Here is a 72,089-nt window from a genome sequence, read left to right on the forward strand (position 1 = left end):
AGCCCTTCTATTAAAAGCCATTAGAGATGAATGGATAGATATTTTGAACATGATGGGAAAATGAGACATATCTCAACTTCCACTTCATGACATAGCAGAACTGTGTGTCCATCTCTCAAGAGGAAAATCTAAAACTGGAAAAGGGCCTAGAGATCCTTCTCTCATCAGAGCAAACAAATATGCAACTGGATCAGTAAGTAGGGCTGAGATTGTCAATATGCTTGATGAATTCAAAACTGATATCTTAGGGAGTCTTAGTGAGCAACTAGACACTCTTAAGATCCACAATAAGCAGAAAGAAGAAGCTGAAGCTTTAGCCATCTTTTGCCCAAAATGTAGAGAAAAACATGCTCTCAGGGAATGTCCCTTGGATGCAAAAGTTGTCGAAACATGTGCGATCTGTTCAGAGAATCATGAGACCAAGGATTGTCCTTCAATTCCTGGGCTCAAAGCTGTCTTTCAAGAAGATCCAAATACAATTGAGTCTCTCTGTTTTGTTGCAAGGAGACCTTGGCAGGGGCAACAAAATCAAGGGTTTAACAACTCTATGAACTTTCAACCCCCACCAAATTGGAATCCTTGGCAACAACCTTGGTCCCAACCTAAAAATCCTTTTCAATCATGGGTACAAGGTATGCAAAATCCTTATGGGAGATTTGCTCAATTTTATCAATATCCTCCATCTTTTCAAAACCAACAAGCTCCACAACTTCCAAATCAAAACCCACAACTATCATTGCCATTTCAACAACAACAACCCTCTCAACAAAACCCAAATTCTCAACTCTTGCTTCCATTCCAACAGAAGTCAAATCAAATTCCTTCTCAGCCATTGCTAAACCCCAATAATAAAAACCCTCAAAATGCTTACATGATAGAAGGTCAACAATTTCCTGCCTATATGATTTTTCCTCTCAATGATGTACAACTCAGATCTGGTAGAGTTCTAGATAAACCTTCTATAGATGCCCAAAATCAAAGCATTTCTGAGGAAGAATCTCTTGAAGCCAATAAGGGTTCTGAAGCATCTCTTCAAAACCCAAACACTCAGAAAGAAAAAGAAAAAGAGCTAACCCCCACAACTCCTATAGTTGAGCAACCTGCATCTTCATCCACACCTCCCTTTCCTGAAAGATTACAAATTGACAAAGGGGTGGAAAAACAAATCTTGTTGCCTGACTATGATTTTCTAGATGAATTGAAGAATGTCTGTATCAAGATTCCCTTGTTACAAGCCATTAGAGAGATTCCTATTCTAGCAAAAACAATAAAGGAGTTGAGTCTTAAAAGACCAGGAAGGAAACCTAGAGACATAAGAAGAATCCACCTGGTAGGGAAAATTGCAGACATCATGATGGGAAAAATTACTATGCAGAAGTATGTAGATCCCAGTAGTCCAATTGTCAAAACACATATCAATGGGGTTGAAATTCCAAATACTTTGATTGATTTAGGGGCTGCTATCAACATTATGAGTAGACAGACTATGGAACAACTGAAACTTCCTAACCTTCTCTTTACACCTACTTTACTGCAACTTGCAGATCGATCAATTATTAAACCAGATGGTGTATTAGAAGACATTTAAGTCTCCTTAGACTCTTGGGAATATCCAGTGGATTTCATGATTTTAACTCCCAAGAGTAATTTAGGAGGACATCCTCTCATCTTAGGAAGACCTTGGCTAGCCACAACTGATGCTTTCATCAGTTGTAGGTCTGGGGATATGTATATTTTTGATGGTAATTCGACAAAGAAATTCAGTCTGTATCGTCCAGCAAAAGCAATTACAGAAATAGGAGATAATGAATGGATTGATGATGAAGATACTATACAACCTGTCTTTACCATTTTTGAAGTTAGTGAAGATAGTCAAATTCTAAACACATTAGAAAATTTTGAAACATCTTCAGAATATGACCACACACAATTTCAGTTAGATTTTGACATTGAGTATTTATCATCTAGACAAATGTCTCTTTTCTCTATGGAAGAATTTGGTAGTTCTGCCATTGAGATCTTTCCAGGAAAAACATTGAATATCAACAAAAATTTGGAAAGATCACAACAGGAAGAACTAACCAAAATCTTGCGAAAACATTCTACTGCATTTGCATGGGAATATACTGATATGAAAGGTATTGACCCTAAGACTTGCATTCATCACATCTACATTGAGGAAAACAGTAGACCAATCAGACAACCTCAGAGAAGGATGAATCCAAACCTTAGGGAGATAGTGAAAGAAGAGCTCCAAAAGTTACTTAATGTAAACTTCATTTATCCAATTTCAGATAGCCGATGGGTTTCTCCTTTGGTTATAGTACCTAAAAAGAATGGTAAATGGAGGGTATGCATTGATTACAGGGAATTGAACAAAGAAACTTTGAAGGATCACTTTCCTTTACCCTTTATCGATCAGGTATTAGATACTTTAGCAGGCAAAAAGTATTTTTCATTTTTGGATGGTTTTAGTGGTTACAATCAGATTCAGGTAGCACCTGAAGATCAGGACAAGACCACATTTACCTGTCCACGGGGAACTTTTGCTTATCGAGTACTTCCTTTTGGATTATGTAATGCACCCGCAACATTTCAAAGGGCAGTACTAGGAATCTTTTCTGATCTAATCCATGATTGTGTAGAGGTTTATATGGATGATTTTACAGTTTATGGTAATTCGTTTGAATAGGCATTAGAGAATTTGGAAAAAGTCCTTATAAGATGTAAAGAAACAAACCTATCATTAAGTCATGAAAAATGCTTTATGATGTTTATTGAAGGGATTGTTTTAGGACATCATATTTCAGGAGATGGGATTAAAGTTGATAGATCAAAAGTTGAAGTCATCTCCAAGTTGCCTATTCCAAATTGTCAAAAAGATGTTAGAAGTTTTCTTGGATTTACTGGATACTATAGAAGATTTATTGAAATCTTCACCAAAATAGCATCTCCACTCTTCAAATTACTTACAAAATATTGTGAATTCAAATGGGATCCTGATTGTCAATCTGCATTTGAAACTTTGAAAACAAGAATATCTGAAGCACCCATTTTGAGAGGTCCGAATTGGAAACTTCCTTTCCATATTTCCACAGATGCTTCAGATACAACTCTAGGAGCTGTGTTGGGACAAAAGGATTTAGTTCCTTATGCCATTTACTACACCAGTAAAAATTTGACTCCCACTGAGTTAAACTATATTGTGACTGAGAAAGAGTTCTTAGCTGTTGTTCATGCAATCAATAAGTTTAGACACTATATAACTGGTTATGAAACTTTTGTCCATACTGATCATTATACAATTAGATATCTCATGAATAAACCTGTTACTAATGGCAGAGTTACAAGATGGCTCTTACTTTTACAAGAATTCAATATTACTGTGTTGGATAGACCAGGAAAAAAAATACAGTAGCTGATTTCTTGTCTAGAATCCAAAATACTAACGAAGATTCTCCTGTAGAGGATAAGTTTCCAGATGAACATTTGTTTGCAGTAACTACTAAGACTCCTTGGTATGCAGATATTGCTAACTATTTGGTTACAGGGAAGCTACCTCCACACCTATTTCCTGGTGAAAAAAGAAAAATTATTCAGGAGAGTTCAAGTTATTCATGGATTTCTAATGAATTGTTTAAAACAGGGCTAGATTGTGTGATCAGAAGATGTGTTCGGGAAGATGAAATGCCTAACATGCTCAAGGCATGTCATGATGAACCATGCGGTGGAAACTTTGTTGACAAAAGGACGACCTATAAAATCCTTTCTTTAGGATATTATTGGCCTTCCCTTTTCAAAGATGCAAAACAATATGTCAGAAGGTGTGACAACTGCCAAAGAGTTGGGAGACCGACTCTTTCAAATGAAATGTCATTACAACCACAGGTACTCATCAAACCCTTTGAAAAATGGGCTTTAGATTTCATTGGACCCATTAATCCACCATCTAGACAAAAGAAGTATATATTGGTATGCACTGGTTATGTCACTAAATGGGTAGAAGCCAAAGCATTGCCTTCTGCCACTGAAAATTCAGTTGTTTAATTTCTTTTTGAGGATATTTTTACTCGTTTTGGTGTCCCAAGAGAAATTGTGTCAGATCAGGGAAGTCAATTTACATCTAATTTGATGGAGAAGCTGATGGAAGAATACAAAATCAAGCACAGAAAATCTACTCCTTACCATCCGCAAGAAAATGGCCAAGTGGAATCTACAAACAAAGTTCTTGAGAACATCATCACCAAAACTGTTCATCTACACAGAAGAGATTGGGCAGAAAGGCTTCCTGAAGCCTTATGGGCCTACAGAACTACATGGAGGAATACAACAGGACATTCTCCCTATGAACTTGTTTATGGGAAAGAGGTCCTGCTCCCCATTGAGTTTCAAGTCAAGACTTTCAAGATGGCAGTCCAGTTGGGGATGAATCTATCAGAAGCCCAAAAGCATAGAATGGAGCAGCTGAATGAGCTAGATGAGATTAGACAAGATGCAATTTTAAGGACTGATCTAGTTCAACATCAAAGAGCTAAGTGGCATGACAGATACATCAAAGAGAGAAAGTTTCAAGAGGGAGATTGGGAATTACTGTTTGATTCCAAGTTTAAAGACTTCAAAGGAAAATTTCAGACTCATTGGCTTGGGCCATATGAGATTGACACAGTCTTTAACAATGGAGTGGTAAGAATCAAGACCATTGATGAATTTCAAACTCCTCTCATTGTGAATGGCCACCGATTGAAAATTTATCATAAGCCACTCTCAAAAGAGGAATTTGTCAAAATGTTCCAAGAGAATTCTACAATAAGGCTGGTGGAGAAGAATCCTTCTCCCCCATCAGCCTAGCCTTTGTTTCTTTCAGTGAAAAAAAAAGAAAAAAGAAAAAAGAAAAAAAAAATCGTATAAGCCTGAAAACCAATCATAGATTGGCGGTCTTATACAGAAAATGTAGAGTGAAAATCAGGGACACCTGACACTCTATATTTTCCAAAAAAAAATCTCCTCTCCTTCTCTTTCCATCTTCACTCCATCTCATTTGCCATTTCACTTCACCTCCATCTCATTCTCATTTCCATTTCACTTCACTCCACTTCATTTTCATTTCATTCCACTCATTCCATTTCATTTCATCAATAAAAGTCCCTTTCAGGACTATTTTCATTCAGTTAGTTCTTCTCTAACTACCTTTGTTCAGTTAAGTGGGTGCTGTCTCAGTTTCCGCAGCTGGAAGCCGTTTCCGCAGCCAGAAGCAGTTTCCGCAGCCAGAAACGATTTCCGCAGCCAGCATCACTCTGTTTTCAAATTTACAGTCAACTGTTAGTGCAATAATCATGAAATGCAGGTGTAATTGAGCTAAAGACATGGGGCATCTCCAAGACATCAAGGAAGAGCAATTGGTTAGAAGCCTTGAGTAAGAAATGACAAAGTTTACAAAGGTATGATCAATTTTTTTTATCAAATAACAATTCAAGTCATAATTACACATAGTTATCAAACCATAACAAGTTCTACTATGTGCAATGATTTGATACGATAGCTCCATTACCACTCCTATTCCACGATATCACTCCACACACCTTGCATTCATTTCTCCAACGGTCTCATGATTATTCCGAGTTTAAACTCAAGACTGACTGCACTTCCATTTATTACCCGTACTCTTGAGACGTGACCTATTGTGTTACGGTTCTTCTTAGCCATAATTTCCGCAGCCGTCTGTTGAGACATGTAAAAGCTTCATACACAGTCATCTGATTCAAAAGAATCCCGACGTTACTCCATTTGTTTACCACTCCACTAATACCAAACTCCTCGCATGCATCCGCATTTTATTTTGAACTTGTTTACTGCTGCTCACCCTTTGTTCCTCCGGTAATTCAGGTACTTCCATTCCCTGTTCTCCATTTTCGACTGCAGCCACTAAAGTTATCCTAAACCCCGACTGCAGCCACTACAGTTTGTTCTAAACCCCGATTGCAGCCACTACAGTCTATCCTAAATCCTGTAACCGATCCATTTTTTTTCCCTCTGAACCCTCACAATGCAGAAGATCTCTTAGTTGAAATTTAAAGTAGAGGATGGGAAAATTGCTGAGAGCAGAGCCAGAAGGACCGAAATACTTGGAAGGTTATCCTCAAACTAAAGAATTGCTGAAGAAAGCCAGATGGTTACGATTTATCCAAAAGTGTAAAGGCCATAACAAGGAGGTGACCAAAGCTTTTGCACGGTCTTTTGATGGACAAACAGTGGAGATTGGAGACTTGAAGTTCACAGTGACTGACGCCACAGTAGAAGCTGCCACAGGCCTACCTCAGGAAGGTGAAAGGTGGTTTAAAAATAGAAGTGTGGATGATCAGATATGGAGAATCATGCTACAAAACCAAGGTATGAATACCACCGTATTTACAAGAGGCATCCCTGTTCATGCACTAAAAGAGGAATGGTCTAGTCTACTGTTAGTTATCCAGAAATTTATCACGTGTGAAGGACATTTTGGTTCTATGTATATGTATCATGCTAGACTGATGATGAATTTCCTAGAGGGTCACACTCTTAATTTGCCTCATTTTCTGCTATTGAGTTTGAAAAAGATGAGTTTTACAATTCAAAAACACATAGGTAACATTGAATCTCATCTCTACCATCATGGATTCATAAAAATTCTTATTGAGGATCAGCTAAAGAAAACTAAAGATACTTGGGAGCAATTCTTGACAAGAAACTACTTCCAAGAGCCATCTGAGGCCTCTAGAAGTAGTCCACCAAAGATTCCAAGGGAAAGTAGGAGGAGAGAAAAGAACACTACAGTCCAAGACTCCCCTACTATAGAAACTCAAGAAACTATCCAAAAAGAAGAAGAAGATAGAGCTAAAAATAAGAAACAGAAGAAAGAAAAAGGAAAAAGAACCATTCAAGAAGTCTATCCATCCCCTGAGCAATCCATAGAGGAGGATTATCAACCACTGTCAGAAATATTAGTACATCTTCAGGCTGCTGCTATAGCAAAGAAAAAGCAAAAAGGAAAAAAGAGTGCACAAGAAAAGAGTACTAGTCCATACTTAAGGAGGAGCACTAGGCTAAGAGGAAGGGTGAGTAAAACCCAAGAAAAACAGTCTCACTTTATCGATTTAGGTGAAGAGACACTTGAGAAATCTCCAGCTCAGCCAAGCATTGAACCAAGTCCTCCACATGATGAAAGCCCTTATCGGCCGGAAAGAGAGATCAGTCCTCCTCCTCCACCAGATTTTGAGCTTAGTCCGAGAAAGACACCTGAGGTAGATCCTAATCAGCAAGAGGTATATAACTATCTGGAATCCTTAGAACAATCAGCTGCAGGATCGAGTACCACTCTGCCACTAGATGCACAAGTTCAGTCCTTGAAACAGGAGGTATTTGAATTAGAAGTCCTAAATAGGCATATCAAGCAGGAAAATGAAGCACTCAAAGAGCATAGCAAGGTATACAAGATTATCCATGATAACACTATGCTCCATTTAGGACTGTGGCAAAAGAAAAACAGGAAACTAAAGAAAAAGTGCAAAAAGTTAAGCAGAGCATTGATTAATCTCAAGTTCAAATGTCTAGTCAGGAAACCTAGGATGATGTTAGCACCAAAGAAGAAGAAAAGAGGGCTAGATGTCCTAGCAGAAGCCTTAGAACATATGGATTAGAGGGAAATGATTAAATTTTGGTTGCATGAGGACATGCAACACCTTCACAGTGGGGGTATGTTGAGCCTCAAACTTGCACCTTCCTATACACCCTCTCAACCTTCTTTTCCCACTTACTTCATCCATCAAGCTATTAAATCATTGCATTATAGTCTAAAAATAGCTTCTGACAATGGTTTTCTAACTATGCTTATGACTGTTGTTTGGTTTAGATTTTTGTTCAGGCAGCTGCGGAAACTTGTCAGTTTCCGCAGCTAGCACAGGTTTCCGGAGCCATTTTGTTAAAGGCTATGCTACAGGTGTCCTATGAAGAAATGAGCCACATGGGAAAGCTACAGGTGACGGGTACATGGAACGTGTCCCTTCAGATAAGCCAAATCATCCATAAAAGGTCACGGTCAACAAGGGCAAAGGCAAAGCCAACCAAGGAATTTAGCGGTGGCACGTCTCTGTTTTGAGCACGTGAAAGTTTACGTGGCACAGTCCTCAGCTCACGGAGATATCGGCACACCTGGAGATCAACCCCGTAACCTGAATCCAATAGCTACCACTTCGAAGATTTAATGGACATGATGACCATTACGCTAGATCTCGGGCTGAGGAGATCTACGTGTCTTTGGCAACGCAATTGACAGCATAGGATTTAGTTAGTTAGTTACAACACTTTTTCATTATAAATAACGCATTGATAAACGCTGTGTAGAAGCTTTTGGAGATGTAATTTTTGAACTGTTGTTATTATCACCCCATTGCACTTTGTTTTACATATTTTTCTGCTGCTTTAATACATGAGAAGACTACTTTCCTGAGCTCGTTTTTGTGACTGTTCATTGATTGGGTGAGGTGGCAGAGGGCCCCTGCGCACTAAAGCCCTGTATAGTTTTCATTTGATTTTATTATGTTTCTGTTTTCATAATCATTAGCTTGTATATAACACGTTGTTTTGATGTTTTTAATTCACTGTTGTTTACATTTTCATTTATGTTTTCTTATAGCTTTCAACTGATCAATGCTTTTCTACAGGTTTTCTTAGGCAGCCCGGGCAAATTTTCATCTTTTTGATAACTACTAACATATGAGATCATCTTGTCCTTCCTGCTAATTTTCATTTTCTGAAGTTTAATTCCAGCACTGTCCTTTTTCAAATTGTGTTTTGCTTATTTATTTTTCTGCTACTTAGACATCATACTACTCATTTGTTTATGGTTTCTTTCTATAGTCAAGTGACTCTATTAGTGAGGAATCTGAATATTACTTGTTGTAGTGTGATTTAGTTATCATATTGCTTAACTTATTCATGATTGCTTCCCATAAGGTAGATTGAGCTGAAGGGTAAAGGATCAGAAGAGTTGAAGTAGTGTGATTAGTTTCCTTTATGCAATTTAATTTCTTGCAATTTAGATATCATATTGCTTAACTTGTTCATGATTGCTTCCCATAAGGTAGATTGAGCTGAAGGGTAAAGGATCATAAGAGTTGAAGTAGTGTGATTAGTTTCCTTTATGCAATTTAATTTCTTACCATTTAGATATCATATTGCTTAACTTGTTCATGAATGCTTCCCACAAGGTAGATTGAGCTGAAGGGTAAAGGATCAGAAGAGTTGAAGTAGTGTGAATTAGTTGCTTTGCTTTTAGTTTTTGAGTTGCTTTAAGTTCAGTTTTTACTTTCTTTTTCATACAGCAGCAAGGATACTGGGCCATTGTCATTAGTTCACTGTTTGATACATTTACTTCCTCTTAAGAATTGATTTATTACAGTTGTTTTAAAGCTTTCTTTTTGAACACTTTTAAGTTTGGGAAAATCACTGTAGAAATCACCATTACCATCCATACTTAACTTTCATTTTTGCCATCACACATTAGGGAAAGATAAATCCAAAAACAAACTAAAAAACTCAAAAACGACAAAAGACTAAGGAAATGGTTATCTTGTACATATAGTACACTTCACTTCGTCAGTTTACGAATCCCGGATTGACATTTTAAATAGCAATTTAGAACACACTAAATTGACCAAATAGCTATGTCAGAGGAAAATGAAGAAAGTCTGCCTGCTCAGGTATCAGAAATTTTTCTGCTTCCTTCTTGGTATTCGGACATTGTCTATGTACTCCAAAATTTGTCATCACCACCTGGAATGGCTAAGAACAAAAGTAGGAAACTGAAATTGAAGGCTGCAAATTTTTGTATCATGAATAATGCACTCTATTGAAAAGACCCGATGGTGTCTTGCTCAATTTTTTGGTTGAATAAGAGGCAAAACAGGTAATGGAAGACTTTCAAAAGGGAGATTGCAGAGGTCATCTTTTCTAGAAGACAACAACCAATAAAATCTTGAGAACGGGATATTATTGGCCCACTCTTTTTGCTGATGTGTGCAAAACAGTAGCAAGCTACCACAAATGTCAGATTTTTCAAGGTAAGAGGAAGTTGTAGCCTTTACCACTCAAGCCCATTGAAGTAAATGCTCCATTTCAGTAGTGGGGTTTGGATTTCATTGGATAAATCCATCCTTCTTCTTTAGCGTAGCATAAATGAATCCTCACAGCGACTGATTATTTCACCAAATGGATTGGGGCAATTCCTACGAGGCAAGCCACTGATTTGGTAATTATCTCATTTCTTGAAAACAACATTTTGTCTCATTTTGGCTGTCCAAATAAGCTGATCACTGGCAATGCACTAGCCTTTAAATCTAAAAGGATGATTGAATTTTGTCATAAATATCAAATCACTTTGGGGCACTCAACCGCCTATTACCCACAAGGAAATGGATTGGCGAAATCCTCAAATAAATCTTTGGTCAAAATTATCAAAAATCTACTGGAAACTAACAAGAAAAGTTGGCATAAAAAGCTGGTTAATGCACTTTGGGCAGACAGAGTAAGTCAAAAGAAATCTATAAGAATGTCTCCTTTCGAGCTGGTGTATGGTGTGGACACAATCTTCCCAACCTCTCTGGCAGTCCCGATGGTCAAATTCCTACAAGAAATAGGCAGCGAAGATGATCATATGAAGCGGAGAATCAATCAAACGATTCACTTGCAACAAACTAGAGAGGAGGTATTTAAGAACACTTTCAAGTTGCAAGAGAGAATCAAAAGAATATATGATCGAAAGGCAAAGGCGAACAGGTTTCAAATAGAAGACATAGTGCTGAAATGGGATGCAAGGAACGAAGGGAAAGGTAAACATGGCAAGTTTGAAAATATTTGGAAAGGACCTTATAGGATCGCTGCATATTGGGGCCAAAATGCTTTCCTTTTGCAAGAAATGAATGGTGAAGACTATCCTGGTGAGCTGGTCAATAGTCGGCTTCTCAAACGGTACTATTTGTGAAATGTTTTCTGCTGTCATTGTACATACCAGCTTGTTTAAATTCCATTGCAAGTGTGTACTGTTTTCATTCTTCAGTTTGGGGCCCGAGGTGAAGGCTATAAAACTAAGGTTTGATTTCAATTTTGGTTTGGTTTGTTAGAGTTAGGTCTTTAAGTCGATTTCAGTCTCGGATTGAGTCAGTTTTGAGTCACATTTTTGTCTTGAAATTGAGTTGAGAGTTTGGTTTTTATTTGTCGAAGTTATTGACTCCATAGCCCAATGGACGAAGGCACTGCCTGTTTTCCCAGAGATCTGTAGTTCTTGGTGTTAGGACCTCATATTGTCCCTTTTTGACCATACATTTTTCCATGATATCATCCTTTTGAACTTATATTTAAAAATTCCTTGTTAGTGTTTTAACCTAATTATCCCTAAGGTATGTAATGATTCTTCTCATCACTATACGTTTAATTATTTAGCATATAATCACGATATCTTCATAGTTAATCTTTGAATTATTAAGTCCTGAACAGTTAAATAATGATGTGCAGTCCGCGTTGCTGAAACAGTAAAAACGACACGCGAATCTCGATGCTAAAACAGTTGAGATTTGCATTCTAAATTTGACAGCAGCAAAGGAACTAGACGGATCACCAAGGAAGTTGTTACACTGGATGTAACGCCTATAATCTAAAGATAGTATTACTGTAACAACATTTTGTTGACGGGAAATTGATTTCCCTATTTTTTTGTATAATGGGTTAAAATAGATCTTTTGTAATAGATGTCTCATCTTTAAAAAGAGGAGACATCTACATTAGAGTGGGATGAACAGACTGTGAAAGAAGGCTCAGCTGAAGGAATAGGACTAGAATTCTTTTTGTAATATGACATATTAATGGATGAATAAAATTTTGTTCTGAAAATCTTTCTCTAGTTCTTGTTTCCTGGGGGATCTTGTGAGAAGGAAAGGGCCCACCTTCAACACAAGATTCACCCATTATATTTCTATAGTGTGTCTTTTCTTCATGCCTTGTTAACAAGTACTGTTTGCTGAATATTGTTTATAATACCTTTTGCTGAAACTCTGTTTCTTTCTCAATTGATTGTTGTATTATTCAAAGTTAATTCATGAGTGTTTCATCGGTGATTAATTTACAAAGTGAATTGGCAAGCTAGTTAATCAGAGGCAGGTGTTGGAGATTCCCGCTTTGGGGATAGGGTCCTGACTCTCTGCTACAACATAGCCATTGTTTCCTTTTCAGATTGATTCTTTTCCATTATATGACTCTTTGAATGAAATTAAGCATTCTTTGATAGTTATTTGCAATAGCGTGTAATTTCTGTAATGCAGAGTGGAGATTCAGTTTGTTAAAGTAAGGCGTGATTTGTTTGTACTACGACTTTTGTTTATTTTAAAACCGAGTGCATATAGTACGCAGTTGCCTTTGAAATAACAAGACTTCCCTGGGTTGACAATTAATGTCGCACTTTGTTGTTTAATTCAATAAGCAATTAAAGTGACCAACATTTGGCGTCGTTGCCAGGGAAGTCAATTATAGATTTTAAAAGTACTGATGATTTTCTTGTAGATATGTAGGATGCATGGGAGGACGCAAGAAAACTAATCCTACAGGTGGCAAGGGAAAAGGAAGAGGAGGAAGAAAAACTTTCATCGATGAGATTATTTCAAAAGCTGAGACATCCCAGAGGCTAAGCTCTCGGAGGCCACAGACTCAGCACTCTCTCCAAACGGATTACCAAACATAGGAAGTAGTGGGACTTGAAAGGGTTGTAGAAACAACAAAACATATCGAAGAACCAGTAGAAGATATTGAAATTGAGGAACCAATAGAAGATATTGAAGCTGAGGAACCAGTTCAGGACATTGAGAGTCCAACGGAAAACACTGAAGACCAGGCAAGTGCATCAGGAAAGCAACCAATGGATGGAAACAATGAAGGAATCTTTGGTGGAGGACGTAGAGGTGAAGAAAGAGGTGAGAATTCTCTCTCCACCTTGGAATTCCCTATTGAGGAACTTCCCAGAGGTACAACTCCTATGAAGAATATTCCACTCTCAGCCCTACCTAACTTCCATGGTTTATCCTCTGAAGACTCTGATGAGTTTCTTTTTGAGTTTGATATATTGTGCAGAAGTTATGATTATGTTAATAATGCTCAAAAGTTAAATTTGTTTCCAGCAACACTAAAAGGAAATGCACTAAGATGGTTTATGAGCTTGGGAGGTCATGTGATCACAACCTGGGGTCAGATGAAGGAGAAATTTCTAGCCAAATACCAAGACTATTACTGGACGAGAGGAAAAAGGGAGGAATTATTCAAGATGGTTCAGAAGGAGGATGAAAATTTGGAGGACTTTGTGGAAAGACTCCAGTATAATCTGCAGAGATCTAAGCACCCTGATGTAAGTAAAGATATTCTTAAAACAATATTATTGAAAGGGGTAAGGTATGATTGTTTAGATATGTTAAATATGCTTGGTAAAGGGGATATATATAAAGAATCATATGATGAAATCGTTAACCTCTGCAAGAGGTGTTCAAGAGGAGCTGCAAATAAATCAAAGAGTAGGGATAGTACTTATTCAAGGGTCCAGAAATCAGCCAGTGGAGGAGCAACAAGAGATGAAATAGGTAATATACTTGAGGAATTCAAGACTGAAATGTCAAGTTCTTTTGCTTCACAGATTGATACCTTGCAGGTTAAAAAGAAGCAGGCAGAGGTAGAAGGTGCGTTGGCCATTTTCTGCCCTAAATGAAAAGAAAAACACCCACTGAGGGAATGCCCACTAGACAAGGTACCAATCTGTACCATTTGTGAGAAGGACCATGAAAATCAATAATGCCCCTCTTTACCAGGGATAAAGGCAATGTTACAACCAACTGAGGAGGAAGCTGAAGTAGTTTATCTGCTGACACAAAGGAGGCAATGGCAACCACGAGGATAAGGTACGAACTCTAGTATGCCATTTAATCGTTGGAATAATTATCCTTCCTTTAATCAAGAAAATTACCTGCCCTTTAACCAAATGCAATACCCACCCTTTAATCAAATGAATTTCCTACCCATGCAGCAAAAAAACCCTCCCTTTATAGACCCTGCAATGTGGACTCCCTGGCTTCTACAACAATCCTATTTTAACCAATGGAACCCAAACTGGAGAGCTCAACAAACTCCATTCACAAACCAATTTCCTCAGTTCCCGCAACAACTTTCTCTCCCATCAGGTACCCCACCGAATAATCAGACCATGAAACCTCAGCTGCCTGTACAACTGAACCCTAACCCTAATAATAATAAAGCTATGCAAGTCATCGACATTCAGAACGTGCCTACATCTCCTGTGTAATGTAATGATATTCATTTATGATCTGGGAGAATAGTTGAGCCGATTATAGATGATATTACCTCTTCCGACTTTGATAAAAAAGAGACAGAAAAGAATAAATCATCTAATAAGGATGCTAAAATAGTCAAGCCATCCTCTAATAAAACTGCTGAAACAGTCAAGCCATCCTCTAATGAAATTGCTGAAACAGCAGAGCCACCATTCCCTGAGCGTTTGGCTCGCACTAAGACACTTGAGCCCCCTGCTTTTAACCTTTTAGGGGATCTGCAGAATATGTATGTTAAAATTCCACTTTTACAAGCACTCAGAGATGTGCCAATCTATGCCAGAACCGTCAGAGACATTTGCATCAATAAACCTGGTAGGAAGGCTAAAGATCCCCTTACAGTTCATGTGATGGGTGATCTAGTTGCTTTAATGTCAGGAAAAGTTCCCCTTGTAAAATATGGTGATCCTGGTCACCCCATGGTCACAGTAAAAGTCGGAAAAAATATTGTTTCGCGAGTTCCAGTAGACCTAGGTGCTACGATAAATATTATGACCCTTGAAATTGCACAGCTGTTACAGTTGAAAGATGTAATCATAGAGACACCAACTATCCTAGAATTATCTGATCATTCCACAATCAAACTAGAGGGGGTTATTGAAGACCTGATCATTTCAGTTGAATCCTAGAATTACCCAGCTAACTTTGTTGTATTACAGACTAAAGCAAAGTTGGGGGGGCATCCTATGATTTTAGGGAGACCCTGGCTGGCTACAGCAGATGCTTTTATCAGCTGTAGATCAGGTTCAATGACAATTTCTAATGGATGTGAAACTAAGAAGCTTACACTGTACCCTCATGCTACACCTATGATTAACAATGATGATTCTGTATGGTTAGATTATGAGGATAATGATACTCAACCCATTTTGACCATTGGACAAGCCTTAACTCTTAAAGACACCACAGAAGATGAAGTAATTAGTAATTTTATTTCTGAACCTTCCTCAGTTACTTTTGAAACATATAATCAGTTAACTGCAATTCTGGATCCTGAAACGCAAAAAAAGCTTAAATATGAAAATTTACCTCAAACATCAACTGCTATTTCCTCTAAAAGCATAATAGTAGAAATTGAACCTGGCAAAACATTGAACATAAACCCCAATTTATCAGATGCTGAAACATAACAGCTAATGAAGTTGCTCCGTGAAAACAAGGAAGCATTCGCATGGGACTACACAGACATGAAGGGATCTCCCCTGAATTATGTACTCATCGTATCTATATTAAGGAGGGGGCCTGACCAGTCTGTCAACCCCTGCGGCGAATGAATCCCAATTTTAGGGAAATTGTAAAGGAAGAACTTCAAAATTTGCTTGATGCAGGGTTTATATACCCCATATCTGACAGTGAATGGGTTTCTTTGTTGGTAATAGTAGCTAAGAAAAATGGGAAATGGAGAGTGTGTGTAGATTATAGAGCCTTAAATAAAGCTACCCAAAAAGATCATTTCCCCTTTCCATTTATTAATCAGGTGTTGGACAGCTTGTCAGGAAAGAAATTATTTTCCTTTTTAGATGGTTTTAATGGATATATCCAAATTAGAATTGCACCTCAAGATCAAGACAAGACTACTTTTACTAGTCCTTGGGGGACTTTTGCTTATAGAGTTCTCCCATTTGGACTATGTAATGCTCCAGCAACGTTTCAAAGAGCAATGATAGGAATATTTTCTGATATGCTTAATGATTCTTTGGAGATATTTATGGATGATTTCACTCTCTATGGTGTGACTTTTGAAGATGCGCTACAAAACCTTGAGAAAGTACTTAAACGATGCATACAAGCTAATCTTTCCTTGAGTACCAAAAAATGTCATATGATGATGAATGAAGGAATTGTACTAGGACACTTCATTTCATTCCTTGGGATTCAAGTGGATCCATCCAAAGTACAGGTAATTCAGACCCTTCCTATTCCTAAAACACAAACTGATGTAAGAAGTTTTTTAGGACATGTTGGATATTACAGAAGATTTATCAATTTTTTTTCTAAAATAGCTTCTCCTTTGTTTGTGTTACTAATGAAAAATGCTGAATTTAAGTGGATTGATGCCTGTCAGAAAGCATTTGATGAACTTAAGCATCAATTGTCTATAGCTCCTATTCTGAGGGGACCTGATTTGGCACTTCCCTTTCATATATCCTCTGACGCTTCGAATACTGCAATTGGAGCTATCTTGGGTGAAGAAGAAAACAATCTTCCTTATGCTATCTATTTCATTAGTAAGAATATGACCCCTGCTGAGCTTAATTACATAGTCACCGAGAAAGAATTTTTAGCAGTTAGTTATGCTATTAATAAATTTCGACATTACATTACTGGTTATCCTACTTTTTTTCATACTGACCACTCGGCTATCAAGTATTTAATGAATAAATCTGTTACAAATGCTCGAGTTACCAGGTGGTTATTGTTACTACAAGAATTTGATATTACAATTGTGGATCGACCAGGTACAGAAAATGTAGTTGCTGATTTCCTCTCTCGGATAAAAACTGATGATAATACTCCAGTAGATGATTCCTTTCCTGATGAATACTTGTTTGCGTATCTTCTCACTCACCATGGTATGCAGACATTGCCAATTATCTAGTTGCAGGTGTTAGGCCCCTATACTACTAGTGCAACCCCTTATTGTTATTAGTAAAACCCACTTATTATATTGATGTACCCATGTAGTGCCCATATTGTTACTATTGTGCCCCATAGAAGCCCACTATTGTTATTATTGTGCCCTTACATTATTATTGTTATGTCGGCTTTGATTATGTTATGACCCCTTAGACTCCTATATAGAAAGGAGGTCTTTTCATTTGTATCATCCAAGAATTGTTCATTTATGTAATGTAAAGGAGGTTTCCCCCTCGAAGAGGCTAAATTCTAAGGCGTTGATCTATCTTTTCTATCTTTTCTTGAGCTGGTTTCATAACATTTGGTATCAAAGTTTTGGATTCTAGGGTTTCGCTGCTCCAAACAGGTCATCGTGGCATTTTCGCTATAACTTTTTTTATGTGACGTTTCAGAAGTCGCAAAAAAAACCCATTTTAGAAGAAATCGCGTTGAACCTTGGGTCCAAATTTCAGAGCTTTTCGCACGATATTTGTGGAGATATTATCTGAGGAAGTTGGTCTTTTTCCAGACTCCTGAATTACATTCAAAAAAGGTGACCTAGGGAAAATCGTCATAACTTTCTCTCTGGGGATCGGATAGAAATTTCGTAAGAAGGTACATAAAGAAGACGGATTGTAGTTTCTTGTATGCATTTTCAGATCCAAAGGTTAAAACAGTGACTCGTGGCACGTCATACAAGTTCGCTCTATTGAACTAGTCTATAATCAGGTCATCTTGGGAGATTGTGCATAACTATTTCTTGGAGAATCCAACTTGGATCAGACTAGTGGCATTGGAAAGAGGACACAGAGGGCTACTACAGGTCACAATTTCAGAACTTAAAGATCCGAAAGTATAGAGTTACAATCGTTTCAAGGTAGAGCTCCTAAAATCAAGAAAAAGCAAGATGAGGAAGTTTGATGGCAAGGATCCAATAAATTGGATACTTCAGATGGAGCAATATTTTGATATACATGGTGTACAACTATTACAAAAGGTATGTATTGCATCTTCATATTTAGAACCAGATCAATTTTTATGGTACAAAGGGCTTTGTTCTCGTAAACAACTTGTTACGTGGTCAATTTTCATGGAGGAAATGATAGCACATTATGAGGATACAAAGAGCAACACCTTCTTTAGTGCAACACCACAACAATTGGAAAGATTAAAAGGGCTTTGTGACATAGTGGAAAGAAAAATTATGGAAACCAGGAAGTGTACCCCTCACAACTATAAAGATGGAAGTGTTTTTTCTCCCAGCCTTCCACAACCTACAAGGATTACACCACAACAATTGGAAGAAAAAGAGAAAAAGGGATTTGTTACAATTGTGATAGCAAATGCACTAAAGGTCATAAGTGTGTTGAGAAGAAATTATTTTACATAGAATATGAAGAGGAGGAAGAAAAGGATCAAGAAACAACAAAAGAAGAAGATATACGCCAGGACCCCACCCCAGAGAAAGAAGAAATGAATAAGACCATATCTTGTAAAGCATTGGCAAGAATTACCACTCCTCAAACTCTCAAGATAGAAGGACATATCAAGAAGAAAAAGGTGCAAGAAGTGAAAGATCACATCGAGAAAGAAGAAATGAATCCAACCATATCTTTTAATTCATTGTTCGAAATTACCACTCAAACTATCAAGATAGAAGGACATATAAAGAAGAAAAATGTTCAAGAAGTGAAAGATCACATCGAGCATCAAGAAATAAATCCAACCATATCTTGTAAAGGATTGGAAAAAATTACCACTCCTCAAACTCTAGAGATAGAAGGACATATCAAGAAGAAAAAGGTTCAAGCAGTGAAAGATCACATCGAGCATCAACAACAAGTTCTCCAACTTTTAAAGGATAATGCCACTTCAGTGCAAAATCAAATGAAACAACAGGCACTTAAAAAATGGCGACCTTACCGAATGGGAAGACTCTTCAAGGATGAGGATGTGGAAGCATTGTTTTGTGCTATTTATATTATCCAACCAGATTGGATAAACGAAGCAAGGGATGAATGGAAGAAGGATGAAGAAGTATGGCCACTTATTCAAAAGTTGCAAAAGATCCCAATTCCAACAATATTGCTAGAAATTAAAGAGGAAGGAAAAATCATATTGGAACTTGGAGCAGTCACAGAAACAAGAACCCAACAGCTACGAAATCGATCAATTTCAGAGTATCTCATCAAGTGGAAGAACTTACCCGTTGAATAATCCACATGGGAGGACAAGAATTTTATACAGAAGCATCAAGAACTACTCAAGCGTTGAGGACAATGCTTTTTGAAGGAGAGGGGCATGTTAGGCCCCTATACTACTAGTGTAACCCCTTATTGTTATTAGTATAACCCACTTATTATATTGATGTACCCATGTAGTGCCCATATTGTTACTATTGTGCCCCATAGAAGCCCACTATTGTTATTATTGTGCCCTTACATTATTATTGTTATGTCGGCTCTGATTATGTTATGACCCCTTAGACTCCTATATATAGAAAGGAGGTCTTTTCATTTGTATCATCCAAGAATTGTTCATTTATGTAATGTAAAGGAGGTTGCCCCCTCGAAGAGGCTGAATTCTAAGGCATTGATCTATCTTTTCTTGAGCTGGTTTCATAACAGCAGGGAAGCTACCATCACACCTATCACATCGGGAGAAAAGAAAGATCATTCAACAAAGTGCTAGGTATAGCTGGATAAGTGGGTGCCTTTTTCATACAGGACTTGATCAGGAAATCCGAAGATGCATTAGAGAAGATGAGGTTTATGATATATTGAAGGCTTGTCATGATGGCCCTTGTGGTGGGCATTTTGCTGATAAGATAACATCACATAAAATTATCAGGATGGGTTATTATTGGCCCTCACTTTTCAAGGATGCAAAGAAATATGTCAGGGCCTGCAACGGTTGTCAGAGAATGGGCCAACCCAATCATAGAGATGAAATGCCTATGAACCCTCAGGTAATACTTGAACCCTTTGAAAGATGGGATCTAGATTTTGTAGGGCCCATCAATCCTCCATCCAACCAAAGAGTTTATATATTGGTTCGCACAGTTTATATGACTAAATGGGTGGAAGCTAAGGCACTTATTAAAGCTAATGAAGAATCTGTTTTAAACTTTTTATTTGAAGAAATCTTCGTTAGATTTGGGGTGCCTAGAGAACTAGTCACAGATGGAGGACCTCCTTTCAATTCTCATGGTCTTAAAGCTATGCTTCAAAAATATCATATCAATCATAAAATGACTACACCTTACCACCCCCAAGCTAATGGTTAGGTGGAAAGTACAAATAAAGTCATAGAAGCTATTTTAACAAAAACAGTGAAGGAGAATAGGAAAGATTCGTCTCAAAGACTGCCTGAGGCATTATGGGCTTACAGAACTACTTGGAGAAACACTACAGGTTTTTCATTCTATGAATTGGTTTATGGTAAAAGCATTGTTTTTTCTGTGGAATTTGAAATTAAAACCTTAAGAACTGCTTTAGCTGTTAACCTTGATTTGACTAATGCACAGACAGCTAGGTTGCAGCAGCTCTAGGAATTGGATGAAAAACGGTTGGAGGCCATCCATCAAACAACTATGATTCAGCAACAAAGAACTAGGTGGCATGATAAAACTATTAAGCATAAGCAGTTCCAAAAAGGTAATTGGGCTTTATTATATGATTCTAGGTTTGAAAATTTTCAAGGGAAACTACGAACAAGGTGGCTGGGACCTTACGAGATAGATACTATTTTTCCCAATGGAACAGTAAGTCTCCTAACAATTGATGGTTCTAGAACTCCATTGTTAGTAAATGGGTATCGGCTTCGTCTGTACCAGCAACCAATTTCTAAAGAGGATTTTAAGGCCACTTGCATGGCAGATTCATATTATATCCTTTTGGGGGAGCCTCTTGCCCCTCATTGCACTTAATCTCTGCATTATATATTCTTGTATTATTATTAGATTAGATTACTTAACTAATAATCCCTGTCAAGGGCTGCCATATTACAATTTATTTTGTAGGTCTTAGATTCGGAGGCTGGCTGAAGGAACAATTGCATTACAATCAAGATCAGGTTTCAGTTCAGGAAACATTTCCATTCCACTTCAATTCATAATCCATCCCCTCAAACACTAGTTTCACCATTGCTGAAACACCAATCTTTGCCCATTTTCCCAATTGCTGAAACACCAACTTTTCCCCATTCTCTCCATTGCTGAGACACCGATTTATCCATTTCCAAAACACCAACATTTTCCATCTTTCTGAAAAAGCATCAATTTTCCCATTTTTCCGTAATTGAGGCATCAACTCCTCTAAAAAACGACCAATACATATCACTTTCCATTGAGAGAATTAACCATTCATTCTGATAATTGTGTTCCTTCACTATTACCTCCTGTGAATAGAGAAAACCTTTTATATAAATACCCTCATATCTTACAACCCTTTCCCATAACCATTGGTGATCTATTAAACGACGAGATTATACTTTCAACACAACAATCAAAGGTAAAACGTGAGGTATGCGTGTTTATGTGTAAATATTAAACTATAGTTAATGAGAAGATTCTGATATGATTGCCGAAATCGTCGTACATTCAAAACTTATCATTTTAGTCGCAGTTGGGGGGAAATACCAAAATTTTGCAATCATTACCCGATATGCTAATCACTGCCGTTTTTATTACGACCGTGTCTCATCACCCCGTCTCTGTCTTATTATGTCATAACCTGATTTGCAATATCTTATTCTGTCTCGGCTACGGTAACTCAGCTCTGTATTGTGCATTTTATTGAACCGGTAACTATGGGAGGTAACACAGTTCGAAATGAACCTCGTTCAATGGCTCTATTGGAACTACACCCAGAAGCATATCAAATTTTTCTGCAAGCAGGCTGGGTGGAATATTTCCGAAGGCTCCAGGAATTTGATTTTCAGCAAGTCTTGGAATTCACACGTAATTTAAAGGAAGGTTATTCTACTGTTCAGGGAGTGCGAATTCCAGTAACAGAGGAAGATATAACACAGGTTTCAGGATTACCAGCCGATGGCATTCGTTGGTTCAGCGTAAACACATCGTTCCTTTCAGAAGACGCATCTGCTCCACAAGAACCAGCTGCTGATTTATCAAAAGTAGACACCCAAGACGATGTACATCATGTAGCTATTACACAAGAACCAGCTACTGACTCAACACCTGCTAAGGAGCAAAAGATAGAGGATCTAGAGGTAGCTGCCCCACAAGAACCAACTACTGACTCAACAGGTGTTACACAAGAACCACCTGCTGAGGAACAAAAGTTAGATGACCTAGAGGTAGCTGCCCCACAAGAACTAGCTATTGACATAATAGGTGCTGAAGAGCAAAAGTTAGATGACCTAGAGGTAGTTGCCCCACAAGAACCAACTACTAGTCTAGCAGGTGCTACACAAGAACCACCTGCTAATGATCGTGATCAGGAAAAACATCAGGACGTAGCAGCTACTGACTTAGTAGGTGTTACACAAGAACCACCTACTGATAAACAAGAAATAGATAATCAACATGAAGTTGAACCAGCTTCTGGCTCAGCAAGTGTCACACAAGAACCACTTGCTGATGACCATGACCAGAAAATAGACCAAGACTTGGCTGCTACGGACTGAGAGGTTGATACACAAGAGCCACCTGCTAATGAGCAAAGTGTAGATAACCAGGGCACTGCACAAACTATAGCTGCTACAGAAGAACCAACCACTCAGTCGGCTGATATGAAAAATTCCCATGTTCAGGAGGATATAGCTGTTACAGAACTAGCTGATGATCCAGCAGTTGTCACACAAGAACCACCTGCTGAAGATAAAAATAATGAAGCTGCCACCAAACAACAATCCACCCATCCACTTGAACCAACTACAGAGACTGCAACTGCTACAGAAGGCCCTGTCACGATAGCTTCCCTTCAACAAGAAAATGAGTTTCTGAAAGCCGAGATTGAGGTTTATAAGCTGGAGTTAATGATGGCAAGGGAAGCTTATGAAAAAGAACTTAATCTGTATACTTTAGCTCACGTAGCATCTCCAGCTAAGAAAAGTGCAAAAAAGGATCGATACAATGAATACATGTGCATCAAATGTGGTGATCTCTATTCTTGAGTTGGTTATAGGATAATCGAAGTCCCATTGCTTCGACCCACTCCTGAATTTACTCCTATTATAGTTAAAAAGGAACACCCTACTGTTACACAAGAACCATTAGGGCCTTCAAAGATTTATGAAGAAGAAGAGAAATCGCAAGTACCCCGGCCTACCCTAGTTGTTAAAGCTGAAAATCCTGCACCAAAGTCTGCAAAGACGGTGTTTACCCAGACAGAACCTCCGTGTGCAGAGACTGTCTTCACTAATACCTTAAACATTCAAGAGCTCAGGAATATATGGAAGAAAGAGTATGCCCTGTCACAAGAAAAGGCATTGCAGGAACATAAATCATTATGGCAAAATCATGTATATAGAAATTGGGAAGTCTCGGAACAGTTCCATGCAAAGCAGAAGGAAAATAAGGAGTTGAAAACTAGACTGTCTCTTATCTTTGACTTAGGCTTCTGGCCACCAGGCAACCATCCTTTAACTATTCTGTGTTTCTAACAGAACGCCTAGCATTCCATTAGGTAAAAGAAGTCAGAGATGGACGACCTCATGAGGTGTCTACACCCCAGCAGTTTATTGAAACCTTTGCAACAGTGTCAGCGAGTGAACATAATCTATTATGTGAACTCTATCTCCATAATGAAGCCATGCTGGAGGATAGAAAGCTTAATTTGATACCTGTGGTTGGTGACATTAAGATTAAAGCCTTTGTCTCTTTCATGTCCAATCATCTCACGTGGAAAAATGCTTTCCTTTCAGCAAAACATAACGAAGAAAATCGCCTTCTGTGGATCCGAGCTGAACCACAGAGTGTTGTTGTTTTCATTGCTGAACATCATCGGGTTATAAGAGAACCAGGAATGACTGAGCATATCAAGCAATTACAGGTAGCAACGTTAGAGGAATGTCAACAGTATGTCAAAAAGAAAGGACCTCTTGCCATACAGGCAAACAATCTGTTCTGGGAACATTGCCCTAAGGAGAGAAGGGAATACCATCCATTTAACCCTCTTAATCTTCATGCAACAATTTCACGAATGCCTAATTATGTTAAATGTGTTCAGCAGCGTGGCAAAAAATAGTTGGGTTATCATTTTCATTTCTCGCTTCTCTGGTTTCCAGTACAGCAATATAAGGCCTACTTCAAGGTGTCCAAAAAGGAGGAGCTTGTAGCATGGCAGGGATTACAGAGTGTCCAGGGCTTCAGAGATTCGACTGATAACACCTTCTATACTTACCGTATAAGTAATTTGCACTGTACATCCCAGTACTCCGATTCAGACTCAGAGTAAATGTTGCATAGGGACATGCAACGACTTCAGTTGGGGGGATGTTAGGACCTCATATTGTCCCTTTCTGCCCATACATTTTACCATGATATCATCATTTTCAACTTATATTTAAAAATTCCTTGTTAGTGTTTTAACCCAATTATACCTAAGGTATGTAATGATTCTTCTCATCACTATACGTTTAATTATTTAGCATATAATCATGATATCTTCATAGTTAATCTTTGAATTATTAATTGCTGAATAGTTAAAGAATGATGTGTAGTCCGCGTTGCTGAAACAACCTGGAGTTTGCAAGACTATTTTTGCAGTTGCTGAAACAGTAAAAACGGCACGCGAATCTCGATGCTGAAATAGTTGAGATTTGCGTTCTAAATTTGATAGCAGCAAAGGAACCAGACCGATCACCGAGGAAACTGTTACACTGGATGTAACGCCTATAATCTAAAGACAGTATTACTATAACAACATTTTGTTGACGGGAAGTTGATTTCCCTATTTTTTGTATAATGGGTTAAAATAGATCTTTTGTAATAGATGTCTCCTCTTTAAAAAGAGGAGACATATACATTAAAGGGGGATGAATAGACTGTGGAAGAAGGCTCAACTAAAGGAACAGGGCTAGAATTCTTTTTGTAATATGAGATATTGATGGATGAATAAAATTTTGTTCTGAACATATTTTTCTAGTTCTTGTTTCCTGGGGGATCTTGTGAGAAGGACAGGGCCCACCTTCATCACAAGATTCACCCATTATATTTCTGCAGTGTGTCAAATGTGTCTTTTATTCATGCCTTGTTAACAAGTACCATTTGCTGAATATTGTTTATAATACCTTTTGCTGAAACTCTGTTTCTTTCTCAATTGGTTGTTGTATTATTCAAAGTTAATTCATGAGTGTTTCACCAGTGATTAAGTTACAGAGTGAATTGGAAAGCTAGTTAATCAGAGGCAGGTGCTGGAGATTCCCGCTCTGGGGATAAGGTCCTGACTCTCTGTTAGAGCACAACCATTGTTTCCTTTGCAGATTGACTTTTTTCCATTATATGACTCTTTGAATGAAATTAAGCATTCTTTGATAGTTATCTGCAATAGAGTGTAATTGTTGTAATGCAGAGTGGAGCTTCAGTTTGCTAAAGTAAGGCGTGATTTGTTTGTACTACAACTTTTGTTGCTTTTAAAATTGAGCGCATATAGTACGCAGTTGCCTTTGAAATAACAAGACTTTCCTGGGTTGACAATTAATGTTGCACTTTGTTGTTTAATTCAATAAGCAATTAAAGTGACCAAAACTTGGCACCTCCAAGGAGCTACCATCTCCATTGGAGCCACTGTTAGTGTCAGTATCTTCATCCCTTTGCCAGAGATCAAATCCTCTTGTTGCATTGCATATTAGGTGTCCCGCCTAGTTAGCTGCATTCCATTAGGAGCATGGATAATCTGATTTTTCCTCATGAAGTTTATGGTGGTTGTGTAAACAAAAATCAAACCCTACCTATTGTATCTCTCAAGAAACTATTGCTTAGGATTTGAAACTTATCATTTTGCTGCCAAGTTTATTCTTCCACCTCTTCATTTTTCCACTCCCTCACTCATTTTCCCATCTTATTTCCCCATTCCCTAACTCCCATATTCCCAAAAAATCATCTACCCCTATCCCCAATTCCCATTTCCCAAATCCTAACTACAAATCCCCAAACCTTAATTGATGTCCCTAAGACTTACATATCATTCCCTAATCCCCTGTTTCCCTAACAACATCCTATCCTAACAGTCCCAAAATCCCTCATACTCTCTCCCTCCACAGTCCCTCATATACTTTTTCCTTGGTGGTAGAAAATAAAAAAGAACTATCAATATCCTACTCTTCAACAAGAAAGCTCACTCACTAGCAGAAATGGAATCGGATCCTTCATATGATCATGAAGAGGAGACACACGGTGACTCTCCAAAAGAGGTACATGCACCAAGGAGGCCTCATAAGGGTGGCAAACACATACGAGAGGAACCTACTACCCTTGCTGAGCTACAGGCCTGCCCTCTTGCCATGACATGTTTCCAGCACCAGTCCTGTTATGAGTTCTGTGAGATGGTTGCTAGAGTCCAGTTTCACCATGAGTTGGCCCATTTGTTTGTGCTTCATTTACATGATGGTCAAGCCACTCTAGTTGGTGTCATATTCACTTTAACACCAAAATCTATTTCTCTAGCTACCGGTATTCCTAATATTGGAGAGCAATGGAACAAAAGGCAGCAAATTGACAGGCAACATTATGAACCATACATCAAGCCTGGTTATTTGAGACAACTCAGTAGAGTTTTTCCTTTTCGGTACTTGAAAGATTCCTATGCTCCTTTGATGAAACTGATAATGAAGTATTTCAGCTGTGAGGGCCAGTTTTCTCGTTTATATGCCTATCATATCAGGTTGCTGATGCATTTTACCAGGGTGAGGATGATGAATCTCCCTTACTTCATGTGCTGAAAGATTTAGAAGATGACCACCCTAGTACAACAGAAGACTCCTCAATAGCAGTTCAATAATATTTACCATTTTTCTCTCATTAAGATTGTGGTCATCCATCAACTTGGTTTACAGGGCATCGCTTGGGAGGATTTCATTTCTCGTGATTTCTTCATAGCTCCTCAGGGACCTCTAGGGGCTTTGCATGAGATAGGTGAACCTTCATATCAGCATGTGGGTCATGAGACATAGACCGCTCGTATGCCGGTGTTTGTCACCTATCAGAAGGGCACTAGACGGTTATTTGCAGCAGCAAAGCGAGTATTATCTCCACCCAGGGTGGAAGGGGTCTCGCTTCCTTCATCAACACAGTAGGTTCAGACAAGGGAAAGAGGCCAGTACATGATGAGGGGCCTTCAGGTGAGTGGGAGACTGATTTCATTCTCATTCATGACGATGACATGGATTTGGGCCCCCAAAGCTCAAAGCTCAAGGAAGTCATCCAAGAGCAACAGATGGACATCAATGCTTTGTCCCTAAACTTAGATAAAGCTGAGTGGATAATAAAGTACCTGGAGCAAAGAAATAAGCAGCTTGAGGATCAGCAAGTGATTATGGACTTGCAAAACATTTGGGAAAGCCGCCAAGCTGCCAAAAGGAGGAAGGTGAAGCTCACATCACTTGAGCAAGAAATCAATGTAGATCGAGAATCATGGCTTGAAAGAGCTAATATCCACTTGGAGAGGAGGTTGGAGAAGGCCAACAAGGAGAAGGCATTGTTGAGGCATATGGCTTATCATTACATGGTAAGAAACAAAGTCTGCAAGGCAAGAATTAGGAGTTTGAAGGAAAAATTGAAGAGGGCATCGAGGAGGCGAAAAGAGCAAGATAGACTTTAGATCTTGGCTGAGGCTTCCTTGGCCTAACATAGTGCTTGATGGGAGCACTCAGCCCAAATTTCAAAAAATTTGGGACGATTTTTGCATTTTTGAAATTTTTGGACTAAAACACAGAAATTTTTGTCATATGCACTGCGCCACCTGGCGCTCGCTTTTGATGGGAGCCTCCAAATGACAAAAACTCAGCATTTTTGGATTTGGCATGAAAAAATATGCTTTCCTACCAATGTCCAAGAAATTTTGATAGGTTTTGAGCCCTCAAAAAGGTCAAAAGTACTAAAAAAATGACCTTACTGCCCCTATTTTGATACACAGGAAGTAGTGTTGGGAGAACTGAAGTTTGGAGGAGTAAATGGAGGCCAAATTCAAAAATTCCATTTCGGTTGGAAAGTAGACAAGTAGAAATTTCCAACAAGAACACTTGGAGAAAATTTGGACATTGGGAAGTCCTCCGAAAGTGGCTCCAAACAGGCGCTACGCATAGGGAATTTGGCGCGACACATTGGATAAATTTGGCTTAGTTTAACCAAGAATGCTCAGTTTTTCGCCTAGTTTTTGACAATTTGACTTTTTCTCCTTCTTAATGTCAAAATTATTATGTAATTTAATGTAAATGGATGGATCATGATGTAAATATGTTAAATTTTCACTTATGGAGGTAGATTCATCTATTAAAAAGTTGTTTGAAATAGAATGAATCAGTTCCCTAGATTCTAGAGGCAAGTTGTTCCACTGCCTGATTTCTAGTTCTTAGTTTAGAATTAGTTGGCATAGCTCCTAACTTGTGAGTTCGACCCCTAGAGGCTAGGATGTGTTATGGTTTGTCTATATATTGTGATCTTTCAGTCATTAGCATGGTTGGACTTTTGAGAAAGCAAGGAGCTTCATTGTATACTCATATCAGCATTTTGGGTAAGGAATTGAGCCCAGGGATTGCAGCACTCTTTTGGATTCATGTGGAATTTTGTCTTGGTATAGTGCTTTCTTTTGTAATTTTGAATTCACTTATGTGTTATGTATGCCATTATCTATCATGTTTCTTCTTAACTAAAACAAACAAGGGAAAAGGTAGAATCCATTGAAAGTGCAGTGCTCTACCTAGTGTTTGCTTTAGTTTTTGATGTTTTCAGCTGTTTGAAGAGGATCCCTAAGCTTTCTTGCCCTCTTCAACTAGTGACCTGTCTAATCTCTCCATCTCATTCAATTTAAAGTGCCAAATCAGTTTTCCTACCTTGCCCCATTGAGATCTCTGCAAAACTGTGCCTCATTCCCCGCATCCAAAATCTGCTTTTCCATTTGAGCCAACAAAAACATCATTTCAAACTCATTTACACACATACCTAGCCTAAAATCAGTCAGCATATTAGTCATCTCAAGCCCTCATTGAGCATATCTCGCTGATATAGACTAGGATAGAGCCCTCTCCCGACCTGGTAGGGCTAGCTACTAGGTTAAGCGTGGTTTGATGTTATCCGAGATCCTACCTTTCTTAGCTTGAGGAAGATTTAGGTGCTAACACGTACAAAGTATGTAAATATACAAAATTTAAATACAACCCTAAATTTACATAGATTATCATAGTAATAAAAAAATATGATTTTGAATCGACCCCATTCTGTCATGCAAAAGAAACTTAAAGGATTGTTCAAAACCCCAAAAGAACTTGGCAATAGTTGTAACTGTGAATTCCCATTTCATCCTTAAATCACCTAAAAGAGAGCTCGAAGCGGAACCTGGAACATAGAAGAATCCTAGTCAGGAAGTAGCATGATAAATAGTGGAATATCTCATTGGGAATGAAGCGTTTAGCGCCTAAGGTTATAGCACACACCTGGAATACTTAACTTGTGAGAAAAGCAATGAAAATCTAGTGAGAAAAGTAGTAGATCAAGCCATAAACTCAAATGAAAAAATAATGACAACTATAAATTGTACAAATATAACATAGTGTATACAAGAAAACCCGCAAAGTGGCTTATAACCCTAGCTTCAATGAAGCATCATACCTCAAAGGATGCACTAACAGAATGAAAGAGCACATAAGGGATTCCTGATACTAGAAAAAAAAACAAGAACAAAAAAAATAAGGGTTTATAACTGGTGTTTTAAAACATTTTGTCACATATGTTCAATAATCCTTCAGTTGGATCAATCAACATCCTTTGATCTCCTTTTCATCATCCTTGCACAAAGACCTAAGCATGAGTCATTCTAAACCCTGAGTTTTTGCTTGAAAGCACCTTGTTTTAGTCATTTTAAGGCCTGAGTTTCTGCCTGAAAGCACCTTGTTTCAGTGATTTTATATACCAAACCTCAGAGTAGGCAGAGCTTACTAAGAAAGCGACTTCTTCTTCAAATATGGAAGCTAACATAGAATAATCGTAATTCATGTCCCTTGTGCATTCTTCTAGAAATCTGCATGAGTCCCCTTGAGTGGATGCCTCTGTATCATGCTCTTGACCTATAGTCTATTTTCCTCTCCTGTTCCTAGATCTCTGCTCTGATACCATGTGAACATTTCTAAATTGAAATTCTACTACAATAAATGATTTATTTCACCTACTTATTATTCACAATAAGTTATTTACGAAATCTCTTCAACAAATATTAAAATAAATTCTACTGCAATTATCACACAATTACCCAGATAAAAATACATGCAGTGGATGTCCACAAAAACTCTTAGTGGTTCCGAATACTTCATCACCTTCATCGATGACCATTCTAGGAAGACTTGGATCTACTTTCTGAAAACCAAGGATGAGGTTTTTGGTCGATTCAAAGAGTTCTGCTCAGACAGGAAATAAGATAAAAGTGTTGCGCTCAGAAAATGGTGGACAGTATGTTGACAAGGACTTTACCAATTTGTGTGCTAAGGAAGGAATCAAAAGAGAGTGGACAACTCCCTACAATCCAAAGTAGAATGGAGTAGCAGAAAGGAAAAACATGACTATTGTGGAAGCATCTAGAGAAATGTTGTATGATTAGGATATGCCTAAATTCTTGTGGGTATAAGCATGCAGCATGACAATTTATGTCCACAATAGGACTCCACACATGGCATTGGGAAAAATCACTCTAGAGAAGGTCTTCACCAGGAAGACACCTGAAGTCAGTCATTTCAGGATATTTGGGAGTTTAGCGTATTGTCGTATACCTGAAGAAAAGAGAAAGAAATTAGATCAAACTGCTGAGAAAGGATATCTTTTGGGATAGTGAGAATGCTAAGGCATATAAAGTCTATCTTCCAGGGAGTAGGAAGGTATTAGTTTGGCGGGATGTAAAGTTCATGGAGGACAAAAATTTAAGGAAATCCCGAGAAATTCCTTCAGATGAGCAGTGGAATGATGAGTAACTGGTCAAACCACTTCAATCAGAAGAAACTAGTACCCAAAATTCTCCTGAAAACAAAGCCTCAAAGAGGAATATTAGGAAGAGGAAGAGCTGATAGATGTGCCTACTACCAGTGGAAGAATGATCTGGGAACTCCAACAGATTCTACGGGATGCAGAGGAATTCATTAGTGCACCCAGGAATAGTAAAAGAGAGTGAAGACAACTAGACAGATACGAGGCCTTAGTAGCTCAAGTTGGGTAACCTTCTAGTTTTAAGGAGCTCGTTCACAATCAAGTATGGGTAGATGCTATGGTGGAAGAATACAACTCTATAATGGTCAATGATGTCTGGGAAGTGGTACCTAGGCCTCAGGACATGTCAGTGGTAGGTTCGAGATAGATCTACAAGGTCAAATATGTTGTAGACAACAATGTGGAGAAATACAAATCTAGGTTTGTGGATAAGGGGTATGCTCAGAAGGAAGGGATAGATTATGAAGAAACCTTTCTCCCAGTAGCCAAGTATACTTGTATTAGAAGTATGATATATCTTGTAGCTCAGATGGGGTGGGAGATTCATCAGATGGATGTCAAGACGACATTCTTGAACAGGGTAATAGAAGAGGAAGTATACATTGAACAACTAGAAGGTTTTAATGCACATGAGAAGAAATATCATGTATGCAGATTAAATAAAGCTTTGTATGGTCTTAAACATGCACCTAGAGCATGGTACAGTCGAATTGATGGCTACTTGCAGAAGATGGGGTTCGTCAAGAGTGGCATAGACCCTAATATCTACTATCTTTTCATAGAGAATGAGCCTCTAATCCTAGTGTTATATTTGGATGATCGTTTCCTAACATGATCATCCAGGCTCATCAAAGAATGCAAGAAGAACCTAGCCACAGAATTCAACATGAAGGATTTGGGACAGATGCATTATTTATTGGGGTTGGAAGTTTGGAAGCAGAAGGCAGAAATCTTCCTTGGATAAGGGAGATATGCTACAGAGACCTTGAAGAGATTCATGATGCATCACTGTAGACCTATGGCTACTCCAATGATCACCAATAAGAAGAATATTGATACATCAGAAGATAAAGACGTTGATCCCATCTTTCATAGGCTAGGGTCCCTAATGTATCTGGTCAATACCAAGCCAAATATTTTCTACGTTGTCAACACCCTTAGTCAGTTCATGGTGGAACCTAAGAGGGTGCACTAGGTAGCAGCCAAACATGTTCTCAGGTATATACAAGGAACAATCGAGCATGGACTATTACACACCCGAGGCAATTACATCAGGCTGAGTGGGTTCACTTACGCAGATTGGGTTGGAAGTTCAGTAGATCAGAAAAGTACAACTGGGTATTGTTTCAACATTGGATCAAGAATGACCTCTTGGTGTAGTAGGAAACAAAAATCCGTGGCTCTGATCTTAGCTGAAGTAGAATATATGGCAGCTAGCACAACTTTGTGCGAAGCCATATGGCTTAAGAAATTTCTTGTGAATCTTTTCAGGAGAAGGATGGAAGTGACCAAGATCATGTGTGATAATTAGATTTGCATCAAGATCTCTAAGAATCCTGTATTTCATGATTGGTCGAAGCACATTTATATCAAGTGTCACTTTGTCAGAGATTATGTCCTACAGGGAGTAGTATAGTTGAGGTACACTCCTACAGGAGAACAGGTGGCATACATCCTCACCAAGGCTCTAAGAAGAACAAAGTTTTTTATTTCAGGGAAAAGATGGGGATGGTAAAGAATCCATTTTAGCAGAAGAAGTGGATCATTCCAGAGAATGGGGGAGGGGGGGGGTTGAATTGTGTATGAGTGTTAATTGCCTTTGAGTGTCATCTCTTTTGATTTTGAAATTTTCACTGAATTTCAGTTTCAGTCCTTTATTCATGAAATCTTAGATTATGTTTGATTTCATTGGAATCATATTATGTTTGTTTTGAAGACTTATCTTGCATAAATCACATTTGCATAGTTAGAATTCTCATTTTCACAGTAGGAAAGGAAATTGTGCATAGATTACATTTGCACAATTTTCAAGGGAATCATGCATAGATTGCATTTCATGGTTTGGCATATTTTAATGATTTGAATTGAATTGGAATAGTGAAATTGAATGAAATAGTTAGGAAGCTCTTGTTTCCTGCATATTTGATTGTTGCATCATTGTTTTCACCTCTTCCCTATGCTAGATAGCTTTCATCGAAAATGATAAGAGTTCTTTTTATCATATTAGTTGCATCAAAAGTGTGTTCAGGTGACATCAAGTTTTGAGACTTGTCACTGAAATCTAATTCAAGATCAACTCTAAAATTCACTTCAATTAACCTAAGGAGAATTTGAAACTTAATGACACACATAGCGGTCTAGGATAGAGACATGTTCCAATGTCTTTAAATGTAGCACTTGTCGTTTTTTTGTCAACATTACAATCCGGGGGTGATATCTTGTTCCATGTACGTAAGTTTATAGGATTGTTCTCCACGTACCTTCAGGTATATTGAATGGTGCTCCATGGATAAAAAATATATGGGAACACTCTCATCGAATCATTACACATTAGGGAGCACTACTACGGACTACACTTCCACGTACCATCGAGTATATTTTCGAAGTCCACCATAGGTTGTTATCCATCCATAGGTAACCAAGTCAGTTGCCTTGTATACCGTGATACACCAAACACAATATTAAGTGAGATTATATGCATGTACGTTAAGTCCTTGGTTCTCCAAGGTGTATATTTCACTTTATGGTTGCTTGGTAAACCTTTTTCACAATTTACCCCTTTGCTTTATTTTGTGTTGTTAATTTCTAAAATCAATTAATTTACTGCAGAATAACATTCTCCCCATAGAACAATTCCTTAGTAGATATTAGTTTGATACTAATGACAACAGTTCCCAAGTCCACTAGTCAAGGAAAACCCTCTGAGAGGTGTCTTGGTCCTTTTCCTTCTTTTGGGAATATTCGTGTTCCTTATATGGCAACGTTTTCCCTTCTCGATTTTACCATTATTTTTCTAGTTTGGTTGTTTTCAACCATTATGGTTATGAATGTCCAAACTCCTTTTCAACTAATTTCTCGTCCACTTGAACAATATCAACCTCAAGTTGATCCTAAATTTGACCCTTTTCCTTCTTCACATGTTGTTTCTTCATCCATTTCTTCCTCCTCGCCTGGTGAAATTCTTGATTCTAGTAATAAGGAAGCTAATAAGAAGAAGAAAGGGAAGAAGAAGAAGGAGCAAAGTAAGAAGGAGGCCAACCAAGAAACCATTTCTACCCATGAAACTAGTATGGAGGAACCTTCAAATCAACCCCGCAAAGTTAATTTCCCTTGCATGTTATGTATGAAGCCTCAAAAGTGTTGGAAAACCTTACAACTTCTCATCCACGACTTCTAACTGGTTACCATAATCTTTCTCCCAATCCTCCACTAGTCGATGAAGTGATTGATCAGAATCTAAATCCAATCAATACCACTATCTCTGAACGTGAATCCCATGTGTTTGTTCCTAACCAACCGTTGGCTGAGAAAATGGCTGACCCGATTCCACCTTTAGTCGATCGTACTTTTCCCATAAAGAGTGAGGAGAATACCTCTCAAGTTCTTCTCATTTCTTTAGGTTCAAATGGATTGGGGGATAGTACTCCCATTCCCACAACAATGGAGAGAAATTCTCCTATTCCCATATTACCCCCTTCAAGTAGCATGGTCACTTCCTTTGACTGGATTTGACTAGAAAGATATTGTCTTCCTCCTTACGTTCCCTTCTAGATCATAATACAAGATTATAATGTGGTCGTACCTAGCACAATCATAGATGAATATTATGTTAGTATTATATCGTCCACTGCTTTGCAAGCTCTAGGTTCCCCACGACTTGTGTCCGCTGTTATGAATATGTTAGCTTTTAATAGTGGAACCAGTCAACTGTTAGGGATCCTTCCTAAGTTTCTTATTACCTTGGGAGAAAAAATGGTATGTATTGATGTTATGGTAGTCCAAGGCCCTTTGGATTTTAATTTACCTCTTGGGCATGACTATGTTTATGTCATGGGAGCTCTTGTCTCTTGACTCTTTCATGTAATGTGTTTCCCACATGAAGGAAGAATCATGACGATTGACTATCTTTCGTTCTTTGGTACTAATACAACTCCTAATCAACGAGCTTCCCTAAATGGTCCTTATATGCAAGTGTTATCTCCCCCACCATAGGTTAATTATGTGGCAACTTGTTCCATGCTTGTGTCTTGTAGGTTTTAATCCCATACATAAATTACCTGCATACGAATTCTAAAACACAAAAAATAAACAATGCAAGAGCATAACACATAAAACACATATACACAGAGATTTTCCCCTGGATCCCAAAATCGGGACTACCAACTTGATTTTTCATTATGTTCCTTTCAATGTTACAATACATATATATACATGCTGAAGCATCCAATACCATGGAATGAAAATGATCATGCCCAAAACCATGTGCGAAAACCATGCACAAAACCATAGGTAGGTCCGCTTGTGGTGAAGTAAAATTATGAGTGCGGACACAAACAATTCTTCTAGCTCGATAATGGGTCTAGCCACACCTAGTACATTCTATGGAAGATTTCCCTAGGTTATAACCAATTAATAGGGCCTACCTCTTAGTACGCTTATCCCGTTTGGTGATGAACTTGCTTTCTTGCTCCATCTATCTCTCATTTCCTTCTTCAAACACCTAAAAAAAGTAAACAACAACAAGCAACAATCGTGATAATAGACAAATTGTAATTCAACCTACCTAAAAATTTGAGAAACGTTAAGCCATAAACATGTGAGATGACACATTATGTAGGAAATCAATCGATAGTTGCATATATATTGAATCAAGAAGAGATTACAACCATTGTCTTGACGTTTCCATTCTCCTCCGACAAAATCAGGTTCCCACACACTTCCGTTAACATTCCATGATGGCCTCAACAATGATAGTTTTAAGGCTCTTCCCTTTAGGCTTCACACTTAAACCAAATTCACACTTCTCCCTCACACAACTATAGAAATACAACTATGAATAGCTTGTTGTTTACTCCAAACTTAATTAACACTAGCACACCAACATTAACACTTCAACACTAGCTTGTGCTTGGGAAAAAGGGAGGTTTATATAGCATGAATGGATGGGAGATGGTTCCTCTTCTCATGGGAGAAGGTATTATCTCTTGAGTTAGTTCCATCCTTATAGGGGAAATAAGACCAAAATGATATCGTTGACCCCATCCGGCCAAACCATTTACCAGACTTTTGTTATGAAGCTTCTAGAGCTAGAAGCCTCAGCTCCTTATTTAAAAAACTTTCTGTAAGAGGATCGGCATGACTGGAACAAAGCTCAGTCACTCATGTCATTGCTAGGGACAGTGTTAATCCCTTCATATCGACATGAGGAGGACAAAGGTCATTAGTTTTGGTCTTGTAAACTGGGAAAAATAGAAGATTTGTGAGAAATGGTGCAAAAGGGAATTGTTTTGCTCATGAAGAGGGACAAAATGGGAGTCTCTTAATGAAGGGAAAGCATGTAGACTTCACTATAGAGGTCCTCTAGGATCATGTAACGAGGAGTATAGGGACAGTGACAAAATGTTGTGTAACAGATGTCCCCTAAAGTGTGAAGGCCAAACTAGAGTGAGGGATGAAATGCTTTATGAATGAGTGCGAGGAACCAGAGTCTGTCGTCAGAAAACCTACAAGCAAGTACAAATACATATACATAATTGAAAACTCTATCAAATGATACATGAATCGTGGCATGGATACAACCATCTAGAGAATGATCATGTAACTGGATCCAGGCATGGGCACAACCATCCGATAAAGAGGATCACATTGAAACCAAGTTATGGTCGCAACCATCCAATAATGAGAAGGATCACATATAATAAATCATGGTATGGTCACATCCATCCATTTGAAAGAGACATGTATATCAACATAATCATGTCACACCGTTTTGCAACCTGGACTTTTGTAATCTGAGCCCAGGGTCTTGTGCTCCAACACGACTTGATAAAAGTGAGAATTCTAACATGTGAATAGATGTGTTGACATCAAATATGCTAGAAAATATCTTGATTACCAGCCAATGATGTGAACCGTTAACAAGCACGAGAGAAACCACCAATAATGACAATGGTCCTCAAGGTACTGTCAGCACAATCCACGAAATGTGAATAGAGGAACTGAAGTCAAACACCCGTGAAATCACTCAATCGTAAGTCAATGATGTGAACTTGTCGTCGAGTGTGAAGAACTTGCCATTAAGGCATGCAAGCTCTAAGGTACTGGAAGGAAGTCTCTCGGTCAACTTCCCGGATAATGAGCTGAAGCCGACAGGAAGCGACCGTGTCAAAGGAGGGCCATAATTTATCCCACATCATCGATGCGAGACAAAGGGATGAAAAATTATTTTGGATGATACAGAGAATAAGAGGTAAGTGTAACAGCAGAAGGAAAACTCTTGAACATATCGGCGACACGACTAGAAGTTTGGCAACTTTTGGATCCATAGGATCAATGGTCATGATGACGTGGCCGAGATCAAATGGAAGGCAAAAATAAACAGCCCAACCTAGGAAGGTCAACGATAAAAGGAGGATATCCCAACCCGACACGAAGCAGAAAGTGTCATGTTCAAGAGTGAACTTCCGACACAACTGATTGAATTTCCAAATTCCCCCCCACCATTTCTAGCAAGTACCCCAATTGTTTTTTAATCGCAAGCTTGAAGGGGATAGCATATGCTTGCACTGTAAGTTCATCCTTGAGATGAATCTGACCTAGTAATTATAACGAGACCTAGGAAGGAGAAGCTCATGTTCGTCATGGTGACAAATCCAATGCTGTTTTATGTTTTAACGAGTCTGACAAAGGTGTAACTCGATACCTTTTTCATGTTTAGAGAGTTTGAAAAAGATACGGAAAAGAAAACTCCACATGGTCCCTTTTCGTACATTTGTGTCTCTTGAGCCCGAAAAGGTAGAAAATGATACTTGATAGAATCGCTTGACCATTTGAGTCAAGGAGTACCATTTTCGAAAATAGTTATCCCATCCCGAAAAGGGGTAAATGTATACTAGGTGCACGATGTTTCACAGCCTTTAATGAGTTCAAAACGATAAGAGCTTGGCAATATTTTCGTGTTTAAAGGGTCAGAAAAGAGCTTGAAAGCGGACCCCCCATTTTTATTCTCTTTTATGAGTCAAAAAGGGAAAAATACTTGGTGACCTTTTCATTTTTTACAAGTCAGAAAAGAGCTTAAAAGTGACTTGCCCTGGAGGAACGAGTGGTATAAAGGGTAGCAAATAGTTCTGGCAATGGAGGAACTTCTCAAAGCATGTAATGGTCAAGAGGCTGGCTAACAAAACCAGTCATCGCTGTGGTTCCTCAAGAAAGGAAAAACAACCAAGTGAAATCATATGATCAGCCAAAGAGATGGTGGTGATGGAATGAAACAACCAGGGTGTACCTAGCAGAAATTAGCTAGTAAAAATGGCAATCACGAGATGTAAATTGGGCATGGGTTCATTTTTACACAAGATTGAACCATGGAGAACTTTGCTTGGATTTGGTTTCATGTTTACACAAGCTTGAAATGAAAAACTATGCTTGTTATAAGTTTGCATGCCCCCAATATAATGACACAATCAAGGTACATGCCCCCCAAGCTTCATTTCAATCAACTAGGTGGGTGGAATGAAGGTTCACTTTCAAGATCTTGGAAAGATTCGACTGGGATTTTACGAGATATTTATCAAAGACTTGATTTGGAAAAGGGAGTTGCTTCATTTTTTAATGATGTCGACACAGTAAAAGAACTATCCTCGAGACCCTTGTTTCATTTTTTAATGAGCTTGACACAAGACAAAGAACTATGTTCACACCCTTTGTTTCATTTTTTAACGAGGTTGACACAAGACCAGGAACTATCCTCATGCGTTGTTTCATTTTTTAGCGATGTTGAAACATAAAAAGAACTATCCTCGTTAATCTAATCATGGACCATACGAGGACATGACTCCCAAGAGGTCTTCACTAGATGGAAGAACCACGCTCTGGGAAGAATACATGTCATTTGGTAACAAAGATAGATCAGGTTTCAATGCCACTAGTACATAATGTACTATACTATCTGTGTGATCATCAGAAGATGTGGAGATGGCACAGGTATCCATATAATTGACCTGTGGTGGGGAAGGTATTGCTTGAAAACTAGAGCCGATAGGGGACGATGGTTGCAAAGGAGGCACTTGGTGACCAATGAATGACAATTGATCAATAGTCACAATTCTCCCTTCGTGCGCAAAACAAACCACACAGAAAAGAGAAGAAACAAGATCTCCCATGACATAAACATAGTTGCATCCATGGAGAAGATTGAAATCTAAAGGACCTTGGAATACCATCACATCTATATAGACGGTCTTCCCTTCCAAAGTAATAGGGAACTTCGAAAGGACCCCTAGGAGATGACTCATTCCTCTATTGAAAGCCAACAGATTCTGGGTGACAGACACAAGTTGTGGGGAACCCAAAGCTTGCCATGTAGTAGAAGACATGATGCTAACTGACCAGCCTTCATCTAATATAGTGCCATGTACTACCATATTATAGGCTTGTACTGTAATCTGGAAAGGCACATAAGATGGATGGTGGAAAGCAATCAATGGACTCCAATTGAAAGAGACAAAAGAACTACTTGTTGGGGTATCATATGATTGCCCCCATGCTTTGCAGGAATAGAAGAAGGACTCTCCTAAACAACTAGGATGGGAGGGTCACTCTCCGATTCATGAGAATCTGAGAAGATAAGAAGAACAGGAGTAGTATGATCACCCATCTCTTTGGGAAAAGAGTGAAAAACTGAAGGTAGAGCCAAGTCAACACTCTTTTTGACCAATGGTTGGTTGGGAATAGACACAAGAGAGTCTCGGTCAGGAAGAGTAGGATGGGAAATAAATGAATCCAAGTCAATCTCTTTACCAACCGGGAGATGGTAAGAAGAAATCCTATGATAACCAACAGGAAGTTGGGGTTGAGGAGCTGTAAGGTTTTCCAAAACTTTGGAAGCTTTATCCATGAGAGGACAAAGGTGAAGAAGATTCTCTCCTTCACATAACCTACAAGGGAATCTAATCTTCCCTTTCTTCTTACCATCGCTAACCGAGAGTGCAACATCGACATGATCTCTAGAGGTCAATGGGCATGGTTGATCTAGATTATGAGACCATACCTCTCAGACTCTGGGAATGCGAGGACAGTATCGAAGGAGATGCTCACCCTTACACAGCCTGCAAGGGAATTTTACCTTCCATGGAGGATCAGAAGGTTTGTCTACAGAAGGTGCATTTGGAGTAACAACCACACGGTTGGCCTCTCGCTTATCTGACTTCTTCTTCGTCTTCTTTTTCTTCTTCTTAGCCTCTTGGTTACTAGATTTCAAAATTTCACCAGGCGAAGTAGAAGAGGAAGGGGAAGAAATAGGGGAAGAAGGGGAGAGGTCAACCTTAGAATTAACGTGATGTGATTCAAATGAAGGAGATGGTGGGCTAGGATTTGGGACACGCAGGATCACCGAGGTCAAAAATAACTAGATAGGTAAACCAATGGTTAACTGAGGGAGGGACAACATTGCCATATAAGGAGCACCAGTGTTTCCAAAAGAAGAAAAAGGACTAGGATTCCCATCCAAGGGGAATCCTTGGATGGTAGACTCGGGAAATGTTGCCATTGGAATTGACCTTAACTAATTACTAAGGACAATAACTTTAACCAGGAATATTTCATGGGTAGTTAATTTTAAAACATTGAAACAAAACTTTTCCTTTTCATATTTTAAGAGTCGAGAAAAGGAAGAAAGGTGACTCCAGTTGCTTTTGGAATTAACAAGCTCGAAAGGACAAGTGCTTGATGATATTTTCAAATTTAAAGAGTCAGTAAAGATAAAAAATGACTAGTTAGGGTATTCTAGGAAAAAGCATTACTAGGTAATCATGAACTGCATAATACCTCTTGACGAACCGAGAAGTACGGGTAGGTAGTCTCCTCGAATTCTGTGTTCGGTGTATCACGTTTACAAGGCAGCAGACTCGGTTTCCTACAGATAAATTATTTCAAACCTAGTGGGGCCTCCCTTTATATACATGACGGTACAGGGAGCACAAGTCCGTACTAGCACTGTCTAGTGCCAAAGAAAATGAAAGTTGCTAGGTTTAAAGATGCCAGAACATGTCTCTAGCCTAGACCACTAAATGTAAGTGTTAATTTTCAATGCTTCAATAGGTTAATTCAATAGATTTTAATGGTTGATCTTTGGTTTTAGTTACAAGTCCCTACTGCTGTCATCTAAAAAAACTCTTACATGCAGCTATATGAGAAAAGAGATGTTGGTCTTCGATGAAAGTTAACACTTATTGAGAGACAGGGAACACAAAATCAATGCAACAATCAAAGAATGAAATCTTTCACTAATAAATCTCCTAAATGCACTTAATCTTCTGATAACAACAAAATAAGTTTCAGTTGATTTCCATGCCTATGATGATGCAATTATAGCTTCTCAATAATGCTACTAATGCAATATTTTCACCTAAGTAAACTAGAATGATGTTATTCTTTTCATAAAATGAAAAATTAATCTTTCACATAAATCACTTTAATGAAAATTTTCCCAATTCTGAACAAACAAGCATCAATCAAATCCAAAGCATGATAAATGAAACTAGAAACAACTTCTTCCCTGAATCGAACAACCCAAACACATAAAAGCTTCAATCGACAAACCAAGAAATGTAATCTATGCTCGGAATGAGAAAAGAGACACTTGAAATAAGAGAACAAAGGATACTCTTTCACTCATTCAATTGAAAATGAAGCAAACAAAGCATCCTAGTCACTTCTAGGAGGAAGAAGAGAGTTTGAGGGTCAAGACACACTGGCACTGGAATGGGATAAATTCTGATTTTTGCTTAACTCAGAGACCAGAGCGACTGCCTAAATGACAACTAGCACCGATACGCACGATCGACACGATTGGCCAATACTACAACTAGCAGTGATGTTCTGATCGGTGCGATTGCCTAATTGACAACTAGTGTTGATCGAGGGATTCAAAGAAAAAGTAAATAAAAAATAACTTCACACAGGGACATACTTAACACATCAGAGGGTGGGCTAAACCAAGAAAGCACACAAACCAAGTTAAATGAAGCTTTCTAGTCAGGGAGAACACATCCTAAACAAGCTATAAGGTATAAATCAAGAGAGAAAGACACACTGGTCGAGATATGGGGTGAACCCTAATATTCACCTACAGGCATCAGCGTGACTGCCAAACTAAGAATAAGTGCCAGAAGGGGGTTGGCACAACTGTTTTTGAGCATATCGTGCTGATTTGTGTGACTGTCAATGAAATAAGTGCGCTGAGCGAGGATGCAAAGAAAAAAATAAAAATTTTCAAAAGTTGAGACTAGACTTGCTACTGCGAATTTCAGACCTAGAGCAGTAAACAAAGCAAAGCAGACAAAACTAAAGGGAAATGGTGAAACTAGAAAAGTTCACACAAAACCATGAAATTCCAAGCAACAAAATAGAAGGATTGGAGCCCCAGTAGAGTCGCCAATTTGTGGTGAAGTAAAATTATGAGTGCAGACATAAACAATTCCTCTAGCCCGATAATGGGTCTAGCCACAACCAATACATGCTATGGAAGATTTCCTTAGGTTAGAACCAATTAAGAGTGCCTACCTCTTAGTACACTTATCCCATTTGGTGATGACCTTACTGTTGTGGGGAAAAGTATCCGACTCGGATGACCCTATCCCTACTCTAAGGGTGACAGTCCTTAGCAACAACTGAAAGTAAAGCTTTAATGTTTTCCTTTATGAAAATACAGAGAGAAGGAAGAAAAGATTAACCAACCGGTGTCTTTCGCTTTTGTCGATCCTTATCCTCTCTCTTTGTCTCTTGTTCCCAGCTCCTAGCTCCCTTTGCCGGTCCAGCTACACACAGATCCTGCACAACAGAGAGAAGAAGACTACAAGATACATGTACTCATAACTGATGCATGGATTAGAGTGAATCAAATATACAAGTAAATACAATACATCAATGCAATACAAGTATATAGGAGAACATTCAAAGCTTTATTGATAAAAGTAACAGGGTTCTGAGAAGGTTACAACCATCAATGGCTCCAATCCAGCAGCACCTCCCCAGCAGCAAGAAATCTCCTCTTCACCTCTATAAAAGCAATCACCCAATAGCTCTAACTGTAAACCAACAACACTTCCTTGCTTTGCACAAAATTCCAGCCTCCCTAGACCTCATAGAAGAGCTCTATATATAGGAGAGAAGAAGAAAGGATGAGTCAGCTTGAGACTGACATAAAGCTGCCTTGTGTCCTCTCCCTCTTTAGTTAAACTTTAGTTCTTGAGTCCACTTGGAGATCCTTGCTTACACATGGAGATCAAGTACCTCTTACTCATCACAGGGCGAATCCCATGAACCAAGTGTCAGTTTGGAAGCTTCCTGGGCAATTGACACCTTGCAGAATGACTGTGCCACTTGGCCAATCTCGCCCAGCGCAGGTAGCCTTCATTAGATTTGACTTTCAGTGCAGGTACAAGGAGGAGCAGTTGCATTCCAGCGCAGATGCTAAGTGGAGCAGCTGACATGATCCAAAAATAGCCTGTTTTTGAGTGTTTTCAGGTGGAGAACTGATGGGAAGTGCTGTGGTTAGCTGACCTTGTTCTTCTAGGGGTAAGAACAACATGTTTAGGGACTGAGGATCCCTGTAATTATTGACATTTCATGCTCCATGCTGCGAGGCACAAAAATGTCTATAACAGTTGCCCCCTAAAGTATGAGGCCGTTTATCGGGTGAAATGCTTTATCTAGAGGGTCCGAAGTTCATTCCAGTGCTGAGGAGGCGCCCTGTAATACAATACAATACAATACATTATTTTTCATTTTGTTTTCATGATCTAGCTGAGGCGGGCATTCCCATGCTCAGCTTTATAAATACATTTTGGTACATATAACAGACGATCGTCTGATGGCAGACTGATAATTCTCTGCTGAAATTATCATCCTTTGAGTAGGATGATCATCTGCTGCAATGATGTACATGACAAATGCTTTTATATTTCCTGAATATGTATCGCAGCCCGGATGGATGATACTAGATCCGGGGTCTTCAAACTCGTTCGATCTTCACTCTAAGTACAAGTCGATCCATGTGAGAATTTCGCTGAAGTCGAACATGGAAAGACCTCGCTTGATTACCGGCCAATAATGAAAACCGTTAACAAGCGCGAGAGGAATCACCGATAATGATAATGACCCTCAAGGTACTGCAGTACAATTCACATGGCGTGAATAAAGGACTTGGCGTCGAACGCCACGCAAAATCTTCTGGTCGAAGGTCATTGATGTATACCTGTCGCCGGAAGTGAGAAACTTGCCATTGAGGCTTGCAAGCTTCAAAGTACTGACGGGGTTGTTCCTAGATCAACTTCTTGGATAATGAGCTGAAGTCGACAAGAAGCGATCCGTCAAAGGAGGGCCTTAATGAATCCCACATCAATGACACGGAACGGAGCTAATGATTTTAGTGGAGGTGAAAACAAACTGTGACATATGATTTAGGGTGGCGATCATGAATGGATGAAGGATAATGTATGGCAGTGGATGGGACACGGTTGACACTTTCAGAATGACCTCTCTTGAACATATAACGACACTGATGCGATGGATCGGTAGCATTACCCCAAAATGTGGATGGTTTGGCGAAGACCATGGCGATGAGACCGGTGAATGAAACAACCCAACCCGATGTGGTACGGAGGAAAAGTGTCATGTTCAAGAGCGACTTGCTACCATTAAGCTTTGATGTTCTCCCAATTTTTCCCCAGTCATTTCTGACCAGTACCTCTTTATTTTTGTCAAGCTTGAGGAGGATAACATATGCTTGTTCTATAACCTGCCCTTCGGGCAAGCCCATCGCTATGTTTTAACGAGCCTAGCGATAGGGAAACTCGTTCTCGTCTAAAGACAAGTTTGTCGCTATTTAATCATTTTAACGAGTCTAACGACAAAGAAAACTCGGTCCTTTTCATCTTTAGAGAGTCTGAAAAGGTACAGAAAGTTAACTCCATAATTCCTTTTTCGTCATCTAATCCCTTAAGTCCGAAAAAGTATAAAACAATACAGAAGGGATGAGTTTTCGATTGCTTTAACGAGCCGAACAAAACAAGCGCTCGATCTTTTTGTGCAATAATCCCTCAGGTCCAAAAAGATTAAAATCTAGAGGAGGGATAGCTCTTCCGGTCGCTTTAACGAGCTGGAAGGCCAAAACTCGGCAAACTTTTCATATTTTATGAGTCAGTGAAAAGAGCTCAAAGAAGACTCGTCTATTGGGGAACGAGTGATAAACAGGGATAGCAACTGATTCCAGGTACAAGTTGGAATATTCCAATCACGGCAGTGTCACAAGGATGGCTAAGTGAAATCACTCTTCGCAGATGTTCCTCAAAAAGGGTAAACACACAAATGGAAGTGAATGATCGGCCAAATGACGGTGGAGGTGACGGTGCACAAACACGACCAAGGCTTTTATGGCTGATGAATTTACGATCTCAGAAGGGTATTTACCGGTTCATTTTTTCTGAATGAGCTTGAACTCTAAAGGAAAGCCTGCTCATAAACTTATGTTTATTTTTTAACGAGCATGAACTATGCGCTAAAACTGCTCGGATCTTGCGTTTATTTTTTAACGAGCATGAACCATGTGCTAAAACTGCTCGATTAAGTTTGCATGCCCCCAGCATAATGTCTTCAAATCGAGGTGCATGCCCCCCAAGCTTCATTGCATTCAACTTGGTGATTGGAATGAAGGTTCACTTTTGAGATTTGAAGAGGGGATTGTTTCATTTTTTAACGAGGTTGACACAAGATAAGAACCGTCCTCGGGTCCTTGTTTTCATTTTTTAACGAGGTTGACACAAGATAAGAACCGTCCTCGGTGCCGACAAAATATCTAGGAATCTTCCGAATCCAACCAGAAGATTGGATTAGATTTCATTTTGTAGGTTTCCACCGTGGCCACTTCCGCCAGATTACTTGGAGGCGGTAGGGCGAAAGTACCCATTAAGGCAGGGTCTTTTAGGAGACCTACTCCGATATTTTGAAGCCAATGATTCCTTTCATGGATCATTGGAATGCTTCCTGTAACTTGTGAACTGTTGGGGAGAAAAGTTTGTTGGTCGACGATTGTAATTCCTTCTTGGAAGGGAAATGCAATCTTCCTGAAGTAGGTCGACACAACCGCGGCCATGGCATAGATCCAGGGCCTTCCTAGTAGGATGTTGTAATCGAGGTTTCCATCAATTACTTCAACATCAATTTTTACTATTTTGCCCCCCAGTTCAACTTGCAAGTTACTTAAAATCCCGTATGGAGTGTATGATCGTCCATCAAATGCTTTTAACGTCATTGACGATTTCGACAAGGGTGGTGAGCCTAAATCTTTCCAGCAACTCATCGACATAAGACATGTAGATGCCCCCTCATCAATAATTGTTCGATGAACAGTTTTGTTGAGGGCTTTCACTTGAATAAGGAAAGCTAGTTGAGCTGGTAACTGAGGGTCATATCCTTTATGATCAAAGGCCACAAGATTGGAATTCATTGGGCCAATCCCACCTATTGCTGATAATAACGTTTGCTCTTGGGAGGGGCAATTTTGTGGTACTTCAAGTGTCGACATAGTGGACGGCGATTGGGCCAGGTCCTTTACTATATTATAATTCTGTGCTTCTTTGGCACGAGGATTAAATGTCGATTTGTGTACTACTCCCTTTCGCGACTTTATCATTGGCTCAGGAACGATGGGTGGCACAACTTCGGTCAAAACTGTCGTCGAACTACTAGGTTGTTCATTAGCCTTGTTATTTGACAGCCATGGATTCCCGTAATCTTTATTCCTTGTCAAAGCATTATTCTGCTGCTTTGAGGTAGACAACATAAGCACTTGGGATGGGGAAGCATTTTGATTAGCAACCAGATTTTGACCAGGATTAGGAAACGGATCAGTCAACACAGCTGAGGTTTTCGGACTCTTAAAGAATCTTTTAAGCTCAGCTTTGCATGGACAATTTGCTGTCCAATGATCCTCATCGCATATATGACACCCCGAAGGGGGTTTCCCTTTTCTCCCTTTCTTTTTCTTCTTGTCTCCTGGTTGCTTCAGTTGTTTGCCCTTGTCGTCCGACACGGCACTTACTTCCGAGGCAAGAAGTTCTTCATTTGCATTTTGATTCGAAGTCTTACGGGTTTTCTTAGACGAATCCCGTGTTGACTTTGCATTTGCATTGCCAATCACACCATCGCCGGCATGAGAGTCACTATTTGATCCAGGAGGGGGAGGAATTGAAAATTCTGGTCTAGGGGCGTCAGGTATCTTGTCATAGAGCGTGCCAGACTGAGTATATACTAAGTCTAAATACTGGGCACGAGCAATAACTTGCTCCTCTGTTACGACGCCTCCCTTGGCCACATCTTCTGTTATAGCAGGAAGAAGCGACTTTATAAACCACTCAGCTAAAAGCTGATCTGGAACATAAGTCTTTACCATTCTGCGACGACGACGCCACTCATGTATATGATCTGATAGATGTGTGGCCGTTGTCTGCTTGAAATTGGTTAAGATCTCGGTTCCAGTTTCGTACCTTATAGGTAACTGAAAGTGTGTTAAGAAAGTCGTGGCTAGGGAACTAAAATTGTCGAAAGAGGCTCTAGGTAATTCAATATACCATTTAGCCGCCGGACCAGTCAATGTCCTCTGGAAAAGGCGAAGCCTTATCGAATCATCATTCAAGGTATTCGACGAACACCACAGATGGAAAGTCATCACATGATTCGACGGGTCTTCGCCAGGATTTCCATTGAATTTAGGAATGTCCGAAGGAAGTTTGTGAGGAATCGCTGGCCACCAATGGGAATAGGCGATTAGATCATTCGTCAATCGATGTAAATCTGGTAATTCTAGAGTCGCCACGAATGGCAACTGCTGATTTAGGTTTGGCGAGGCGTACCCAGGATACGATGGAATCGCCTGAGCAGTAGGCCTTTGCATACCAGCATAATGCAACTGATGTTGATAGGACTGATATGGCTGGTGGGCTTGGCCACTGTAAAGTGGTTGATTTAACCCGTTCTGAATATAGGGTTGCCCACTATTTGCAAAGATCTGTTGTTCAGATCCCTGGTACACCTGTTGAAACTGAGGTTGTTGGTATTGCACCATCCATGGTTGCGAAGCCATGTTTTGCTGTGCGATACTAACCGACGGACCAAGATGCGGGGTTATGGTTCCCGTTTGTATCTGTGTCGTCCCGGCAGTTGGCGATTGTGGTTGTGTTGCAGGGTCAAGGGGCTGTTGCATTACAACTTGGGGTTGACATACAACAGGCATCGATTGAACTTACGACACGGTTACAATTGCTGGCGTCGTCGGGATGCTAGACATAGGTACACATTGTTGCATGGAATATACAACTCTCGGTTGTTGGGGCAACATAGGCACCCAACCACTCGACGTAACTTCAGTCAAACCTGAATGCGGTTGAAAACTGCCGTATGGGTATCCTCCCGGAGGGGGAAGTGAAAGGGCATATTGCCCCCCATACGGTAACAATCCGGAGCTCAAGGGTATAGATTGCCTTTGAGGACTGGATGGTCCAAACTGATTTCCAAAGGGATCAATTTGTCTAGTTTCAACATAAGAATTACCGGGTATTATACCGGAAGAACAAACTGGAACAGACCAAGTTGTCATAATAGTCCCTGGGTGGACTCCTTCTAGCTGTTGAGAGCTAGTCGGGACAGCTGGTATGCCGGCAAACATCGTCGGAGTGACAGCAGGAACTTCTGCTGTCGCTGTGTCATTTGGCACAGTCCTAGATGTCGACGGTTGCTCAGACATTTTAAGTCTGTCCAATAAACTGCCTAATGATTCTACAGGAACTTCCACAGGCGATGGACAAACTTCTGATGCAGAAGGAAAAAGAGTGGTGCCTACTCCAAAATGAGTTGGAGTATTTGCTTGCTGGTCCTCTACGATTTCCTCTATTACGATCAGACCAGGAGGAAGAGGAAGACCGTCAGGTCCGTAAAAGATTTCTGGTGCCGAAGAAGGGGTTGCTTCGACAGCGACAGTTGTTTGAACAACAAGACTCTGTGGACCGGTTTCAGATGGAACTGGTTCAGTTATGCAAGTACTTGTCCTCTGACTAGGATCAGTACAACTGTCCCTCTGTTGCTGTTGAACTTCTTCAATAGAGGCAGGGATTCCAGAAATATTAGGAGTGACCAGAATCTCAGATGTTGTTGGAACTGTTGTTCTAACTTTAATGGGAGATTTTGACCCGGTCAAGCGAGTTTGCTTCGTCCGTACTACTCTCGATTCCGGAGACAAAGACGGTTGACTCGCGAGTCTCCTCGAACGACGGAGTTCTAATTGACTTTCCTCCACGGTTGCGGATTACTCGATCAACTAAAATACAAAAAGGGGAATTAGGTTTCCGTATTGAATGAATTTTATTAGACGCTTTTAGACACAACTTGCTTTTTCATGTTTTAAGAGTCGAGAAAAAGCTAAAGATGACTGTAGTCGCCTTCGATGTATTAACGAGCCCGAAGTGACAAATGCTCGGTTGGACTTTTTCAGTTATAGAGTTCGAAAAAGGCCAAAAGAAACTGCTCTGGAGATCTAGGCAGAGGGTGTGCCAAACCTTTCGCGAAACCACAGAATACGTTTTACGGTACGGGTGGTCGATCTTCGTGAATGCTGTGTTCACTGCATCGCGATCAGTAGGGCGGCCGACACGGCTTCCTAAGGATAAAGGATAAATGCCTATAGGGGTCTCCCAATATACGCGACGGTACGCGGGAGCACAAGTCCGTATTAGTGCCACCGACTCTCAGGAGGAATCACCCACCTTCGTAGAGATCGACAGTCACTACGTTTAACGACGCCGGAACACATCTCTACCTAGACCTCTATTGTGAGCGTTATGTTACAAAGCGTTTTTTAGATTCATTCAATATATTTTAAGTTGATCTTGTTTAGCAGTTTGTCTTTCAGGATCACCACGAGATGTATTGGTACAAATTCCTAAATGCAGCTAAAATGATAAGCAAGCTTTACAATCTTTTTAGCTTTAAAAATCCTAACTACTGAGGGGAGAGAAAAACATTATCTTTCCACACAGAGCACAAAGCACAAACTAATGCACTTTCCCCTAGATCAATCACGCAAACTTATCAAAAAATGCAAATGCAAGATGCATGTATTTCTTTTCTTTTCCCTTAATGTTGATGTGGACAAAAGGAAATTGTTGTATAACTTTGAATCTAATTTCAAGAGAAAACAAACAAGTTTTGTCTAAAATCAAAAGACGCCTTACAGGTACTTGTTTCGACACTAAAAATGTATGAATTCAAACCATAAAATGAAAAACAAACAAACTCAAACAGCCATGAACAGTAATAAAACTAGCTCTTAAGATCACGACGACACTTTTACAGTTCAAGATCTAAGAGGCCACAGCTATACTGGTTTGCTTTTCACAATGGGAAACTGTAACTGAAACAAGAAATACTGAAAGAACAATCACAGTTTCATCACACAACTGAGGTGGAATAATGTCAAGGAAAGTTGGTTTACAGCAAGTACAAATGACAAGCAATCAGCAGCAAAACAACAGCGAAAACAGGGCCAAGACTCAGTGGGAAACCTCAGGAAGACATAGCCTAACTGGGTCAGCGCAAGCTCTGGTCTGTCAAATTGACTCTCAGCACAGTTCCCGAAGGGAGTACCTGCGCTGAAATGCAGACTGCCTGTGGACAGCCTGCACTGAGACACGAGAGTTGCGTTTACAAGGATTTCCGGGTCATAAAAAGCTCAAAAATGCACTGTTTTTGCTGAAATAAAAAGCTATAGGTCGAGTACAGGCTAAGGGATGATCAAGAGGATGAAAAGCTATCACAGATAGTACAAGAGTCTTTTGTAGATCAGCTCTTCAAATCATGAATCTGCTCAAAAAATGAGCAAGAGTAGCAGCCCCTCTACTTCGCTTTTGATATAGTCAAAAGCTTTTCGATTTGGTACTCTTTTCTTCAGGAAATGAATAGCAAAGATACTACAAACACCAACAAGATACTAGGCTTCCCCAGCGGAGTCGCCAGTTTGTTGTGGGGAAAAGTATCCGACTCGGATGACCCTATCCCTACTCTAAGGGTGACAGTCCTTAGCAACAACTGAAAGTAAAGCTTTAATGTTTTCCTTTATGAAAATACAGAGAGAAGGAAGAAAAGATTAACCAACCGATGTCTTTCGCTTTTGTCGATCCTTATCCTCTCTCTTTGTCTCTTGTTCCCAGCTCCTAGCTCCCTTTGCCGGTCCAGCTACACACAGATCCTGCACAACAGAGAGAAGAAGACTACAAGATACATGTACTCATAACTGATGCATGGATTAGAGTGAATCAAATATACAAGTAAATACAATACATCAATGCAATACAAGTATATAGGAGAACATTCAAAGCTTTATTGATAAAAGTAACAGGGTTCTGAGAAGGTTACAACCATCAATGGCTCCAATCCAGCAGCACCTCCCCAGCAGCAAGAAATCTCCTCTTCACCTCTATAAAAGCAATCACCCAATAGCTCTAACTGTAAACCAACAGCACTTCCTTGCTTTGCACAAAATTCCAGCCTCCCTAGACCTCATAGAAGAGCTCTATATATAGGAGAGAAGAAGAAAGGATGAGTCAGCTTGAGACTGACATAAAGCTGCCTTGTGTCCTCTCCCTCTTTAGTTAAACTTCAGTTCTTGAGTCCACTTGGAGATCCTTGCTTACACATGGAGATCAAGTACCTCTTACTCATCACAGGGCGAATCCCATGAACCAAGTGTCAGTTTGGAAGCTTCCTGGGCAATTTGCACCTTGCAGAATGACTGTGCCACTTGGCCAATCTCGCCCAGCGCAGGTAGCCTTCATTAGATTTGACTTTCAGCGCAGGTACAAGGAGGAGCAGTTGCATTCCAGCGCAGATGCTCAGTGGAGCAGCTGACATGATCCAAAAATAGCCTGTTTTTGAGTGTTTTCAGGTGGAGAACTGATGGGAAGTGCTGTGGTTAGCTGACCTTGTTCTTCTAGGGGTAAGAAAAACATGTTTAGGGACTGAGGATCCCTGTAATTATTGACATTTCATGCTCCATGCTGCGAGGCACAAAAATTTCTATAACACTTACTTGCTTGCTCCAACTATCTCTTGTTTCCTTCTTCAAACACTTGAAACAAGTAAACAACAACAAACAACAATTGTGATAATAGACAAATCGTAATTCAACCTACTTAATAAGTCAAGAAATGTTAAGCCATAAACGTGTGAAATGACACATTATGTAGGAAATCAATCGATAGTTACATATATATTGAATCAAGAAGAGATCACAACCATTTCCTTGACGTTGTCATTCTTCTCCGACAAAACCATGTTCCCACAAACTTCCGTTAGCATTCCATGATGGCCTCAACACTGATAGTTTTAAGGCTCTTCCCTTTAGGCTTCATACTAAACCAAATTCACACTTCTCCCTCACATAACTAGAGAAATACAACTATGAATAGCTTGTTGTTTACTCCAAACTTAATTAGCACTAGCACATTAACATTAACACTTCAACACTAGCTTGTGCTTGGGAAAAAGGGAGGTTTATATAGCATGAATGGATGGAAGATGGTTCTTCTTCTCATGGGAGAAGGTATCATATCTTGAGGTAGTTCCATCCTTATAGGGGAAAGGAGCCCAAACTCATATCCTCGACCCCATCAGTCCAAACTATTTACCAGACTTTTGTTACGAAGCTTCGGCTCCTTATTTAAAAAAAAATCCATAAGAGGATTAGCGCGACTAGAAAAAATCTCAATCGCTCCAGTCGGCGCTAGGGACAGTGTTAATCCCTTCATATCAGCGCGAGGAGGAAAAAGGTCATTAGTGCCAGTCTTGTAAACTAGGAAAAACAAAAGATTTGTGAGAAATGGTGCAAAATGGAATTGTTCAGATCATGAAGAGGGACAGAATGGGAGTCTCTTCATGAAGGGAAAGCATGTAGGGTTCACTATAGAGGTCCTCCAGGATAATAGAACAAGGAGTACAGGGATAGTGACAAAATTTTGTGTAACACCGCCCACCTAATATAGGGTCCCAAATTTTTTTCCCTTGGGGCGCTGCCCCGGACCCTATAGAGGGGGGCTGACCTCCCCCCTCAAAACCCCTATAAAGGGGGGGGGGGGGGCTATTGGCCCCCTATGACCCCCCTGCTGCACAATCGACACAACGAAGGGGGGCTCCGCCCTACCTCTAACCCCCCGGTTAATTAAGGAAGCTTGTCCTGGAAAGAATATAACACAACCCAACATGTATACTCATGTTCCAGTGGGTGATGTAGTGGATCATTTATTGGGGGAATTATAGTCTGATATGTCCATTGGATCCTTTGGTACCTTCCAAATATTTCTTCTCTCATATGATGAAAACCTCTAGGAAACCATGGCCTCTTGGCGGTCATGATCAAGGTATTTTGAGAAAAGTTCATTTTTTTGTGTCAAGCTCATTAAAAAATGAATCAAGGTTCTTTGGAGCATATTTCCTTTTCTTGTGTAAATCTCATTAAAAAATGAAATAAGGTCCCTTGAGCATAGTTTTTTTCCTATGTCAAGCTCATTAAGAAATGAAACAAATTGCCTTCCAATTTGAGTCTTTAATTAGATCTCGTACGTTCTTAGTCGAGTCTTTCATTTTATGTCATAAATTAACCTTCATTCCTTCCACATATGCAACCAATATTTTTTAGGTGAATGAAATGAATTTTAGGGGCATGTACCTCAAATTAGGTCATTATGATGGGGGCATGCAAACCAATTTCAAGCAAGTTTCCCATGTTTCAAGCTTGTGCAAAAAAAGAAACCATTTTCATCCTATCCATTGATCGCTATTTTTATCAACCTTTTTCTACCAAAAGAGCTTTGGTTTTATTATTTTATTGTCACCATCTGCTTGACTGATCATACATTTCACTTAGTTTTTAACCTTTACTGACAAACTGTTGCGACGAGTGGTTTTTACCCCTTCCTCTTGACCTTTGTGTGTTTTGAGCAATTCCATCATGACCGAAACCATTCGTTATCCTTTATACCACTCATTCCTCCAGGAGGAGCACACTTTTATCAATTTTTCAAACTCTTCAAACTTACAAAAAAGGAACCTGCTGTAGTCCTCTTTCAACTCTTTTCAGACTCCCAAAATATGAAATGATTTTCGAGCACTTGTCTTTTCAAACTCATTAAAGTAAATGAAAATATTTCTGCTAAGTATAAGTTTAACCCTTTTCTGGACTAATATAGACTAAATACGAAAAAGGAATACCTTAGTCGAACATGGCTAAGAGGTTTTCATGGGTATTGTTTTCTACCTTTTAGGACCTAAGGAACTATCTACAAAAAAGAACATCTGGAGTTTTGTTTTCTGCCTCTTTTTCAAACTCTCTAAACATGAAAAAGATGCCAAGTTATACCTTCACTGGAATCATTAAAACATCAAACATCAATGGACTCATCATTCATGATGGGACCAAAACAATCCTTCTATGGGTTTGTTAAATATTCTCAGAGGGATTCATCCAAAGGATGAACTTAAAGATCAAAGAAATGTTATCCTCATCAAGCTTGTTAAAAAATAAAGAGGTACTGACCAATATGATTATGGAAATTAGGAAACAAAGTACTCCATTAGTTAATGGTAGCGAGTCGCTCTTGAACATGATGCTTCCTCATCTTCGTGGATGGTGGGTTGGGAAATCTGCTTATCTTTTGGTTTATCATACTCTTTCAAAGCCTCTTTTTTGGTTTTGGATCAATGTTTCCAACTCGATTCAGTGTCGTTGTTTTGTTCAAGAGAAGTCATTCCTTCAATATCTTCCAAAATAATCTTAAGCCTTCATTCCATGTCTACCTTTCTTGATCCAGTTCCATATCAGCATCATTATGTCTCAAATCATCATATCTATTTTGTGTTGTTGACGGGGGATACATGATGGCCCTCCGCAACAGTTTGCTTCCTATCGACATCAGATCATTATCCAGGAAGTTGACATAGAAAAATACCTTGGTACCTTAGTGCTTGCATACATCAATGGAAATTTTCCTCACTCTCAGTGACATGTTTACATCATTTTCCTTTGATCAAAAGATTATGTGTGGTGGATGACATCAACTCATTTATTCACACCATATGGATTGTACGTAGTACCTTGAGGGCCATTAACATCATTAGTGGTTTCTCTCGTATCTGTTAAAAACTTGCATCATTGGTCAATAATCAAATGGTGTCTACCTCAGATCGTGTGACGTGTTAGACGTGTACATTGGTTGGTCGTGTGAATGAGATAGAAGACCTCAGATCTAGTTTCATCCATCTGGGTTGCAATTTAAAGAGTAGTACAAGATCACAATGTATGATGGCTATGAACATACATGAATTCATCCAGTCATGGGTCCACCATCAGTCATCAGTGGACATGTCCTTTGTTCATTGTACATGTAATGATTAGCTTATGTGTTAAGTATGGGTATGCCTCTGTCAGTAAAGATGTCATGATGTAAATGTATTGTAATAGATGATGATCTTGTCAGTTGTTCTTGGTCTCATCTTGTAACAAGGTAAAGCACTTCAGTCATCAACTATCATTTCTGAATTTGTGCTTTAGAGGGAAACCTGTCTTAGGCTATTTTGTCACATTTGGTCAATAGGTCTTCATCTAGATCAATCTGTAACAGCCCTGGTGAAAATTCCATGTAATAAAAGTTAATAAAGGAAAAATAATAGCCATTGATTATGGGATACTTATTCCAAGTTGAATGTTGGGCAAAACATCCTAGTGTGGGTTTTCATTGGTGTATGAAGGCTACGGAAATTGGCAAAGGAAATGGCTAAGGCTTTGGAAAGGAAAAATGGCATTTTTGGCACATTTATTTATGAAAATAATGGAAATTATGAGAAAATGGAAGTGAAAAGTCATAGGTTGTATATGAGGAGGAAAATGAGGGAAAATAATGGAAAATTAAGAAAATAGAGGCCTAATTGAATATGACATGGGGGTGATTGGATGAAAAGAGATTTGGCTCAACCAATCTATGGTCAGGTGGAACGTGGTAGTTCCATACTGTGTTGGATTTTCCATTCATTAATTGGAGGTTCTTTCCTTGGAATCTTATGTGTAAATATATTGCTTTATATGTGGATTCTATGGCTGATGTATCCTTGATATTTATGTCGTTATTATGTTGGTTATAAGCATGTATTATGAAAGTGATGATGTATGGATCTCCTCATGTTTTTATTTGTAAATGAATGAAAAATGTATCTGACCTAATAGATGATAATGCAGCTAATGATATAAGGGAACAATTCTTCTTAGTGATTCTTAGATAAGTATGAGACCCCTATGCTCATATTTTTTGTTTAAACCTATTACATTTTTGTGACATGTTTGACGAAATGTTTGTCATTGCTAGTAGGGGTCCAGTCTAGACCTTGTTAATGTTTTTGCAATTGTATCATTTTTGTGTTGTGTAAATTCATTTATGAACCTGTCATTGTGTTCTAGGCAGTGACTTGTGTTCGTCGCATATTTGTTATAGAAATTTTTGTGCCTTACAGCATTGAGCATGAAATGTCCATAATCTAAGGGATCCTAAGTCCCTAAACATGTTGTTCCTACCCCTAGAGGAACAAGGCTAACAAACCACAGCAATTCACAGAAGTTCTCCACCAGAAACTGCTCAAAAACAAGTCAAATCAGGATCATGTCAATGGCTCCACTGACCATCTGCGCTGAATGTCAACTGCAACACTGGCTACCTGCGCTGAATGTCAAAGCCAACACTGGCTACCTGCGCTGAGCGAAAGTGGACATGTGGCAGGCTCATTCCTCAAGGTGTCAACGCCCAGGAAGCTTCCAAAATGACACTTGCCTCAGTGAATTCGACTGGTGATGAGTAAGAGGTTCCAAATCTCCAAGTGGAAGCAAGAACCTCCAAGTGGATTCAAGAACTGACAGAGGGAGAGGACACTAGTCAGATCTCAAGCTGACTCATCCTCTCTCCAAAACATCTATATATGGATCTCTCCTCCATGAGATCTAGAGGCTGGAATTTTGTTATTGCAAAGAATTGTTGTTGGTTTGAGACTGGAATCATTGGGTGCTTAATGCTTTGAAGGGAGGTGAAGATAGGAATTCCATTCTGCTGGGAAGGAGATGCTGGATTGGAGCCCTCTGGGTTGTATCTCTTCCTGAACCTTGTTATTTATCAATAAAGCTATCTTGGTTTTCTCCTATATACTGATGTATCTTTGATGTATGATTGCATTAGTGTATTTGATTTATTTCTAATCCTGAATCATTTATGAATATGAATATCTGCCTTTGTGTTGTGTTCTTCTCTTGTCGCAAGTAGCTGTTCTCTTGTCGCAAGTAGCTGTTCTCTTGTGATCTCGCAGGAATCTATTGAAGCTGGGCGAGCGAGGAGGCAAGTAGCTGTGAACACCCAAAGAGAAGAGGATCTAGATCGAGGGACAAACAAAAGACACCGGTAAGTCTATTGATCTATCCTCTTTCACATTTCATAAAGGAAGAAGCCAGAATAGCTGTCTCTGTTTGTTTCTAAGGCACTGTCACACCTTAGGTGGATAGGATCATCCTGCATAGGCATTTTCCCCACAACAGATTGGCGACTCCGCTGGGGAGATTTGTTTTAGTCATTTTATTTGTGTTTCTATCATTGTTTGTTTCATAGACTCAACAGCAACAATCGAACTGCTTCTGCAAAGTAGACAGTTGCTGCCTTGATCCTTCGCTGGATTTTGTCTATGATCTGAACAATGGACTCACAAATGATTTGATGATCCTTTGTGATAGATCTTAGTACCCTCTCAAAGCATCCCTTTGATTGTACCTTGCTTGTGTTTCTGATTTGGCCTGAAACTATTGATTTTTGAGCAATCTGTGACCCAGAACCCAGTGAGAAACGAGAGTTTCTCCTTCAGCGCAACTGCTGTGAAGGCAGTCTGCATTTCAACACAGGTCCTGTGAAGGCTACCTGCGCTGAATGTCAGAACCACAATGTTGAGGTTGTGCTGAACCAGTGTGGCCTTGTGCAGCTGGGGTTCTCTGCTCTCTGTTGCCCTGTTTTGATCTCTGTTTTTTGCAGCCTTTAACCAGCATAGGTACCAGTCTGATAACCCCTTTTCTCTGCTTGAATTCCGCCTCCTTTTGTACAAAAAGACTGTGAGTGTTTTTATGTGTTTGTGGCGTCATTTACAGTTTTCCTTTGCATGAGTGAAATAATCATCTTGTAGCCCTTGATTCAGATCTGTTGACTGTGATCTTAGGAGAGAGTTCATTGGCTGTTTGCAGTTGATTATACATTTGCTTTTGCTTATTGGTTTGAGTTTGTCTCTTTTAAGTGTCGAAACAAGTATTCATTTCGAAAGTCGCAAAGTGTTGTAATCTCTTCTACCCTTGTTGATTTCGAAAAAGTAAACTTGTTTGTACTTGTCATTTAAAAGCAAATTCAAAGTTGTACAAAAAGCTTTCTTTGTAGGCATCAATACTAAGAAAGCGGAAAACAAACACCTGCATTGTGCATTTGCATTTTGATAAGTTTGCATGCTTGATTTAGGAAGAGTGCATTAGAGTGTGCTGATTGCTCTTTGAGAAAAGATGGTGTCTTTCTTTTCCCTTAGTAGCTAGGATTTTCAAAGTTGAAAAGATAATAAAGCTTGCTTATCATCTTAGACTGCATTTAGGAATTGTACCATACATCTCGTGGTGATCCAGAAAGGCAAACTTCTAAAAAGATCAACTTAAAATAAACTGAATGAACCTAACAACGCTTTGCAACATAACGCACAACATAGAGGTCTAGGCTAGAGACGTGTTTCGGCGTCGTTAAGCCTGGTGACTGTCGATCTCGTGGAAGGTGGGTGATTCCTCCTGAGGGATGATAGCGCCAGTACAGATTGTGCTCCCACGTACCGTCGCGTATATATTGGGAGACCCCTATAGGCATATATCCTTTATCCTTAGGAAGCCGTGTCGGCCGCCCTACTGATCGCAATGCACTGAACACAGCATTCAAGAAGATCGACTACCCGTACCTTAAAAAGTATTCTGCGGTTTTGCGAAAAGTTTGGCACACCCTCCGCCTAGAACTCCAGAGCAGTTTCTTTTGGCCTTTTTCAGACTCTATAACAGAAAAAGTCCATCCGAGCATTTGTCACTTCGGGCTCGTTAAAACATCGAAGGAGACTAGAGTCATCTTTAGCTTTTTCTCGACTCTTTAAAAGTGAAAAAGCAAGTTGTGTCTAAAGCGTCTAATAAAATTCATTCAATACGGAAACACATTTTCCCCTTTTGTATTTTAGTTGATCGAGTAATCCACAATCGTGGAAGAAAGTCAATTGAAACCCCGTCGTTCGCGGAGGCTTACGAGTCAACCATCTTTGTCTCCGGAATCGAAAACAGTACGGACAAAGCGAACTCGTTTAACCGGTTCGAAATCTCCTATCAAAGTTAGAACAAGTGTTCCGACAACAGCTGAGATTCTGGTTACTCCAAACATTTCTGGAAACCCTGCCTCTATTGAAGAAGTTCAACAACCACAGAGGGACAGTTACTGAACCAGTTCCATCTGTAACCGGTCTAGAGAGTCTTGTTCCTCAAACAACTGTCGCTGTCGATTCAACCCCTTCTTCAGCACCAGAAATATTTTACGGACCTGACGATCTTCCTCTTCCACCTGGTTTGATTGCGACAGAGGAAATTGTAGAGGATCCGCAAGCAAGTACTCCAACCCATTTTGGAGTAGGGGTCACTCTATTTCCTTCTACATCAGAAGTTAGTCTATCACCAGTGGAAGTTCCTGTAGAATCGTTAGGCAATCTATTGGATAGACTCAAAATGTCTGAGCAACCGTCAACATCTAGGACTGTGTCGAATGACACAGCGACAGCAGAACTCCCTGCCGTCACTCCGACGATGTTTGCTGGCACACCATCTGTCCCAACTAGCTCACAACCGCTAGAAGGAGTCCACCCAGGGACTATTTCGACAGTGTGGTCTGTTCCAGTTTGTTCCTCCGGAATAATATCCGGTAACTCTTATGTTGAGACTCGACAGATGGATCCCTATGGAGGTCAATTTGGGCCATCCAGTTCCCAAGGGAAAACAATCCCCTTGAGTTCAGGATTGCTACCGTATGGGGGGCAGTATGCCCTTTCATTACCCCCTCTGGGAGGATATCCATACGGCAGTTCTCAACAGTATTCAGGTTATACTGGAGTTACGACAAGTGGTTGGGTACCTATGCTACCCCAACAGCCAAGAGTTGTGTATTCTATGCAACAATGTGTACCTATGTCGAACATCCCGACAACACCAGCTATTGTAACAATGTCACAAGTTCAAACGATGCCTGTTGTATGTCAACCTCAGATTTCTCAGGTTGTAATGCAACAGCCCCTTGACCCTGTGACACAACCACAATCGCCAACTGGTGGGGCGACACAGGTCCAAACAGGTACAATTACCCCACATCTTGGTCCGCCGGTTAGTATAGCGCAGCAGAACATGGCTTCACAACCGTGGCTGGTGCAATACCAACAACCACAATTCCAGCAAGTGTACCAAGGTTCTGAGCAGCAGATCTTTGTGAACAGTGGACAATCATATATTCAAAACGGTCAAAACCAACCGCTTTACAGTGGTCAAGTCCACCAACCGTATCAGTCATACCAACATCAATTACATTATGCTGGTATGCAAAGGCCTACTGCTTAGGCGATTCCATCGTATCCTCGGTATGCCTCACCTAACCTGAATCAACAGTTACCATTCGTGGCAACATTAGAGTTACCTGATTTACACCGATTAACAAACGATCCAATTTCTTACGCCCCTTGGTGGCTAGCGATTCCTCACAAACTTCCATCGGACATTCCTAAATTCAATGGAAATCCAGGCGAAGACCCATCGAATCACGTGATGACTTTTCATCTGTGGTGTTCGTCGAACACCCTGAACGATGATTCGATAAGGCTTCGCCTTTTTCAGAGTACATTGACAGGTCCAACGGCTAAATGGTATATTGAATTACCTAGAGCCTCTTTCGACAATTTCAGTTCCCTAGCCACGACTTTCTTAACCCATTTTCAATTACCGATAAGGTATGAAACGGGAACGAAAATCTTAACCAACTTCAAGCAGACAACGGCCACTCATATATCCGATCATATACATGAGTGGCGTCGTCGTCGTAGGATGGTAAAGACTTACGTTCCCGATCAGCTATTAGCTGAATGGTTTATTAAGTCGTTACTTCCTGCTATAACGGAAGATGTGGCCAAGGGGGGAGTCGTAACAGAGGAGCAGGTTATTGCTCGTGCACAATATCTAGACTTAGTGTATACTCAGTCTGGCACGCTCTACGACAAAATACCTGACGCCCCTAGACCGGAATTCTCAATTCCTCCTCCTCCTAAATCAAATAGTGACTCTCATGCCAGCGACGGTGTGATTGGCACAGCAAACGCAAAGTCGATAAAGGCTTCGTCCAAGAAAGCCCGTAAGACTTCAGATCAAAATGCAAAAGAAGAAATTCTTGCTTCGGAAGTAAATGCCGTATCGGCAGATAAAGGCAAAGAACCCAATCAACCAGGAAGCAAGGAGAAGCAAAACAAAGGGAAGAAGAAGAAACAGGGTGAGTCATCCCCTGAAAAAACTTCTTCAAACCCTCCTAAGAAAGGGAAACCAAAAACTCCATGTTTTATATGTGATGAGGATCATTGGACACAAGATTGTCCATACAGAGCTGAGCTTAAAAGGTTCTTCAAAAGTTCACATACCTCGGCTGTGTTAACTGATCCGTTTCCCAATCAAGGTCAAAATCTGGTTGATAGTGGAAATGCTTCCCCGTCGCAAGTGCTAATGTTGTCGATCTCCAAGCAACAAAATGATGCTTTGATTTCAGCAAGGAATAAAGATTATGGGAATCCGCAGCTGTCGAATGACAAAGGTAAAGATCAACCAAGTAGTTCAACAACAACTTCGACAGAAGTTGTACCACCCATCATTCCTGAATTAACAATAAAACCACCGAAGGGAGTAGTACACAAGTCGACATTTAATCCTCGCGCCAGAGCGGCGCATCATTATAACATAGTGGAAGATTTGGCCCAATCGCCATCCGCTATGTCGACTCTTGAGGTATTACAAAATTGCCCATCCCAAAGGCAGGCGTTGTTATCGGCTATTGGTGGGGTTGATCCTAAGGATTCCAATCTTGTATCCTTCGACCACAAAGGATACGATCCTCAGTTGCCAGCTCAACTAGCTTTCCTTATTCAAGTGAAAGCCCTCAACAAAACTGTTCACCGAACAATTATTGATGAGGGGACATCTACATGTATCATGTCGATGAGTTGCTGGAAAACTCTAGGGTCTCCAACCTTGTCGCGATCATCGACAACATTAAAAGCATTCGACGGAAGGACGTACACCCCGTACGGTATCCTAAATAACTTGAAGGTTGAACTAGGGGGAAAAACAGTGGAAATAGATGTTGAAGTCATCGATGGGAATCTTGACTATAACATCCTACTGGGAAGACCATGGATATATGCCATGGCAGCTGTAGTGTCGACTTATTTTAGGAAGATCGCATTCCCTTTTCAAGGAGGGATTACGGTCGTCGACCAACAGAACTTCCTCCCTAATGGTTCACAAGTTACAGGAAGCATTCCCATGATCCATGGAAGCAACCATTCGCTTCAAGATATCGGAGTAGGCCTACTGAAAGACCCCACATTGATGGGAACTTTCGCGCTTCCACCTCCCATCTACATAGGAGATATAGCGTTGGTAGCAACCTGCAACATGATATCTTCCACGAAGGTCGCAGAAGATGATATCGACATGGATCATGCCATGGTTTTGCCCCCAAGCCCAATAGAAATATTGTAGCAATCAATGTTTCGGGCATGGGAGGCGAACCCAAATCAACGCTCGTCAAGCGTTTGGGTAGATAGGTCTAGAGAATATGGTACCTCATTAGATCCTTGGTCGAAAGTGCATGGGACCGACGAAGGAATCTTACAATCAATGTTGATTGAGGGGGCACCATGGAATGATCACCACCATCGTTCCCTTCTTCCAGAATATGAAGAAGATACTCAACATGACCTTTATCACCCTTCAGTTTTTGAATTCCTATCAAATACTGTAAATACGGTGGATTCCGAGCGAAACTTATCCAATATTGAAGAGACTATAGCCATAAATATCTCGACTAAAACAAATGTTGTAGAGAATATTTATGTCGGCAAAGGTTGTTCCCCTTCAGAACTGGAAATATATAACGCTCTTTTTCGCGAGTTCAGAGATGTCTTTGCTTGGTCATACGATGAAATGCCAGGCATTGACTCGAGTATCGTTGAACATGAAATTAAGATGTATCCTGATGTCAAACCAGTAAGACAACGGCTTCGGCAGGTGCACCCCAAGAAAGCCGCTGCCATTAAAGCAGAAGTTGAAAAGCTTCTCCATGCTGGTTTCATCTACCCGGTTCCTCTAACCGATTGGGTATCAAATATTGTCCCTGTTATGAAGAAACAAGGGACGATCAGAGTGTGTGTCGACTATAGGGATGTAAACCAAGCTTGTCCGAAGGACAACTACCCTACACCCTTCATCGACCAGATAATTGATGAATGCGCCGGATGTGAAATCTTTTCATTTATGGATGGATTTTCCGGGTATAATCAAATAAATATCCGCCCACAGGACCAGTCAAAGACTGCATTTATTTGTCCGTGGGGCACATTCGCTTATCGAAAATTACCCTTTGGTTTAAAGAACGCAGGGGCAACGTTTCAGAGGGCAATGAATTATGCCTTCCATGACATCAAGAACATCGTTCAACCATATCTCGACGACCTTCTGGCTCATTCGCGAAAGCGGACTGATCATCCGCAACATTTAAGAGCGATATTTCTACGTTGCCGACACTACAAGATAAGACTCAATCTGCACAAATGTGTGTTTTGCGTCGGTTCTGGTCGTTTACTTGGTTTTGTAGTCTCTAAGGATGGGATTCGTCTCGACCCTTGCAAGGTTCAGGCAATCATTAATTTGCCTCCACCTTCAAATTTGCTTCAGATTCAGAAACTCCAAGGGAAAGCAAACTTTCTGAGGAGGTTCATTCCAAATTACGCAGAACTTGCTAAAGGTTATACTCGTCTTTTGAAAAACGATGTACCTTTTGTCTGGGATCAGGTGGCGCAAGCTTCCTTTGATGCTCTGAAAGATTCTCTAGTAAAAGCATCATTAATGTATGCCCCAGACTATCAAAGAGATTTTAACCTGTATCTGGCTGCAGCGGATACAACCATTGCGATGGTTTTAGTTCAAGAAGTCGATGGAATTGAACATACTATATATTATTTAAGTAAAAACTTGAATGATACAGAAAGAAAATATTCTTATGTTGAAAAACTAGCGCTTGCAGCTGTTCAAGCGATTCAAAGATTTCGACATTATGTCCTCTTTCGGAAAACTACCATTTTATCAGATTGCAACCCCATGAATTATATACTGTCGCGACAGTTGCTGGGGGGCAAATATTCAAAATGGATAGCGATCCTTCAAGAGTTTGATCTGGAATTTGTAAAATCCAAATCAAAGAAAGCTCTAGTTTTCGCAGAATTATTGTGTGATCTCCCATCGTCGTCCAACGATGAAACATCCGAAGAATCAATCGTGGACGAGAGTTTGTTTCTGATATCTGCAAGCAATGAGTGGTATGGAGATATCATAATTTATCTCCAAACCCAAAAGTTCAGGCCTAACACCTCTCACTCTGAACAGAAACGTATACGATACCAAGCTAAAGACTACATGATCGTCGGTGATACGCTTTACCGTCGTGGTATCGATACAGTTCTGAGGAGGTGCCTTACCCATGAGGAGGCCGAAAAAGCCCTGAATGAGTGTCATTCAGGCGCGTGTGGGGGGCATCAATCTGGATATGCAACAGCACAAAAAATCTTACGAGCAGGATACTTCTGGCCAACCATGTTCAAAGATTGCATAATCGCAGTCAGAAGTTGCCATGCTTGTCAAATTTTTGATAGCAAAACCAGAAGACCACCCGCACCTTTACAGCCAATAGTTGCTGTTGGGCCTTTCGCCAAATGGGGCATCGATTTCATGCAATGTAACCCCACCTCGACCGGGGGGCATGGGTATATTATAGTCGCCGTTGACTATTTTACCAAATGGGCCGAGGCGATGCCTACATTGGATAACACTGGTGAAACAGCTGCCCTTTTCTTTTTCAATCATGTAGTCGCCAGGTTCGGCGTACCACAGGCTATAGTTACAGATCATGGATCGCATTTTCGAAATCACATGATGGTTGAATTAGCTGCCAAGCTAGGGCTATCTCACGACAGCTCTACCCCGTATTATCCGCAAGCCAACGGACAAGTTGAAGCAATCAACAAGGTCCTGAAGCGTATGTTGCAAAGGATGATCGGGGTTCACAAAAGAAGGTGGCACCTAATCCTGTACTCAGCCTTGTGGGCTTACTGAACATCGGTAAAGAATGCGACTGGGTTCACACCTTTCCAACTGGTATATGGCCTGGAGGCAGTCTTACCAGTCCAGTGTGAAATTTCGTCTCTTAAACTCGCAATCGATCTCCTCCCCGGAACTTCAGAAGAAGAGGCCCGTTTCTTGGAATTAATCCAATTGGATGAAACCCGTCGTGACGCCGCTTTGGCTAACGAAGCCCATAAGAAACGAGTCAAGGCGCAGTTCGACAAAAATGTCAAACCCCGTGTCTTCTCAGAAGGTGACTTGGTCTTGCTTTACGACCAAGAATCCGACAAATTGGGAGCAGGTAAATTTAATTCTTTATGGATGGGCCCCTATATTGTTAAACGAGTGTTAGCAAAAGGAGCCTACGAGTTAATGGATTATGACGGAATTCCACTGGCGCAACCTCGCAATGGGTTGTACCTCAAGCGTTACTATGCTTAAATAGTAACCTGTGTGCTTTTGTTGTATTTTGTTTTCGCTAAAGGGTTTGTTTTGGTCGAGTAATCCACCTTTTTACATTTATTGCAGATGTCGAACCTTTCTGAGACATGTGTGGGATATTCTGACGGAGCGAGTCGTAGTTCACGGAACCTGTCCTCCGCGGCCTGGGCCATTTTTGATCCAAGCGGCGAGTTAGTGAGTTTCAGAGGTGTGTGTATTGGGCAATCAACGAATAATATCGCTGAGTATAGCGCGTTGATAGAACTACTCTCTGATGCCATCACCCATGGTATACGCCGACTAATCGTCAGGCTAGACTCACAACTCGTGATACTACAACTCAGTGGTATATATTCTATCCGCAATCCAGCTATTTATCATATGTTTCTAAGGGTTAAGATTTTGGAAAGACAGTTTGATTTAATTCAATACCAACATATTTCCAGGAACTTAAACACATTAACCGACTCATTAGCAAACTATGTGTTAGATAGACATTTGCGACATTTGTAAAAAGAAATGCATCATCAATGTTGTACAAGTGGGTCATATAACTCAACCAGAATAAACCCCGAAAATCAAATATATATATATATATATATATATATAAGCTGTTTATCGTTTACACATAATGTTCTGTAACCAAGACAAAATTGGTCGCATGACCCAAAAACTCAAAAATGCTAGGGGGCACCCTAGCCTAGTGATGCTCATGATAGCACGTCACGGCCTGTGCAATCATGCGCAAGAGACGAGTCCATCGTCTAGGCACACCAGTAGTATGCCGCTGCAACTGTAAAGGTAACTCATCGATCCGTACATCCGGAATACCGAGAGTAAGGCTCTCAACCTGCTCCTACACAGCTGTAAGGGTCTCGGCCACGTCAAGGTCGCGAAGAATAACCCTCCCAGCAGGCTCCCCTGCTGGGGCAGCGACTGGCGCTCTCGGGCGAACTGCTGGACGAACAAGGCCAACATCTGCAATGCACACAAAGAGTTTGATTAAAGTCTTGATAGAGTAAAGCACAGAAACATTATGAATAAAAACAGTAAACAGTGATATGGTCAGAGATTTTACCAATAGCGCCCCACTGTTCGCCATCCAGTAACACCAAATCCGGATCACCTCGGAAATCCATGCCAACATATGGATACTCGGAATAAACCATCTCCTGGCGCTCGAACCACCTGAAGAAGGTATCAGTGAAAGTAATCTGAGGTTGACCAGCATGCCTAGACATGTGATCAACCCATCTCTGCATGCGTGGCTCGGTGGGAGAAGGCAAGTCGAGTGCAATATACTGAGGCTGCATCAGTGGTATTTTCTCTAAGGCAAAGGCAGTCAAAATAGAACCAAATCCAAAGTTCTTCAGCTTCCCGTCCTTTACCTTGGTCAACTGACTTTTCATCTGAAGAAGTACTGCATCACACCAGTTGAATACTTTCGGTTGGAGACACTCCAAGGCGTGCTGCACATAAGATCTGTTGGCGACATGAAGAGATGCACTACCGGCCATCCTACCAATAGTATACAGAATGGACCTGAGAGACCTGTCAGTAATCTCACGGATAACGACCTTGCCGTCTCTGCTCGGCTGGGAACCTTCCCTACAATACTGGTGGACATAGTCTCTCACGGAGTCATTCCCCCGGGCTGAACCTGACAAAGAAATGGGGGCACCCCGCCTTGACAACCCAGTCAAGAAGTAAATGTCCACTATGGTCAAGGGGATGGATTTTCCCCTAATCTGGAATACTTGGTTAATGGGATCCCAAGCATCAAGCATATACTGCAGTAAAGAGATCTGTGCTCTCATGCTAGAGATACGGAAAAACTTCAGCAGGCCACAGTTCCGCAGCGCGTTCACTGTGACAGGGTCATGGAGGGCAATCATATCTTCTTCTTCATGTTCTCGTTCTCGCCATGTAAGGGACATTTTGCTCAAAGATCCCTGCAAAACAAACAAGAGAAAGAGTAAGATCCTAGATTTGATGAGAAACTGGCAAAATTTCATCAAAAAACTGTGCAAGAAGACCAGTTTTTGTGCCCAACGCAGGTAACTAGTGTTCCACCTGCGTTGAAGGTCAAACTGCCTTAAGGCAGCTTGACATTCAACGCAGGTTTCGAGTGAACCACCTGCGTTGATGGCAGGGCGCCCTGACAAAACCCCAGGTGCTCAGGAAGACAAGGAAACAGGCACAGAATGGGAAAATGAAACCATGAAAAGAAAGAGCTAGGTTTTAGCTCCTACCTGGTCCAGACGGTGCCGAGAATCGTCCACAGAATCTCCCGAAATCAGCTGGTGAAAATCAAGAGGGAAGAGGCACGTCCAAAGCTCCAACAAGCCAAGTTCAAATGAAATGGTAAAATGAGAGGTAAAAACACTTTTTAATTGTTTTTTTCGTAGTTCAAAGCGAAATATTAGGGTTTTAATCTCATTTTCGAACAAATGTTATTCATTTCTAACTAAGTTTGATGCAGCAATTGAGAATGCAGTACTATCTTTGAAAAGAGCAAAACTAGTTATGGTAAAAAATCAAAATTTGACCATATAATCGAGCAGTTTTAGTCCATAGTTCATGCTCGTTAAAAAATAAACAGATCCGAGCAGTTTTAGTCCATAGTTCATGACTCGTTAAAAAATAAACAGATCCGAGCAAATGTTTCCACCCGCGTTCAAGCTCGTTAAAAAATGAACCTATCCTGGTAAATAACCACTGTGAATGTAACCTTATCTGCCATTAAAGCCTTGGTCGTGTTTGCACCATCACCTCCACTTTTCATTTGGCCGATCGTTCACCTCCATATGATTGTTTACCCATTTTGAGGAACAACTGCGAAGAGTGATTTCACCTAGCCATCCTTGTGACACTGCCGTGATTGGAAAATTCCAACCTGTACCTGGAATCAGCTGCTAACCCTGTTTATCACTCGTTCCTCAAAAGACGAGTCTTCTTTAAGCTCTTTTCAACTGACTCGTAAAATATGAAAAGATTGCCGAGTTTTGGCCTTCCAGCTCGTTAAAGCGACCGGAAGTGCTATCCCTCCTCTAGATTTTAATCTTTTTGGACCCGAGGGATTATTGCACAAAAAGATCGAGCGCTTGTTTTATTCGGCTCGTTAAAACTATCGAAAACTCATCCCTTCTGTATTGTTTTATACTTTTTCGGACTTAAGGGATTAGATGACGAAAAAGGAATTTTGGAGTTAACTTTATGTATCTTTTCAGACTCTCTAAAAATGAAAAGGACCGAGTTATCTTTATCGTTAGACTCGTTAAAATCACTAAATAGCGACAAACTTGTCTTTAGACGAGAACGAGTTTCACTATCGCTAGGCTCGTTAAAACATGGCGATGGGCTTGCCCGAAGGGCAGGTTATAGAACAAGCATATGTTATCCTCCTCAAGCTTGACAAAAATAAAGAGGTACTGGTCAGCAATGACTGGGGAAAAATTGGGAGAGAACTAAAGAAAAATTTGATGGTAGCAAGTCGCTCTTGAACATGACACTTTTCCTCCGTACCACAATCGGGTTGGGTTGTTTTCATTCACCGGTCACATCACCATGGTCTCGCCATACCATCCGTATTTGGGGTAATGCTACCGATCCATCGCATCAGTGTCGCCATATGTTCAAGAGAGGTCGTTCAGAAAGAGTCAACCGGGTCCCATCCATTGCCATACATTATCCTTCATCCATTCATGACCGCCACCCTGAATCATATATCACAGATCGTTTTCACCTCCATCAAAATCATTAGCTCCGTTCCGTGTCACTGATGTGGGATTCATTAAGGCCCTCCTTTGACAGATCACTTCATGTCGACTTCAGCTCATTATCCAAGAAGTTGATCTAAGAACAACCCCTTCAGTACTTTGAAGCTTGCATGCCTCAATGGAAAGTTTCTCACTTCCGGCGACAGGTATACATCATTGACCTTCGACCAGAAGATTTTGCGTGGTGTTCGACGTCAAGTCCTTTATTCACACCACGTGAATTGTACTGCAGTACCTTGAGGGTCATTATCATTATCGGTGATTCCTCTCGCGCTTGTTAACGGTTTACCTCATTGACCGGTAATCAAGCGATGTCTTTCCATGTTCGACTTCAGAACAATTCTCACATGGATCGACTTGTACTTAGAGTGAAGATCGAACGAGTTTGAAGACCTCGGATCTAGTTTCATCCATCCGGGCTGCAATATATATTCAGGAAAAATAAAGACATTTGACATGTACATCATTGCAGCAGATGATCATCCTACTCAAAGGATGATAACTTCACCGAAATTATCAGTCTACCATCAGACGATTGTCTGTTCTATGTACAAAAAATGAATTTATAAAGCTGAGCATGGGAATGCCGCCTCAGCTAGATCATGAAAGCAGTATGAAAAATAATGTATTGTATTGTATCTTATTACAGGTCTCCTCCCAGCAAATGGATGAACTTCGAACCCTCCTGGATAAAGCATTTCACCCGATAAACGGCCTCATACTTTACGGGGCAACTGTTATAGACAATTTTGTGCCTTACAGCATTGAGCATGAAATGTCCATAATATAAGGGATCCTAAGTCCCTAAACATGTTGTTCCTACCCCTAGAGGAACAAGGCTAACAAACCACAACAATTCACAGAAGTTCTCCACCAGAAACTGCTCAAAAACAAGTCAAATCAGGATCATGTCAATGGCTCCACTGACCATCTGCGCTGAATTTCAATTGCAACACTGGCTACCTGCGTTGAATGTCAAAGCCAACACTGGCTACCTGCGCTGAGCAAAAGTGGACATGTGGCAAGCTCATTCCTCAAGGTGTCAATGCCCAGGAAGCTTCCAAAATGACACTTGCCTCAGTGAATTCGACTGGTGATGAGTAAGAGGTTCCAAATCTCCAAGTGGAAGCAAGAACCTCCAAGTGGATTCAAGAACTGACAGAGGGAGAGGACACTAGTCAGATCTCAAGCTGACTCATCCTCTCTCCAAAACATCTATATATGGATCTCTCCTCCATGAGATCTAGAGGCTGGAATTTTGTTATTGCAAAGAATTGCTGTTGGTTTGAGACTGGAATCATTGGGTGCTTAATGCTTTGAAGGGGGGTGAAGATAGGAATTCCATTCTGCTGGGAAGGAGATGCTGGATTGGAGCCCTCTGGGTTGTATCTCTTCCTGAACCTTGTTATTTATCAATAAAGCTATCTTGGTTTTCTCCTATATACTGATGTATCTTTGATGTATGATTGCATTAGTGTATTTGATTTATTTCTAATCCTGAATCATTTATGAATATGAATATCTATCTTTGTGTTGTGTTCTTCTCTTGTCGCAAGTAGCTGTTCTCATGTCCCAAGTAGTTGTTCTCTTGTGATCTCGCAGGAATCTGTTGAAGCTGGGTGAGCGAGGAGGCAAGTAGCTGTGAACACCCAAAGAGAAGAGGATCTAGATCGAGGGACAAACGGAAGACACCGGTAAGTCTATTGATCTATCCTCTTTCACATTTCATAAAGGAAGAAACCAGAATAGCTGTCTCTGTTTGTTGCTAAGGCACTGTCACACCTTAGGTGGATAGGATCGTCCTGCATAGGCATTTTTCCCCACAACAATATTTACCCCAGTTGGCCAGTTACTTGGGTAATTGTGGG

The sequence above is a fragment of the Pinus tabuliformis genome, chromosome 8, assembly GCF_031772625.1.
Source record: "Pinus tabuliformis cultivar Carrire ecotype Pingquan chromosome 8, CPIR1, whole genome shotgun sequence".
In the NCBI taxonomy this organism is placed as follows: domain Eukaryota; kingdom Viridiplantae; phylum Streptophyta; class Pinopsida; order Pinales; family Pinaceae; genus Pinus; species Pinus tabuliformis.